Source organism: Orcinus orca, chromosome 7 (genome assembly GCF_937001465.1).
Source record: "Orcinus orca chromosome 7, mOrcOrc1.1, whole genome shotgun sequence".
NCBI lineage: Eukaryota > Metazoa > Chordata > Mammalia > Artiodactyla > Delphinidae > Orcinus > Orcinus orca.
Window position 1 is genome coordinate 474,662 of NC_064565.1, and position 72,089 is coordinate 546,750.

A 72,089-nucleotide genomic window follows, 5' to 3' on the forward strand; every position below is an offset into this window, starting at 1 on the left:
GCATAATGAGTGGATTCAGGTATGATGATTCTAACTGAAATAAGTCACACAGAAAAAGAAACATCATAAGATATCACTAATACACGGAATGTAAACTTGGCTACACAGGAACTTGAATACAAAACAGAACAGCATCTCAAATTTAGAAAACCAACTTATGCTTGCTTAAGGGGAAAGGTGAGTTGGGGTGCTGCATAAAACCAGAGATTGAAATGAGCACAGATAAAGTTCCTTAAGCCAAATATGTAATAGACAAGAGCTACTCCTTGCTCAACGAAATGGACACAACACCCCATATTAAACGCCTAAGAATGTACCTGACTAGTAAGTATCTTAAAACCTATGGATTGCTATGTCTCCGAAAGAGAATCAAGCGTGTGTACAGGGGCATAAACGCAGCAGTGATAGGATTGGAGAGGTTCGGTGAGCAAATGAAGACCCTTTGAAGTCATATTGCATGGTACCCATTCCTAGGGTCTCAACTCTCCAGGTTTAAGGGATTCTTCCTTCAGCTAAAACATGCATGTGGAACCCAGAGTATGATCAACCGTGTGATCGGGAGACGTGTTCCAATATGTCTCAGTTCTCGTCCCCTGGTACTCGGGTGCAACATTCCAGACGCTTTACTAACACTCTCCCGACTTGGAGAGTCAGTGCCTTTAACCTCCTGTTTGGCCCAGTTTGCAATTTCTGCGGAAGATGAACAGGAATAGGGAGAACCAATGAGAGACTAGCTGGAGGTGTCTGGACGGGCAAATTTAACTCTCATTTCCCACCAGGAAGAGGAATTAACCAAAGGCTCAGCGTGCCATGCTGGAACCTGATTAGGACCTGAAGCAATCCTGCGGTGTTGCGGCCAGCTCACAAGAAAGCGAGTTGAAGAAAGAGCTCAGGGGCACTGTAATTCACAAACCTGCAGAGTTATAAATGACAGCTATCGTCCAAAAATATACTGAAGTAAGGCTGCCAAGAGGACTTGAAAGCGGGGCAGAATTGCAGGAAACCGATTTCAGGAGGTAGACTGGAATTACATTTAAGCATAGGAAAAGAGGCAGAACGTCGACAAAGATGCACTTGGCCAAAAAGGGCGTATGCGTTTTTTCCTGAATATATTCAGGAAAAAACGCATACGCCCTTTTTGGACAACCAAGCAAGCTTGCAAAGGAAATCTGCACTACAATGAAGTCTCACATCCCCCTGGTCAAAAGGGCCATCTGAAAAAAGTGTAAAATCCAGAAAGGCAGGACAGGCCATGGAGAACTGGGAGCCTTGTTATGCTAATGGGCGGGATGTAAATTGCCAACAGCCACTCGGGAGAAGTGTATGGTGTTTCCTGAAACATCTAAAAAACAAAGCAACAGAGCCTAGGGCACTTCCACTTATGGTCCTATAGCTTAGGGAAATTAAAATCAAAACGACACAGCCACCCCAAAGTTTGGGACGGCTCTGTTTACAAGAACCTCGTTTAAGGGACAAGTTCAATATCGCAGAAAGTGAAAAATGGATAAAGAAGTTGTGGTACTTACGTACAATGCAATATCACTCAGCAATGAAATCTATGTCATCAGGCCCGTAGCAGCATAATGAGTGGATTCAGGTATGATGATTCTAACTGAAATAAGTCACACAGAAAAAGAAACATCATAAGATATCACTAATACACGGAATGTGAACTTGGCTACACATGAACTGGATTACAAAACAGAATAGTGTCTCAAGTTTAGAAAACCAACTTATGCTTGCTTAAGGGGGAAGGTGAGTTGGGGTGCTGCATAAAACCAGAGTTTGAAATTAGCACAGATACCGTTCCATAAGCCAAATATGTAATAGACAAGACGTACCCCTTGCTCAACAAAATGGACTCAACAATGAGGTATCACCTCACACCTGATAGAATGGGCATCATCAGAAAATCTACAAACAAAAATTGCTGGAAAGGGTGTGGAGAAAAGGAACCCTCTTCCACTATTGTTGGGAATATAAATTGATACACTCACTATGGAGAACAATATGGAGTTTCTTAAGAAACTAACAATAGAATTACCATATGATACAGCAATCCCAGTACTGGACATATACCCAGACAAAACCATAAATCAAAAAGAGACATTCACCGCAATGTTCATTGCATCACTATTTACAATATCGAGGTAATGGAAGCAACCTAAATGCCCACAGACAGACGAATGCATAAAGCTTTGGTACATATATAAAATGGAATATTACTAAGCCATGAAAAGGAATGAAATTGGGTCATTTGTAGAGACGTCGATGGATCTAGAGACTGTCATACAGAGTGAAGTAAGTCAGAAAGAGAAAAACAAATCTTGTATATTCATGCATATATGTGGAACCTAGAAAAACTGTACAGATTAACCATTTTGCAAGGCATAAATAGAGCAACAGATGTAGACAACAAACGTATGGACAACAAGGGGGAAAGCTGTTGGGGGGGTGGTGGTGGGAAGAGTTGAGAGACTGAGATTGGCATGTATACATTTATATGTATAAAATAGATAACCAATAAGAACCTTCTGTATAAAAATATAAAATAAAATTCAAAATTAAAAAGAAATAAAATTTAAAAAATAAAACAGAAAAACAATTATTCCCTTCACATACATGTATTTATATGAATAAATTATTTCCATGCTTATATCTGTAAATACAAAAAAGAGGAATAAAATCTACCTTGAACCAAAAACGAAAAAGAGAAAAAAAACACAGAACCCACCAGTTACACAGAGGAAAACCGTATCAGGGCACTTGCTCCAGTTGTAAACAATTCTGAAGTTGGTCAGTGGTGGGGAATCGTCTCCCATTCAGCCAGCAGCCCCCACGCAACAAGCGTCCTCATTGCAAAGCTGGGGCACCGTGCCGAGGCATCTGTGAGTAAACGTGAGCTGAGCCCCAGGCCAGTTGCTGCTGAACTATTCCCACCTGTCCCAGGTAAAACACCTGAATATGTACAAGGACTTGAAAGCCTAGAGGAAGGGCCATAGAGCCACACGAGTGACAGCATGCCGGCCGACTTGGTGCCTGCAGGCCAGCCAGGAAGGTCCTGGCCCTGGGTGCTCTTCTGGAAGATTTCCATTTCCCTGCCTGAGATACCCGTCCTGTCCCTGCCCCCACTGCTTTTTTCCCTCCTCACCTCTGCCCAGGGAGAAATTCCAGCAGCAGGTATGGGTGACACATCCTCTTCTTTAGCAGGTGGCAGCCTGGCAACTGCTGCAGAAAGTCCAGCAGAGCCCCACTCACACTGGGCCACCCACAAAGCCGTGGCCTCTCACTCCCTCCCACCAGCCCAGCCCCGAGACTGCTGACAGGGCAGAGAAAATGGCGTCAGGCACGGCTGCAGGGGCTCTTGCTGCCTGGAGTGGTATTTATATTGATCTCAACCCAGGCACACCTGGGGAGGGCTGGCCGGCACGGTAAGGCTGCCCAGGTCAGCCAATCATCACCCCTCAGGGGCTCACAGTTGCAGAAAATGGAACTTGCTGAACCGGCCAGGTCCAAGGAACAGGTGTGGGCTCCTGAGAGTCAGGATAGACAAGGGGCTGCAGCTTTGGCTTGTTTTCTAATCATTTTATCTGGCCCATGAGTGGGAGACAACTTCAAGAAAACCCTCTCCTAATGAGAGGAACCCAGGAGTCAGGGAGAGGAGGGGTGGGTGGTGGTTGGAGACAGAGGCCTGGTGCCCCGGGTTCAATGGAAGTCTCTGGAAGACCAGGTGGAGGGAGGCCACACAGAGTGATGTCCAGGGTCACAGACCTGTCGCAGCTGCTGTTTGTTAGTTCAAGTCCTGCTCTGAGGTGCTCTGTGTCAGCTCTGAGCGACAGGTGAGCAGGGGGTGCTCTGCAATGAGGGCTATGTGCACGGTTCCTGTGTGCCCAGCCCTGCCACGGTACCTGCAAGGGTAGCTCTGTATCCTGGGAGGGGCCTGACCACGAGAGCCCCGTGGGCTGGAGTGGCGGTGGGGTACCTGCCAAGGTGAGCTCCATATTCTGGGATTGGTCTGACCACGTGAGCCCCATGGGCTGCTGGGGACCTGGTAAAGGATGTCAGGACAGTCAGTGAAGCCACCGAGGATATACCTCCAGTTGCTCCTAATTCCTACACCCTGCTGGTCATTCTACCAACCACCAGGACATGGTATTCTGTATTAGTCTTCAATGATGCCTTCTTTTGTATTCCATTAGTCCCAGAGTCACAAGAAATTTTGGCTTGTGAGTGGCAGGACTCAACATACAACTACAACAATACTTCCGGGCCGTCTTGCCCCAAGGGTGCAAAAATTCCCACACCATCTTTGGGGAAAGCTTAGCTAAAGACCTAAAAGTTCTACCTCTGGAAAAGGAAACCCTCCTTCAGTACGCAGATGACATTCTGATCTCCAGCCCTACTAAGGAGGCCTCTGAACTACCAAGCCAATAAAGGATAGAAGTTGTCCAAGAAAAAGCTCAAATATCACAGACTGCGGTGACCTGCCTGGGCTTCATTCTCACAGAAGGTCGGAGAAGCCCATCCCAGGAAAGGGAAGAAACCATTTTCAGCCTTACCCCTTTCTAAAACTAGAAGACAGCTTAGGGGTTCCTGGGGAGGCCAGGGTTTGCTGCTTCTGGATCCCTAACTACAGTCTACTAGCTGGGCCTCTATATGAAACACTGAAAGGAAAAGATGATGATCCTTTTGAATAGAATCCAGAAGTGGCCTTTCAAGAATGGAAAGAGCAGTCAATTCAGACTCTTGCCCTGGAACTCCCTAATTTAGCTAAACCCTTTGACCTTTACATTCCCGGTGAAAGGTGAATCGCCATTGGAGAATTAGTGCAAAAACTGGGACCACTTGAAATGGAACAATGCAAGAATGCCATCCAGGTAGGATAAACTACGGTCACCAAGGGGCTTGGCCCACTGCCGCATCTGGCCAAGATACTGGTGGTATCTAAAAACCTGGAAATCAGCAGCCCAAAAGGCCACCTCCCTCCTAAGGGAAAAGGACCCCACGTGGTGATCCTAACCACCAACCATGCCCTGAAGTTGCAGGGTTCGCTCCGTGGGCACACCGACCTCGTGTGAGAAGGCCCTCCAACTCCAACATCCAGAGAGATAACCGGGGGCAACAGGGCACCATGACGACTCGTGTGAACATCACTTGACCTGGAGTTTCTCTCATAAAACAACAAGAGTGTGTCCCAAAAGAGTAGACTACTGCTTGCAGGACTTACTACACCCAGCGGGGAGCTAATAATCTTGGCAGGGGAACCGTATATCACACTGTCACCATAGAAAAGCCTACAGACACCGTGATGATGGTGGCCAATAAGACCGGCTGGACTCCTGTTTACTTCAAAAGGCTGTTGACTCAGTGGCCATCATGGTCCTTGATCACCACTGACCCTGGACTGTCTGGGAGTTGAGCGGGCAGGGCTCTGACACCTGGTGCTGTTTGTACGTTAATTCAGGGACCTAATTGAAGAAAGCGCAGACTACTGGTCAGAGCATCTAGGCTGGCAGAAACGGTCAGCCTAAGGTGGCCGAACAAATGTGGGGTGGGGTGAAACCAGCCCCCACAGCGTCTCTGCACATCTCTTTCCTGGACCCTTAAAGGTCATTAGAATCTATAACACTTCCAATGCTGGTGCTCAGGTGGACGAGCAGGGAGGCAGCGTCCTGGGGACAATCAACGTCACCTGGAGGCTGCTGGGGAGAAGCTCTGACCCTCGCCCCCGGGTATGAGGGCTCCCAACTCAGCACTCAGCAGTTACAGAAGAAGGGTCTGCACCCTCAGCACTCCAAGAATGAGGAACGGGACAAAAGGCAGAGGAGGGTTTTGTCCCCAACAAAGCCCATTAAAAATCCCTGGGAGATAAAAATAGAATCTGGGCAATAAAGTCAAGTCTAACCTATTTTATCCTTTGTGCTTTGTCTAATTTCACGTGCTCCTAGGGTCCCGCATGCAGAGGTTCCACACCCGGCACTTCAGACCAGATTTCCTAGTGCAGAATGGCTGGGTCGACACCTCAGCTCCTGGGCCCCAGTGCAGACTCCACGATATAGAGCCTGAGCTGCAGCCAACCCGGCCCTCGAGAGCTCCGTCCCCTCCCTCCCACTGACTCTGACAGGATCTCTACACAGCAGCCCAGCCCACAGCCCACGGGGTAGTGCATGCTCTCACCTCTCCATTCTCTGATGAAAATATAAAGTTTCCTTTGCTTATGAACCAAACTCAGTCTCGATCTGTTGGCCCCAATGACACTGGGCAGGGGGACACTTGTTGGGGTCCACTCTGGAGGATCAGTAACAGAAATTGAGACTATTGTAACCTCAATGAACAGATGTGTGAGCCAAACTGTAGTTAACATAGAACAGTGTATAAGGCTCGGGTAAAATAAGATGTTTCTAACACTTCCATTTGATATTTCCATCACTTTATTATAAGCAAGTTCAGTGAAAAGGTTTGTCTTATTTGTCAGGTCAATATTAGAGAAACGAAGTGATTTCTTTCCAAGGATGTACATCTAATAATCTTGGTTAAACCTTCAATCTTGTTTTAAATGCTTTTCCATTGAAAATGATACCTCTCTTTCAGCTCCCCCAGTTCTGAGAAGTATAAAATCTTATAATTTATTATTACCAAAGGGGAAAGGTGGGAGGAGGGATAAATTAACAGTTTGGGATTAACACATACACACTGCTATGTATAAAATAGATCATCAACAAGGAACTACTGTATAGCACAGGGAACTACACTCAACATTTTGCAATAACCTATAAGGGGAAATAATCTGAAAAAGAATAGATATTTTTATTGACATCATCTATCAATGACAGTTAAAGTGTAACCTAAGGGAAGCTGGTGGTGAGTGCTTCTGACACTGAAGACTTCAATCATCTAAAGTTTGGACTCTGCCTACTTCCCAAGGCCCTTAATGAACATATGTGTAGCCGTAGCTTAAAAAATTCCCCAGTTTGGGTTTTGGGGAGACACTGATTTTGAAAAAGCCCTGGTGTTCTCCTTACATGAATGGGACTCTTCCTACTGCTAAAACATGTCTGTCACACCCAGAGGAAGGTATACCGTCTGATCAGGAAGAGTTTGGAAAAGGCATCTCATCTCCTCATCTCCTGGTGCTCGGGTTCACCCCTCCAGCGACTTTACTAACAGTCTCCCCACTTGGAGATGTCAGCACTGTCAACATCCTGTTGCATACAGTTTGGAATTTGTCCAGAGGATGAAGCGGAAGGATGAGGAACAATGAGAGACAAGTCCTAGGTGTTCAGACAGGCACATGTCACTCTAATTTCCAATCAGGAAGACGAATTGACCAAAGGCTAGGGTTGCCCATGGAAACAGTATAGGGCTTGAGGAAATCCCGCTGCTTTGTGGCCAGTTCCCATAAACACAAGTTGAACAATGGAACTCAGGGGCAGTAAAATTCATGAAACTGCAGAGTTGAAAATATCCATCACTGAAAAATGTCTTGAGGAAAGTCAGAGAAAAGGACTTGTAAGCAAGGGAGAATGGCAGGAAAGGTATTTGAGGAGGTAGAAAGGACTCGCCATTAAGCACAAGAAAAGGAGCTGAACATTGCCAACATTGCAGTTGGCCAAAAAGGGTGTATGCGTTTTTTTCTGTATATATTCAAGAAAAGGGCATACACTTTTTTAGCCAACCAAACAGGTGGGCACTGGAAGTCAATACTACAAAAGATATCACTTCGCATCAGTCAGAAGAGCCATCCTCATAAAGCGTAAACAACAGAAATGCAGGACAGGGCAAGGAGAAGAGGGAGCCCTGTGAGACTTATAGTGGAAATGTATATTGCCAACGGCCATTCTGGAGAAGTGTATTGTGTTTACTAAAGCATCTAAAAAATGAGCTACAGAGCATAGGGCACATGCACTCATGGGTGTATATCTCGGGAAAAACAAAAATTGAGAGGACACAGGCACCCCAATGTTTACCCCCTCTCTGTTTAAAAGATCCTCGACTAGGATATAACTTAAATGTCTCTGGAGGGAAAAAATGGGTAGTGATGTGGTACTTAGGTAGAGTGGAATATTATTCAGCCTGGAAATCAATGAAATATGGCCAGTTGTAACAACTCCGGAGGAGTTACGTATGATCTTTCTAAGTGACATAATTCAAAAAGAAAAAGACACATATCATAAGATATCACTTAAAGGTGGAATCCAAAATGGCTACACATGAAATAAATTACAAAACAAAAACATAGTCAAATATGTAGAAAACACGCATAAGGCTGCTAAACGGGAAAGGTGGGGAGGGGTGAGGCATCATCCAGGAGGTTGAAATTAGCAAAGATACCATTCCAAATACCAAACTGATAATCAACAAGGCCTACACGGTAGCTAAAAGAACTGCACTCAGCACACTCAAGTCACCGGAAAAGAATATATACGACTGGTAAGAATCTGAAAAAGAATTTACTGATGTCTCTCTGTACGTGAATCAAGTGGATGTACAGCAGCAAGAAACAGAGCTTTGAAAATCAGCTGTAACCAATATAGTAATAAATTGAAAAAAATAAACGACAGAGAGACAGAGAAAACCTCTTACAACTTTTCCTCAGGGACGGTGATGCAACATGGATTGAACACATCTAGACCCACAGCAGGATGAGACATAAGGCTGGAAACTGTTTGCGCTAAGAGAAATGTGAGGTTGGGTGAGGAAATGCACACCCTTTAAAGTAATACTACCTGGTACCCATTCAATGGGTCCCAAATCTGCAGGTTCAAGGGATCTTCCTACAGCTAAAACATGCATGGAAAACCCAGAGGACTGTACACCATGTGATCGGGAGATGTGTCTAAAATGCAGCTCATTTATCCTCTCCTGGTGCTCCTGTTCACCATTCCAGCCACGTTACTTAGAATCTCCCCACTTGGAGAATCAGCACATTTCAACTTCTGTTTCACACATTTTGCAAATTGTGAGGAGGATGAACGGGAAGAGGGGGAACCAATGAGAGAAGAGTTGTAGGGGTTTGGACGGGCACATATCACTCTAATTTCCCATTAAGAATAAGAATTAAAGAAAGGCTCAGCCCGCCTCGCCGGAGCCAAAATAGGGCCTGAAGCAATCCTGCGGGTTTGAGGCCAGCTCACAAAAGAGCAACTTAAAAAATAGAGCTCAGGGTCACTGCAATTCACAAACCTGCAGAGTTATAAATGAAAACTAACGTCCAAAAATATGTTGAGGTAAGGCAAAGAAGAGGATCTGAATGCAAGACAGAATTGCAAGAAACAGATTTCAAGAGATAGATTGGACTCGTCTTTAAAGCACATGAAAAGCAGCAGAATTTCGACAATGATGCAGTTGGCCCAAAAGGGCGTATGCGTTTTTTCCTGATTATATCCAGGAAAAAACGCATACGCACTTTATGGGCAACGAAGCAAGCAAGCAATGCAAATGTGCACAACAAAGAAGTCTCATTTCCCACCGGTCAAAAGAGCCATCCTAAAAAATTGTAAAAACCAGAAATGCAGGACAGGCCATGGAGAACAGGGAGCCTTTATACGCTGATGGGCAGTGTGCGAACTGCCGAGAGCCACTCTGGAGAAGTGTATGGTGGTTCCTAAATCATCTAAAAAACAGAGCTACAGAGCATAGGACACTTCCAATCATGGGAGTATATCTAGGGAAGTCTAAAAATCAACAAGACACAAGCACACCACAGTTTAGGGCTACTCTGTTTACAAGAACCTCAACTTCAGTACACCTTAAATATTCCAGGAAAGAGAACAATGGATAAAGAAGATGTGGTACTTATGTACAATGGAATATCTCTTCACCATGAAATCAATGTAATAAGGCTAGTAGAAGGATAAAGAGTGGATTTAGGTCCGATAATACTACTTGAAATAAGTCAAACAGAAAAAGAAACATATCATAAGATATCACTTATAGAGGGAGGGTAAATATGGCTGCACAAGAAATGAATTACAGAACAGAACAGTGTCTCACATTTAGAAAACACACTTATGTCAGCTTAAGGGGAAAGGAGAGGTGGGGTGATGCATAAAACCAGAGTTTGAAATTAGCACAGATACCGTTCAATAAACCAAATAGATATTAGACAAGATCTACACCTTGTTCAATGAACTGGCCTCAACACACCCTATACACTGCAGAGAAATATATCTGAGTAATAAGAATCTTAAAACCCATGTATTGATATATCTCCATAAGGGAATCAAGTGTGTGCAGAGTGGCACAAACACAGCAGTGAAAATGAGCTAAACCCCATTATAGAAATAAATTTTAAAAACAAAACGCAGAAACAATGAAAGAGAGAAAAATTCTTACAAAATTCGCTCAGGGGCTGTGATGCAACCTGGATTGACCACATATAAACCCACAGCTGGATAAGACATAAGGCTGGACACTTGGGGCTGAGAGGATTGGTGAGCAACTGCCAAAAGTTTAATGCAATACTTCATGCTACTCATTCCAAGGGTCCCAACACTCCAGGTTGAAGGGAATCTTCCTACAGCTAAACCATGCTTGGGAAACCCAGCGACTGGTATACCATATGATCGGGAAAGGTTTCTAAAACGCACCTCATATTTCCTCTCCTGGGGCTCCGGATCGACATTCCAGCCACTTTACTAACAATATCCCCACTTGGAGACTCAATGCCTTTAAGTTCTGGTATCGCACAGTCTGCAGTTAGTGCGGAGGATGAATGGGAATAGGGGGAACCAGTGAGAAACTAGCTGTAGCGGTTTCAATGGGCACATGTCACTCTAATTTCACATCAGTAAGAAGAATAAACCAAAGGCACAGCAAGGTGCCCCAGAAGAAGAATAGGGCCTGAAGGAATCCTGTGGTTATGAGGCAAGATCACAAAAATAAGAGCTGAAAAATGGAGCTAAGGGCCACTGCAATTCAAAAACCTGCAGAGTTATAAAGGCCAACTATTTTCAAAAACTATATTGAGGTAAGGCTATGAAGAGGCATTGAAAGCAAAGCAGAATTGCAGGAAACCGATTTCAGGAGGTAGACTGGAATTGCATTTAAAGCATAGGAAAAGAGGCAGAACGTCGACAATGATGCACTTGGCCAAAAAGGGCGTATGCGTTTTTTCCTGAATATATTCAGGAAAAAACGCATACGCCCTTTTTGGCCAACCAAGCAAGCTTGCAAAGGAAATCTGCACTACAATGAAGTCTCACTTCCCCCCGGTCAAAAGGGCCATCTGAAAAAAGTGTAAAATCCAGAAAGGCAGGACAGGCCATGGAGAACTGGGAGCCTTGTTATGCTGATGGGCGGGATGTAAATTGCCAACAGCCACTCGGGAGAAGTGTATGGTGTTTCCTGAAACATCTAAAAAACAAAGCAACAGAGCCTAGGGCACTTCCACTTATGGTCCTATAGCTAAGGGAAATTAAAATCAAAAAGACACAGCCACCCCAATGTTTGGGACGGCTCTGTTTACAAGAACCTCGTTTACGGTACAAGTTCAATATCGCAGAAAGTGAAAAATGGATAAAGAAGTTCTGGTACTTACGTACAATGCAATATCACTCACCAATGAAATCTATGTCATCAGGCCCGTAGCAGCATAATGAGTGGATTCAGGTATGATGATTCTAACTGAAATAAGTCACACAGAAAAAGAAATATCATAAGATATCAGTAATACACGGAATGTAAACTTGGTTACACAGGAACTGGATTACAAAACAGAACAGGGTCTCAATTTAGAAAACCAACTTATGCTTGCTTAAGGGGAAAGGTGAGTTGGGGTGCTGCATAAAACCAGAGATTGAAATGAGCACAGATAAAGTTCCTTAAGCCAAATATGTAATAGACAAGAGCTACTCCTTGCTCAACGAAATGGACTCAACACCCCATATTAAACGCCTAAGAATGTACCTGACTAGTAAGTATCTTAAAACCTATGGATTGCTATGTCTCCGAAAGAGAATCAAGCATGTTTACAGGGGCATAAACGCAGCAGTGATAGGATTGGACAGGTTCGGTGAGCAAATGAAGACCCTTTGAAGTCATATTGCATGGGACACATTCCACGGCTCTCAACTCTCCAGGTTTAAGGGATTCTTCCTTCAGCTAAAACATGCATGTGCAACCAAGAGTATGATACACCCTAACCCTTCCCCAAAGCCTTACCCTAACCCATCCCCTAGTCCAAAGCCGTACGCTAACACTAACCCGTGCCCTCACACGTACGCTCCCCCTAAACCGTTGTCGTACCCTCACCTGGACCCTAAACCGTCCCCATCCCCTAACCCTAACCCTAGCCCAAATCCTAATCCTAACCCTTCCCCGAAGCCTTCCCCTCACCCGTCCCCTAATCCTAACCCGTACGCTAACACTAACCCGTGCCCTCACATGTACACTCCCCCTAAACCGTTGTCGTACACTCACCTGGACCCTAAACCGTCCTCGTCCCCTAACCCTAACCCTAGGCCGAACCCTAACCCTAACCCTTCCCCGAAGCCTTCCCCTCACCCGTCCCCTAATCCTAACACTTACGCTAACACTAACCCATGCCCTCACATGTACACTCCCCCTAAACCGTTGTCGTACACTCACCTGGACCCTAAACCATCCCCGTCCCCTAAACATAACCCTAGCCCGAACCCTAAGCCTAACCCTTCCCCGAAGCCTTCCCCTCACCCGTCCCGTAATCCTAACCTGTACGCTAACGCTAAACCGTGCCCTCACACGTACGCTCCCCCTAAACCGTTGTCGTACCCTCACCTGGACCCTAAACCGTCCCCGTCCCCTAACCCTAACGTTACCCCGACCCGAACCCTAACCCTTCCCCCAAGCCTTCCCCTCACCCGTCCCCTAATGCTAAACGGTACGCTAACACTAACCCATGCCCTCACACGTACGCTCCCCCTAAACCGTTGTCGTACCCTCACCTGGACCCTAAACTGTCCCCGTCCCCTAACCCAAACCCTAGCCCGAACCCTAACCCTTTCCCCAAACCTTCCCCTCACCCGTCCCCTAATTCTAAGCCGTACGCTAACACTAACCCGTGACCTCACACATACGCTACCCCTAAACCGTTGTCGTACCCTCACCTGGACCCTAAACCGTCCCCGTCCCCTAACCCTAACCCTAGCCCGAACCGTAACCCTAACACTTCCCCAACGCCTTCCCTCACCCGTCCCCTACTCCCAACCCGTACGCTAACACTAACCCGTGCCCTCACACATTCGCTCCCCCTAAACCGTTGTCGTACCCTCATCTGCACCCTAAATCGTCCCCATACCCTAACCCTAACCCTAACCAGAACCCTGACCCTAACCCTTCCCTGAAGCCTTCCCCTCACCCGTCCCCTAATCCTGACCCATACGCTAACACTATCCCGTGCCCTCACACATACGCTCCCGCTAAACCGTTGTCGTACCCTCACCTGGACCCTAAACCGTCCCCGTCCCCTAAACCTAACCCTAGCCAAACCGTAACACTAACACTTCCCCGAAGCCTTCCCCTCACCCGTCCACTAATCCTACCCCGTACGCTAACACTAACCCGTGCCCTCACACGTACGCTCCCCCTAAACCGTTGTCTAACACTCACCTGGACCCTAAACAGTCCCCGTCCCCTAACCCTAACCCTAGCTCGAACCCTAACCCTAACCCTTCCCCGAAGCCTTCCCCTCACACGTCCCCTACTCCTAACCCATTCCCTAACACTAACCCGTGCCCTCACACGTACGCTACCCCTAAACCATTGTCGTACCCTCACCTGGACCCCAAACCGTCCCCGTCCCCTAACCCTAACCCTAGCCCGAACCCTAAACCTAACACTTCCCCGAAGCCTTCCCCTCACCCGTATCCTAATCATCAGCCATACGCTAACACTAACCCATGCCCTCACACGTACGCTCCCTGTGAACCGTTGTCGTACCCTCACATGGACCCTAAACCATCCCCATCCCCTAACCCTAACTCTAGCCCGAACCCTAATCCTAACCCTTCCCCGAAACCTTCCCCTCACCCGTCCCCTAATCCTAACCCGTACGCTAACACTAACCCATGCCCTCACACGTACGCTCCACCTAAACCGTTCTCGTACCCTCACCTGGACCCTAAACCCTCCCCATCCCCTAACTCTAACCCTAGCCCGAACCCTAACCCTAAAACTTCCCCGAAGCCTTGCCCTCACCCGTCCCCTAATCCTAACCCGTATGCTAACAGTAACCAATGCCCTCACACGTACGCTCCCACTAAACCGTTGTCGTACCCTCACCTGGACCCTAAACCGTCCCCGTCCCATAACCCTAACCCTAACCCTAGCCCGAACCCTAACCCTAACCCTTCCCCAAAGCCTTCCCCTCACCCATCCCCTAATCCTAAGCCGTACGCTAACACTAATAAGTGCCCTCAAATGTACGCTCCACGTGAACCGTTGTTGTACCCTCAACTGGACCCTAAAACGTCCCCGTCCCCTAACCGTAACCCTAGCCCGAATCCTAACCCTAACCCTTCCCCTGACCCGTCCCCTAATCCTAACCCGTACGATAACACTAACGCATGCCCTCACATGTACACTCCCCCTAAACCCTGTCGCACCCTCACCTGGACCCTAAACCGTCCCCGTCCCCTAACACTAACCCTAGCCCGAACCCTAACCCTAACTCTTCCCCGAAGCCTTCCCCTCACCCGTCCCCTAATCCTAACCCGTACGCTAACACTAACCCGTGCCCTCCCACGTTCGCTCCCCATAAACCGTTGTCGTACCCTCACCTGGACCCTAAACCGTCCCTGTCCCCTAACCCTAACCTTAGCCCGAACCCTAACCCTAAACCTTCCCCAAAGCCTTCCCCTCACCCGTCCCCTAATCCTAACCCGTACGCTAACAGTAACCCATGCCCTCACACGTACGCTCCCCCTATACCGTTGTCGTACCCTCACCTGGACCCTAAACCGTCCCTGTTCCCTAAGCCTAACCCTAGCCCGAACCCTAACCCTAAACCTTCCCCAAAGCCTTGCCCTCACCCGTCCCCTAATCCTAATCCGTACGCTAACAGTAACCCGTGCCCTCACACGTACGGTCACTCTAAACCGTTGTCGTACCCTGACCTGGGCCCTAAACCTTCCCCGTCTCCTAACCCTAACCCTAGCCCGAACCCTAACCCTAACCCTTCCCCGAAGCCTTCCCCTCACCCGTCCCCTAATCCTAACCCGTACGCTAACACTAACGCATGCCCTCACATGTACGCTCCCCCTAAACCGTTGTCGTACCCTCATCTGGACCCTAAACCGTCCCCGTCCCCGTCCCCTAACCCTAGCCCGAACCCTAACCCTAAACCTTCCCCGAAGGCTTCCCCTCACCCGTCCCCTAATCCTAACCCGTACGCTAACAGTAACCCGTGCCCTCACACGTACGTTCCCCGTAAACAATTGTCGTACCCTCACCTGGACCCTAAACCGTCCCCGTCCCCTAACCCTAACCCTAGCCCGAATCCTAACACTAACCCTTCCCCGAAGCCTTCCCCTCACCCGTCCCCTAATCCTAAGCCGTACGCTAACACTAACCCGTGCCCTCACACGTACGCTAGCCTAAACAGTTGTCGTACCCTCACCTGGACCCTAAACTGTCCCCGTCCCCTAATCCCAACCCTAGCCCGAACCCTAACTGTAACCCTTCCCCGAAGCCTTCCCCTCACCCGTCCCCTAATCCTAACCCGTACGCTAACACTAACCCGTGCCCTCACACGTACGCTCCCCCTACACCATTGTCGTACCCTCACCTGGACCCTAAACCGTCCCCGTCCCGTAACTCTAACCCTAGCCTGAACCCTAACCCTAACTCTTCCCTGAAGCCTTCCCCTCACCCGTCCCCTAATTCTAACACGTACGCTAACACTAACCCATGCCCTCATGCGTACACTCCCCCTAAACAGTTGTCGTACCCTCACCTGGCCCTAAACAGTCCCCGTCCCCTAACACTAACCCTAGCCTGAACCCGAACCCTAACCCTTCCCCAAAGCCTTCCCCTCACCCGTCCTCTAATCCTAACATGTACACTAACACTAACCCGTGCCCTCACATGTACGCTCCCCCTAAAACGTTGTCATACCCTCACCCGGAACCTAAACCGTTCCCTAACGCTAACCCTAGCCCAAACCCTAAACCTAACCCTTCCCCGAAGCCTTCCCCGCACCCGTCCCCTAATCCTAACCCGTACGCTAACACTAACCCATGCCCTCACACATACGCTCCCCCTAAACCGTTGTCGTACCCTCACCTGGACCCTAAACCGTCCCCGTTCCCTAACCCTAACCCTCTCCCGAAGCCTTCCCCTCACCCGTCCCCTAATCCTAACCCGTACGCTAACACTAACCCGTGCACTCACATGTACACTCCCCATAAACCGTTGTCGTACCCTCACCTGGACCCTAAACCGTCCCTGTCCCCTAACCCTAAACCTAGCCCGAAACCTAACCCTTCCCCCAAACCTTCCCCTCACCCGTCCCCTATTTCTAAGCCGTACACTAACACTAACCCGTGCCCTCACACATACGCTACCCCTAAACCATTGTCGTACCCTCACCTGGACCCTAAACCGTCCCCGTCCCCTAACCCTAACCGTAGCCCGAACCCTAACCCTAACACTTCCCCGACGCCTTCCCCTCACCCGTCCCCTACTACGAACCCGTACGTTAACACTAACCCATGCCCTCACACATACGCTCCCGCTAAACCGTTGTCGTACCCTCACCTGGACCCTAAACCGTCCCCGTCCCCTAAACCTAACCCTAGCCAAACCGTAACACTAACACTTCCCCGAAGCCTTCCCTTCACCCGTCCCCTAATCCTAACCCGTACGCTAACACTAACGCATGCCCTCACATGTACGCTGCCCCTAAACCGTTGTCGTACACTCACATGGACCCTAAACCGTCCCCGTCCCCTAACACTAACCCTAGCCCGAACCCTAACCCTAAAACTTCCCCGAAGGCTTCCCCTCACCCGTCCCCTAATCCTAACCCGTACGCTAACACTAACCCGTGCCCTCACACGTACGCTCCCCGTAAACCGTTGTCGTACCCTCACCTGGACCCTAAACCGTCCCCGTCCCCTAACCCTAACCCTAGCCCGAACCCTAACACTAACTCTTCCCCGAAGCCTTCCCCTCACCCGTCCCCTAATTCTAAGCCGTACGCTAACACTTACACGTGCCCTCACACGTACGCTAGCCTAAACAGTTGTCGTACCCTCACCTGGACCCTAAACCGTCCCCGTCCCCTAACCCTAACCCTTGCCCGAACCCTAAACCTAACACTTCCCCGAAGCCTTCCCCTCAACCGTCACCTAATCCTTACCCGTACGCAAACACTAACCCGTGCCCTCATATGTACGCTCCCCCTAAACCGTTGTCGTACCCTCACCTGGACCCTAAACCATCCCCGTCGCCGATCCCTAACCCTAGTCCGAACCCTAACCCTAACCCTTCCCCGAAGCCTTCCCCTCAACCGTCCCTTAATTCTAACCCGTACGCTAACACTAACCCATGCCCTCACACGTAGGCTAGCCTAAACCGTTGTCGTACCCTCACCTGGACCCTAAACCGTCCCCGTCCCCTAACCCTAACCCTAGCCCGAACCCTAACCCTAACCCTTCCCCGAAGCCTTCCCCTCACCCGTCCCCTAATCCTAACCCGTACGCTAACACTAACCCATGCCCTCACACGTACGCTCCCCCTAAACCGTTCTCGTACCCTCACCTGGACCCTAAACCGTCCCCGTCCCGTAACCCTAACCCTTCCCCGAATCATTCCCCTCACCTGTCCCCTAATCCTAACCCGTATGCTAACACTAACCCATGCTCTCATGCGTAAGCTCCCCCTAAACCGTTGCCGTACCCTCACCTGGAACCTAAACCGTCCCCGTCCCATAACTCTAACCCTGTCCCGAACTCTAACCCTAACCTTTCCCCGAAGCCTTCCCCTCACCCGTCCCCTAATCCTAACTCCTACGCTAACACTAACCCGTGCCCTCACACGTACGCTCCCCCTAAACCGTTGTAGTACCCTCACCTTGACCCTAAACCGTCCCCGTCCCCTAATCCTAACCCTAGCCTGAACCATAACCCTAACCCTTCCCCAAAGCCTTCCCCTCACCCGTCCCTTAATCCTAAGCCGTACGCTAACACTAACCCGTGTCCTCACACGTACGCTAGCCTAAACCGTTGTCATACCCTCAGCTGGACCCTAAACCGTCCCCGTCCCCTAACCCTAACCCTAGCCCGAACTCTAACCCTAACCCTTCCCCGAAGCCTTCCCGTCAGCCGTCCCCTAATCCTAACCCATACGCTAACACTAACCCGTGCCCTCACACGTACGCTCCCCCTAAACCGTTGTCGTACCCTCACCTGGACCCTAAACCGTCCCTGTCCTTTAACCCTAACCCTAACCTGAACCCTAACCCTAACCCTTCCCCAAAGCCTTCCTCTCACCCGTCCCCTAATCCTAAGCGGTACGCTAACACTCACCCGTGCCCTCACACGTACGCTCCCCCTAAACCGTTGTCGTACCGTCACATGGACCCTAAGCTGTCCGCATCCCCTAACCCTAACCCTAGCCCGAACCCTAACCCTAACCCTTCCCCGAAGCCTTCCCCTCACCCCTCCCATACTCCTAACCCGTACGCTAACACTAACCCGTGCCCTCACACGTACGCTCCCCCTCAACCGTTGTTGTACCCTCACCTGGACCCTAAACCGTCCCCGTCCCCTAACCCTAACCCTAGCCCGAACACTAACTCTAACCCTTCCCCGAAGCCTTCTCCTCACCTGTTCCCTAAAACTAACCCGTACGCTAACACTAACCTGTGCTGTCACACGTAAGCTCACCCTAAACCGTTGTCGTACCCTCACCTGGACCCCAAACCGTCCGCGTCCCGTAACCCTAACCCTAGCCCGAACCCTAACCCTAACCCTTTTCCGAAGCCTTACACTCACCCGTCCCCTAATCCTAAGCCGTACGTTAACACTAACGCATGCCCTCACACGTACGCTCCCCCTAAACCGTTGTCGTACCCTCACCTGGACCCTAAACCGTCCCCGTCCCCTAACACTAACCCTAGCCCGAAACCTAAGCCTAACACTTCCTCGTAGCCTTCCCCTCACCCGTCCCCTAATCCTAAGCCGTTTGCTAACACTAACCTGTGCCCTCATACGTACGCTCCCCCTAAACCGTTGTCGTACTCTCACCTGGACCCTAAACCGTCCCCATCCCCTAACCCTAACCCTAGCCGGAACCCTAACCCTAAGCCTTCCCCGAAGCCTTCCCCTCACCCGTCCCCTAATCCTAACCCGTACGCTAACACTAACCCGTGCCCTCACACGTACACTCCCCTAAACTGTTGTCGTACTCTCACCTGGACCCTAAGCCGTCCCCGTCCCCTAACCCTAACCCTATCCCGAACCCTAACCCTAACCCTTCCCCGAAGCCTTCCCCTCACCCATCCCCTTACCTAACCCGTACGCTAACACTAACCCGAGCCCTCACACGTACGTTCCCCCTAAACCGTGGTCGTACCCTCACCTGGACCCTAAACCGTCTCCGTCCCCTAACCCTAACCCTAGTCCTAACCCTAACCCTAACCCTTCCCCGAAGCCTTCCCCTCACCCATCCCCTAATCGTACTCCGTACGCTAACACTAATCCGTGCCCTCACACGTACGCTCACCCTAAACCGTTGTCGTACCCTCACCTGGACCCTAAACCGTCCCTGTCCCCTAACCCTAGCCCGAACCCTAACCCTAACACTTCCCCGAAGCCTTCCCCTCACCCGTCCCCTAATCCTAACCCGTACACTAACACTAACCTGTGCCCTCACACGTATGCTCCCCCTAAAAGGTTGTTGTACCCTCACCTGGACCCTAAACCGTCCCCGTCCCCTAAACCTAACCCTAGCCCGAACCCTAACCCTAACCCTTCCCCGAAGCCTTCCCCTCACCCGTCCCCTAATCCTAACCCGTACACTAACACTAACCCATGCCCTCACACGTACGCTCCCCCTAAACCGTTGTCGTACCCTCACCTGGATCCTAAACCGTGCCCGTCCCCTAACCCTAAGCAACCGAACCCTAACCCTAATCCTTCCCCGAAGCCTTCCCCTCACCCGTCCCCTAATCCTAACCCGTACACTAACACTAACCCATGCCCTCACACGTATGCTCCCCCTAAACGTTGTCGTACTCTCACCTGGGCCCTAAACCGTCCCCGTCCCCTAACCCTAACTCTAGCCCGAACTCTAACCCTAAACCTTCCTCGAAGCCTTCCACTCATCCGTCCCCTAATCCTAAACCGAACGCTAACACTAAACCGTGCCCTCACACGTACGCTCCCCGTGAACCGTTGTCGTTCCCTCACCCGGACCCTAAACCGTCCCCGTCCCCTAACCCTAACCATAGCCCGAACCCTAACCCTAACCCTTCCCCGAAGGCTTCCCCTCACCTGTCCCCTAATTCTAACCCTTAGGCTAAAACTAACCCGTGCCCTCACACGTACGCTCGCCCTAAACCGTTGTCGTACACTCACCTCTACCCTAAACCGTCCCCGTCCCCTAACCCTAACCCTAGCCCTAACGCTAACCCTAACACTTCCCTGAAGCCTTCCCCTCTCCCGTCCCCTAATCCTAACCCATACGCTAACACTAACCCGTGCCCTCACACGTACCCTCCCGCTAAACCGTTGTCATACCCTCACCTGGACCCTAAACCGACCCCGTCCCCTAACCCTAACCCTAGACTGAACCCTAACCCTAACCCTTCCCCGAAGCCTTCCCCTCACCCGTCCCCTAATCCTAACCCGTACGCTAACACTAACCTGTGCCCTCACACGTACGCTCCCCCTAAACCGTTGTCGTACCCTCACCTGGACCCTAATCCGTCCCCGTCCCCTAACCCTAAACCTAGCCCGAACTCTAACCCTAAACCTTCGTCGAAGCCTTCCACTCACCCGTCCCCTAATCCTAACCCGTACGCTAACACTATCACGTACCCTCACACGTACGCTCCCCTAAACCGTTGTCGTACCCTCACCTGGACCCTAAACCGTCCCCGTCACGTAACCCTAACCCTAGCCCGAACCCTAACACTAACCCTTCCCCAAAGTCTTCCCCTCACCCGTCCCATAATCCTAACCCGTATGCTAATACTAACCCGTGCCCTCACGTGTACGCTCCCCCTAAACCGTTGTCGTACCCTCACCTGGACCCTAAACCGTCCCCGTCCCCTAACCCTTACCCTAGCCCGAACCCTAACACTAACCCTTCCCCGAAGCCTTCCCCTCACCCATGTCTAATCCTAACCCATACGCTAACAGAAACCCATGCCATCACACTTACGCTCCCCCTTAACCGTTCTCGTACCCTCACCTGGACCTTAAACCATCCCCGTCCCCTAAACCTTACCCTAGCCCGAACCCTAACACTAACCCTTCCCCGAAGCCTTCGCCTCACCCGTCCCCTAATCCTAATCCATACGCTAACACTAACCCGTGCCCTCACACATACGCTCCCCCTAAACCGTTGTTGTACCCTCACCTAGACCCTAAACCGTCCCAGTCGCCTAACCCTAACCCTAGCCGGAACCCTAACACTAACCCTTCCCCGAAGCCTTCCCCTCACCCGTCCCCTAATCCTAACCCGTACGCTAACACTAACCCATGCCCTCACACGTACGCTCCCCCTAAACCATTGTCGTACCCTCACCTGGACCCTAAACTGTACCCATTCCTTAATCCAAACCCTAGCCTGAACCCTAACCCTAACCCTTCCCCGAAGCCTTTCCCTCACCCCTCCCCTAATCCTAACCCGTTCGCTAACACTAACCCGTGCCCTCACACGTACGTTCCCCGTAAACCGTTGTCATACCCTCACCTGGACCTTAAACCGTCCCCGTCCCCTAACCCTAACCCTAGCCCGAACCCTAACCCTAACCCTTCCCCGAAGCCTTCCCCTCACCCGTCCCCTAATCCTAACCCGTACGCTAACACTAACCCGTGCCCTCACACGTACGCTCCCCCTAAACCGTTGTCGTACCCTCATCTGGACCCTAAACCATCCCCGTCACCTAACCCTTACCCTAGCCCGAACCCTAACACTAACACTTCCACGAAGCCTTCCCCTCACCCGTCCCCTAATCCTAACCCGTACGCTAACACTAACCCGTGCCCTCACACGTACGCTCCCCCTAACCCGTTGTCGTAACCTCACCTGGACCCTAAACCATCCCCATCCCCTAACCCTTACCCTAGCCCATACCCTAACACTAACCCTTCCCCGAAGCCGTCCCCTCACCCGGCTCCTAATCCTAACCCGTATGCTAACACTGACCCGTGCCCTCACACGTACGCTCCCCCTAATCCGTTGTCGTACCCTCACTTGGAACCTAAACCGTCACCGTCCCCTAACCCTAACCCTAGCCCAAACCCTAAACCTAAACCTTCCCCGAAGCCTTCCCCTCACCCGTCCCCAATCCTAACCCGTACGCTAACACTAACCCGTGCCCTCACACGTACGCTCCCCCTAAACCGTTGTCGTACCCTCATCTGGACCCTAAACCATCCCCGTCCCCTAACCCTTACCCTAGTCCGAACCCTAACACTAACACTTCCACGAAGCCTATCCGTCACCCGTCCCCTAATCCTAACCCGTACGCTAACACTCACCCGTTCCCCCAGACGTACGCTCCCCCTAAATCGCTGTCGTACCCTCACCTGGACCCTAAACCGTCCCCGTCCCCTAACCCTAACCCTAGCCCGAACCCTAACCCTAACTGTTCCCCGAAGCCTTCCCCTCACCCGTCCCCTAATCCTAACCCGTATGCTAACACTAATAAGTGCCCTCACACGTACGCTCCCCCTAAACCGTTGTCGTTCCTTCACCTGCACCCTAAACGGTCCCCGTCCCCTAACCCTAACCCTAGCACGAACCCTAAAACTAACCCTTCCCCGGAGCCTTCCCCTCAACCGTACCCTAATCCTAACCCGTACACTAACACTGACCCGTGCGCTCACACGTACGCTCCCCCTAAACCGTTGTCGTACCCTCATCTGGACCCTAAACCGTCCCCATCCCCTAACGATAGCCCGAACCCTAACCCTAACACTTCCCCGAAGCCTTCCCCTCACCCGTCCCCTAATCCTAACCCGTACGCTAACACTCACCCGTTCCCCCAGACGTACGCTCCCCATAAATCGTTGTCGTACCCTCACTTGGACCCTAAACCGTCCCCGTCCCAAAACGCTAACCCTAGCCCGAATCCTAACCCTAACCCTTCCCCGAAGCCTTCCCCTCACCCGTTCCCTAATCCTAACCCGTACGTAAACACTAACCTGTGCCCTCACACGTATGCTCCCCCTATACCATTGTCGTACCCTCACCAGGACCCTAAACCGTCCCCGTCCCCTAACACTAACCCTAGCCCGAAACCTAAACCTAAACCTTCCCTGAAGCCTTCCCCTCACCCGTCCCCTAATCCTAACCCGTACGCTAACACTAACCCGTGCCCTCACACGTATGCTCCCCCTAAACCGTTGTCGTACCCTCACCTGGACCCTAAACCGTCCCCGTCCCCAAACCTAACCGTAGCCCGAACCCTACCCCTAACCCTTCCCCGAAGCCTTCCCCTCACCCGTCCCCTAATCCTAACCTATACGCTAACACTAACCCATGCCCTCACACTTACACTCCCCCTAAACCGTTGTCGTACCCTCACCTGGATCCTAAACCGTCCCCGTCCCCTAACCCTAACCCTAGCCCGAACCCTAACACTAACCCTTCCCTGAATCCTTCCCCTCACACGTCCCCTAATCCTAACCCGTACGCTAACACTAACCCGTGCCCTCACACGTACGCTCCCCCTAAACCGTTGTCGTATACTCACCTGCACCCTAAACCATCCCCGTTCCCTAACCCTAACCCTAGCCCGAACCCTAAAACTAACACTTCCCCGAAGCCTTCCCCTCACACGTCCCCTAATCCTTACCCGTACGCTAACACTAACCCATGCCCTCACACCTACGCTCCCCCGAAACCGTTGTGGTACGCTCACCTCGACCCTAAACTGTCCCCGTCCCCTAACCCTAAACCTAGCCCGAACCTAAACTCTAACCTTTCCCAGAAGCCTTCCCCTCACCCGTCCCCTAATCCTAACCCGTACGCTAACACTAACCCGAGCCCTCACACGTACGCTCCTCCTAAATGGTTGTCATACCCTCACCTGGACCCTAAACCGTCCGCGTCCCCTAACCCTAACCCTAGCCCGTACCCTAAACCTAACACTTCCCCGAAGCCTTCGCCTCACCCCTCCCCTAATCGTAAACCGTACGCTAACACTAACCCATGCCCTCACACGTACGCTCCCCCTAAACCGTTGTCATACCCTCACCTGGACCCTAAACCGTCCCCGTCCCCTAACCCTAACCCTGGCCCGAACCCTAACCCTAACCCTTCCCCTAAGCCTTCCCCTCACCTGTCCTCTGATCCTAACCCGTACGCTAACACTAACCCGTGCCCTCACACCTACGCTGCCCCAAAACCGTTGTGGTACGCTCACCTGGACCCTAAACCGTCCCCATCCCCTAACCCTAAACCTAGCCCGAACCCTAACTCTAACCTTTCCCAGAAGCCTTCCCCTCACCCGTCCCCTAATCCTAACCCGTACGCTAACACTAACCCGTGCGCTCACACGTACGCTCTCCCTATACCGTTGTCGTACCCTCACCTGGACCCTAAACCGTCCCTGTCCCCTAACCCTAACCCTAACCCTAGCCCGAACCCTAAGCCTAAACATTCCCCGAAGCCTTCCCCTCACCCGTCCCCTAATCCTAACCCGAACGCAACACTAACCCGTGCCCTCACACGTACGCTCCCTCTAAACCGTTGTCCTACCCTCACCTGGACCCTACACCGTCCCCGTCCCCTTACCCTAACCCTAGCCCAAACGCTAACCCTAACCCTTGCCCGAAGCCTTCCCCTCACCCGTCCCCTAATCCTAACCCGTACGCTAACACTAACCCGAGCCCTCACACGTACGCTCCCCCTAAATGGTTGCCGTACCCTCACCTGGACCCTAAAACGTCCCCGTCCCCTAACCCTAACCCTAGCCCATACCCTAAACCTAACACTTCCCCGAAGCCTTCCCCTCACCCCTCCCCTAATCCTAAACCGTACGCTAACACTAACCCATGCCCTCACACGTACGCTCCCCCTAAACCGTTGTCATACCCTCACCTGGACCCTAAACCGTCCCCATCCCCTAACCCTAAACCTAGCCCGAACCCTAACCCTTCCCCTTCCCCGAAGCCTTCCCCTCACACGTCCCCTAATCCTAACCCGTACGCTAACACTAACCTGTTCCCTCACACGTACGCTCCCCCGAAACCGTTTTCGTACCCTCACCGGGACCCTAAACCGTCCGCGTCGCCGAACCCTAACCCTAGCCCGAACCCTAACCCTAACACTTCCCCGAAGCCTTCCCCTCACCCGTCCCCTAAACCTAACCCGTACGCTAACACTAACCCGTGCCCTCACACGTACGCTCCTCCTAAACTCTTGTCGTACCCACACCTGGACCCTAAACCGTCCCCGTCCCCTAACGCTAACCCTAGCCCGAACCCTAACACTAATCCTTCCCCGAAGCCTTTCCCTCACCCGTCCCCTAATCCGAACCCGTACGCTAACACTAACCAGTGCCCTCACACGTATGCTCCCCCTACACCGTTGTCGTACCCTCACCTGGACCCTAAACCGTCCCCGTCCCCTAACCCTAACCCTAGCCCGAACCCTAAACCTAAACCTTCCCTGAAGCCTTCCCCTCACCCGTCCCCTAATCCTAACCCGTACGCTAACACTAACCCATGCCCTCACATGTATGCTCCCCCTAAACCGTTGTCGTACCGTCACCTGGACCCTAAACCGTCCCCGTCCCCAAACCTAACCGTAGCACGAACCCTAACCCTAACTCTTCCCCGAAGCCTTCCTCTCACCCGTCCCATAATCCTAACCCGTACGCTAACACTAACCCGTTCCCTGACACGTACGCTCCACCGATACCGTTGTCGTACCCTCACCTGGACCATAAACCGTCCCCGTCCCCTAACCCTAACCCTAGCCCGAACCCTAACCCTAACCCTAACCCTTCCCCGAAGCCTTACCCTCACCCGTCCCCTAATCGTAACCCGTACGCTAACACTAACCCATGCCCTCACACGTACCCTCCCACTAAACCGTTGTCGTACCCTCCCCTGGACCCTAAACCGTCCCCGTCCCCTCACCCTAACCCTAGCCCGAACCCTAACTCTAAACCTTCCCCGAAACCTTCCCCTCACCCGTCCCCTAATCCTAACTCGTACGCTAACACCAAGCCGTGCCCTCACATGTACGCTCCCCCTAAACCGTTGTCGTACCCTCACCTGGACCCTAAAACGTCCCCGTCCCCTAACCCTAACCCTAGCCCGAACCCTAACCCTAACACTTCCCCGAAGCCTTCCCCTCACCCGTCCCCTAATCCTAACCCGTACGTTAACACTAACACGTGCCCTCACACGTACGCTCCCCCTAAACCATTGTCATAAACTCACCTGGACCCTAAACCGTCCCCCTCCCCTAACCCTAACCCTACCCCGAACCCTAACCCTAACACTTCCCCGAAGCGTTCCCCTCACTCGTACCCTAATCCTAAGCCGTACGCTAACACGAACCCGTGGCCTCACACGTACGCTCCCCCAAACCGTTTTCGTACCCTCTCCTGAACCCTAAACTGTCCCGGTCCCCTAACCCTAACCCTAGCACGAACCCTAACCCTAAACCTTCCCCTCAGCCGTCCCCTAATCCTAACCCGTACGCTAACACTAACAAATGCCCTCACACGTACACTCCCCCGAAACCGTTTTCGTACCCTCACCTGGATCCTAAACCGTCCCCGTCCCCTAACCCTAACCCTAGTCCAAACCCTAACCCTAACCCTTCCCCGAAGCCTTCCCCTCAACCGTCCCCTAATCCTAACCCATACGCTAACACTAACCCGTGCCCTCACACGTACGCTCCTCCTAAACCGTTGTCGTACCCTCACCTGGACCCTAAACCGTCCCCGTCCCCTAACTCTAACCCTAGCATGAACCCTGAACCTAACCCTTACACGATGCCTTCCACTCACACGTCCTCTAATCCTAACCCGTACACTAACACTAACCCGTTCCCTCACACGTATGCTCCCCCTAATCCGTTGTCGTACCCTCAACTGGACCCTAAACCGTCGCCGTCCCATAACCGTAACCCTATCACGAACCCTAACCTTAACCCTTCCCCGAAGCCTTCCCCTCACCCGTCCCCTAATCCTAACACGTACACTAACACTAACCCGTGCCCTCACACGTACGCTCCCCCTAAACCGTTGTCGTACTCTCACTTGGACCCTAAACCGTCCCCGTCCCCAAACCCTAACCCTAGCCCGAACCCTAACCCTAACACTTCCCCGAAGCCTTCCCCTCACCCGTCCCCTAATCCTAACCCGTACGCTAACACTAACCCGTGCCCTCACACGTACGCTCCCCCGATACCGTTGTCGTACCCTCACCTGGACCTTAAACCGTGCCCGTCCCCTAAACCTAACCCTAGCCCGAAACCTAACCCTAACACTTCCCCGAAGCCTTCCCCTCACTCGTCTCTTAATCCTAACCCGTACGCTAACACTAACCCGTGCCCTCACAGGTACGCTCCCCCGAAACCGTTGTCGTACCCTCACCTGGATCCTAAACCTTCCCCGTCACGTAACCCTAACCCTGGCCCGAACCCTAACCCTAACCCTTCCCCTAAGCCTTCCCCTCACCCGTGCCCTAATCCTAACCCGTACGCTAACACTAACCCGTACCCTCACACGTACACTCCCCCGAAACCGTTGTCGTACCCTCACCTGGACCCTAAACTGTCCCTGTCCCCTAACCCTACACCTAGCCCAAACCGTAACCCTAACCCTTCCCCGAAGCCTTCCCCTCACCCGTCCCCTAATCCTTACCCGTACGCTAACACTAACCCGTGCCCTCACACGTACGCTCCCCCTAAACCATTGTCGTACCCTCACCTGGACCCTAAAACGTCCCCGTGCCCTAACCCTAACCCTAGCCCGTACCCTAACCCTAACCCTTCCCCTAAGCCTTCCCCTCACCTGTCCCCTAATCCTAACCCGTACGCTAACACTAACCCGTGCCCTCACACATACGCTCCCCCGAAACCGTTGTCGTACCCTCACCTGGACCCTAAACGGTCCCCGTCCCCTAACCCTAACCCTAGTCCGAACACTAAGCCTAACCTTCCCCGAAGCCTTCCCCTCACCCGTCCCCTAATCCTAACCCGTACGCTAACACTAACCCATGCCCTCACAAGAACACTCCCACGAAACCATTGTCGTACCCTCACCTGGACCCTAAACCATCCCCGTCCCCTAACCCTAACACTAACCCGAACCCTAACCCTAACCCTTCCCTGAAGCCTTCCCCTCACCCGTCCCCTAATCCTAACCCGTACGCTAACACTAACCCGTGCCCTCACACGTATGCTCCCCCTAAACCGTTGTCGTACCCTCACCTGGACACTAAACCGTCCCCGTCCCCTAACTCTAACCCTAGCTCAAACCCTAATCCTAACCCTTCCCCGAAGCCTTCCCCTCACCCATCCCCTAATCCTAACCCGTACGCTAACACTAACCCGTGCCCTCACACGTACGCTCCCCCGAAAACGTTGTCGTACCCTCACCTGGACCCCAAACCGTCCCCGTCCCCTAACCCTAACCCTATCCCGAACACTAACCCTAACCCTTCCCCGAAGCCTTCCCCTAACCCGTCCCCTAATCCTAACCCGTACGCTAACACTAACCCGTGCCCTCACACGTAAAGTCCCCTGATACCGTTGTCGTACCCTCACCTGGACCCTTAACCGTCGCCGTCCCCTAACCCTAACCCTAGCCCGAACCCTAACCCTAACCCTTCCCCGAAGCTTTCCCCTCTCCCGTCCCCTAATCCTAACCCGTACGCTAACACTAACCCATGCGCTCACACGTACGCTCCCCCTAAACCGTTGTCGTACCCTCACCTGGACCCTAAACCGTCCCCGTCCACAAACCTAACCCTAGCCCGAACCCTAACCCTAACCCTTCCCCGAAGCCTTCCCCTAACTCGTACCCTAATCCTAACCCGTACGCTAACACTAACCCATGCCCTCACACGTACGCTTCCCCTGAACCGTTGTCGTACCCTCACCTGGACCCTAAACCGTCCCCGTCCCCTAACCCTAACCCTAGCCCGAACCCTAAACCTAAACCTTCCCCGAAGCCTTCCCCACACCCGTCCCCTAATCCTAACCCGTACGCTAACACTAACCCGTGCCCTCACACGTACGCTCCCCCTACACCGTTGTCGTACCCTCACCTGACCCTAAACCATCCCCGTCCCCTAAACCTAACCCTAGCCCGAACCATAACCCTAAATCTTCCCTGAAGACTTCCCCTCACCCGTCCCCTAATCCTAACCCGTACGCTAACACTATCCCGTGCCCTCACACGTACGCTCCCCCTAAACTGTTTTCGTACCCTCACCTGGACCCTAAACCGTCCCCGTCCCCAAACCTAACCCTAACCCGAACCCTAACCCTAACCCTTCCCCGAAGCCTTCCCCTCACCCGTCCCCTAATCCTAAAACGTACTCTAACACTAACCCGTTCCCTCACACGTACACTCCCCCTAAAATGTTGTCGTACCCTCACCTTGACCCTAAACCGTCCCCGTCCCCTAACCCTAACCCTAGACCGAACCTAACACTAACCCTTCCCCGAAGCCTTCCCCTCACCCGTCCCCTAAACCTAACCAGTACGCTAACACTAACCCGTGCCCTCACACGTACGCTCCCACTAAACCATTGTCATACACTCACTTGGACTCTAAACCGTCCCCGTCCCCTAACCCTAACCCTAGCCTGAACCCTAACCCTAACACTTCCCCGAAGCCTTCCCCTCACCCGTCTCCTAATCCTTACCCGTACGCTAACACTAACACGTGCCCTCACACGTACGCTCCACCTAAACCGTTGTCGTACACTCACCTGGACCCTAAACCGTCCCCGTCCCCTAACCCTAACCCTAGCCCGAACCCTAACCCTAACCCTTCCCCAAAGCCTTCCCCTCACCCGTCCCCTAATCCTAACCCGTACGCTAACACTAACCCGTACCCTCAACGTACGCTCCCCCTAAACTGTTGTCGTACCCTCACCTGGACCCTAAACCTTCCCCGTCCCCTAACGCTAACCCTAGCCCGAACCCTAACACTAACCCTTCCCTGAAGCCTTCCCCTCACCCGTCCCCTAATCCTAACCCGTACGCTAACACTAACCCATGCCCTCACACGTACGCTCCCCCTAATCCGTTGTCGTACCCTCACCTGGACCCTAAACCGTCCCCGTCGCCTAACCGTAACCCAGGACCGAACCCTAAACCTAACCCTTCCCCGAAGCCTTCCCCTCACCCGTCCCCTAATCCTAACCCGTACGCTAACACTAACCCGTGCCCTCACTCGTACGCTCCCCCTACACCGTTTTCGTACCCTCACCTGGACCCTAAACCGTCCCCATCCCCTAAACCTAACCCTACCCCGAACCCTAACCCTAAACCTTACCTGAAGCCTTCCCCTCACCCGTCCCCTAATCATAACCCGTATGCTAACACTAACCCATGCTCTCACACGTATGCTCCCCCTAAACCTTTGTCGTACACTCAGCTGGACGCTAAACCGTCCCCGTCCCCTAACCCTAACCCTAGCCCAAACCCTAACCCTAACCCTTCCCCGAAGCCTTCCCCTCACCCGTCCGCTAATCTTAACCCGTACGCTAACACTACCCCGTGCCCTCACACGTACGCTCCTCCTAAACTGTTGTCGTACCCTCATCTGGACCCTAAACCCTCTCCATCCCCTAATCTAACCCTAGCCCGAACCCTAACCCTAACACTAACCCTTCCCCGAAGCCTTCCCCTCACCCGTCCCCTAATCCTAACCCGTACGCTAACACTAACCTGTGCTCCCACACGTACGTTCCCCCTACACCGTTGTTGTACCCTCACCTGGACCCTAAACCGTCCCCGTCCCCTAACCCTAACCCTAGCCCAAACCCTAACCGTTAACCTTCCCCGAAGCCTTCGCTCACCAGTCCCCTAATCCTAACCCGTACGCTAACACTAACCCATGCCCTCACACGTACGGTCCCCCTAAACCGTTGTCGTACCCTCACATGGACCCTAAACCGTCCCCGTCCCCTAACCCTGACTCTAGCCCGAACCATAACACTAACCCTTCCCCAAAGCCTTCCACTCACCCGTCCCCTAATCCTAACCCGTACGCTAACACTAACCCGTGCCCTCACACGAACGCTCTCCCGAAACAGTTGTCGTACCCTCACCTGGACCCTAAACCGTCCCCGTCCCCTAACCCTAACTCTAGCCCGAAACCTAACCCTAACCGTTCCCCGAAGCCTTCTCCTCACCCGTCCCCTAATCCTAACCCGTACGCTAACACTACCCCGTGCCCTCACACGTACCCTCCCTGGAAACCGTTGTCGTACCCTCATCTGGACCCTAAACCGTCCCCGTCCCCTAAACCTAACCCTAGCCCGAACCCTAACCCTAACCCTTCCCCGAAGCCTTCCCCTCACCCGTCCCGTAATCCTAACCCGTACGCTAAAACTAACCCGTGCCCTCACACGTACGCTCACCCTAAACCGTTGTCGTACCCTCACCTGGACCCTAAACCGTCCCCGTCCCATAACCCTTACCCTAGCCCGAACCCTAACCCTAACCCTTCCCCGAAGCCTTCCCCTCACCCGTCCCCTAATCCTAACCCGTACGCTAACACTAACCCATGCCCTCACACGTACGCTCCCCCTAAACCATTGTCGTACACTCACCTGGACCCTAAACCGTCCCCGTCCCCTAACCCTAACCCTAGCCCGAACGCTAACACTTCCCCGAAGCCTTCCCCTCATCCGTCCCCTAATCCTAACCCGTACGCTAACACTAACCCGAGCCCTCACACATACGCTCCTCCTAAACTGTTGCCGTACCCTCACCTGAACCCTAAACCGTCCCCGTCCCCTAACGCTAACCCTAGCCCAAACACTAACCCTAACCCTTCCCTGAAGCCTTCCCCTCAGCCGTCCCCTAATCCTAACCCGTACGCTAACACTAACCCATGCCCTCACACGTACGCTCCCCCTAATCCGTTGTCGTACCCTCACCTGGACCCTAAACCGTCCCCGTACCCTAACACTAACCCTAGCCCGAACACTATGCCCAACCCTTCCCCGAAGCCTTCCCCTCACCCGTCCCTTAATCCTAACCCATACGATAACACTAACCCGTGCCCTCACACGTACGCTCCCCCTAAACCGTTTTCGTACACTCACCTGGACCCTAACCCGTCCCCATCCCCTAACCCTAACCCTAGCCCGAACCCTAACCCTAACCGTTCTCCGAAGCCTTCCCTTCACCCGTCCCCTAATCCTAACCCGTACACTAACACTAACCCATGCCCTCACACGTACGCTCCCCCTAAACCGTTGTCGTACCCTCACCTGGACCCTAAACCGTCCCCGTACCCTAATCCTAACCCTAGCCCGAACACTAACCCTAACCCTTCCCTGAAGCCTTCCCCTCAGCCGTCCCCTAATCCTAACCCGTACGCTAACACTAACCTGTGCCCTCACACGTACGCTCACCCTAAACCGTTTTCGTACCCTCACCCAGACCCTAAACCGTCCCAGTCCCCTAACCCTAACCCTAGCCCTAACCCTAACCCTAACCCTTCCCAGAAGCCTTCCCCTCACCCGTCCCCTATTCCTAACACGTACGCTAACACTAACCCGTGCCCTCACACGTACGCTCCCCCTAAACCGTTGTCGTACCCTCACCTGGACCCTAAACCGTCCCCGACCCCTAACCCTAACCCTAGACCGAACCCTAACCCTAAACCTTCCCCGAAGCCTTCCCCTCACACGTCCCCTAATCCTAAGCCGTACGCTATAACTAACCCATGCCCTCACACGTACGCTCCCCCTAAACCGTTCTCGTACCCTCACCTGGACCCTAAACCGTCCCCGTTCTCTAACCCTAACCCTAGCCCGAACCCTAACCCTAACCCTTCCCTGAAGCCTTCCCCTCACCCGTCCCCTAATCCTAAGCCGTACGCTAACACTAACCCATGCCCTCACACGTACGCTCCCCCTAAACCGTTGTCGTACCCTCACCTGGACCCTAAATCGTCCCCGTCACCTAACCCTAATCCTAGCCTGAACCCTAAATCTAACCCTTCCCCGAAGCCTTCCCCTCACACGTCCCCTAACCCTAACACGTACGCTAACACTAAACCGTGCCCTCACACGTACGCTTCCCCTAAACCGTTGTCGTACACTCACCTGGACCCTAAACCGTCCCCATCCCCTAAACCTAACCCTAGCCCGAACCCTAACCCTAACTCTTCCCCGAAGCCTTCCCCTCACCTGTTCCCTAATCCCAACCCGTACGCTAACACTAACCCATGCCCTCACACGTACGCTCCTCCTAAACCGTTGTCGTACCTTCACCTGGACCCTAAACCGTCTCCGTCCCCTAACCCTAACCCTAGCATGAACCCTAACCCTAACCCTTCCCCGAAGCCTTCCCCTTACCTGTCCCCTAATCCTAACCCGTACGCTAACACTAACCCGTGCCCTCACACGTACGCTCCCCCTAAATTCTTGTCGTACCCTCACTTAGACCCTAAACCGTCCACGTCCCCAAACCCTAACCCTAGCCCGAACCCTAACACATCCCCGAAGCCTTCCCCTCACCCGTCTCCTAATCCTAACCCGTACGCTAACACTAACCCGTGACCTCAAACGTACACTCCCCCGAAACCGTTGTCGTACCCTCACCTGGACCCTAAACCGTCCCTTTCCCCTAACCCTAACCCTAACCCGAAACCTAACCCTAACTCTTCCCCGAAGCCTTCCCCTCACCCGTCCCCTAATCCTAACCCGTATGGTAACACTAACCCGTGCCCTCACATGTACGTTCCCCCTAAACCGTTGTCGTACCCTCCCCTGACCCTAAGCCGTTCCCGTCCCCTAACCCTAACCCTAGCCCGAACCATAACACTAACGCTTCCCCGTAGCCTTCCCCTCACACGTCCCCTAATCCTAACCCGTACGCTAACACTAACCCGTGCCCTCACACGTACGCTCACCCTAAACCATTGTCGTCCCCTAACCTGGACCCTAAACTGTCCCTATCCCCTAACCGTAACCCTAGCCCGAACCCTAACCCTAACCCTACTCCGAAGCCTTCCATTCACCCGTCCCCTAATCCTAACCCGTACGCTAACACTAACCTTTGCATTCACACTTACGCTCCCCCTAAACCCTTGTCGTTCTCTCACCTGGACCCTAAACCGTCCCCGTCCCCTAATCCTAACCCTAGCCCGAACCCTAACCCTAACCCTTCCCCGAAGCCTCCCCTCACCCGTCCCCTAATCCTAGGCCGTACGTTAACATTGACCGGTGCTCTCACCCGTACGCTCCCTGTAAACCGTTGTCGTACCCTCACCTGGACCCTAAACCGTCCCCGTCCCCTAACCGTAACCCTAGACCGAACCCTAAACCTAACCCTTCCCCGAAGCCTTCCCCTCACCCGTCCCCTAATCCTAACCCGTACGCTAACACTAACCTGTGCCCTCACTCGTACGCTCCCCCTACACCGCTGTCGTACCCTCACCTGGACCCTAAACTGTCCCCGTCCCCTAAACCTAACCCTACCCTGAACCCTAACCCTAAACCTTACCTGAAGCCTTCCCCTCACCCGTCCCCTAATCATAACCCGTATGCTAACACTAACCCATGCCCTCACACGTATGCTCCCCCTAAACCTTTGTCGTACACTCAGCTGGACGCTAAACCATCCCCGTCCCCTAACCCTAACCCTAGCCCAAACCTTAACCCTAACCCTTCCCCGAAGCCTTCCCCGAAGCCTTCCCCTCACCCGTCCGCTAATCTTAACCCGTACGCTAACACTAACCAGTGCCCTCACACGTACGCTCCTCCTAAACTGTTGTCGTACCCTCATCTGGACCCTAAACCCTCCCCATCCCCTAATCTAACCCTAGCCCGAACCCTAACCCTAACACTAACCCTTCCCCGAAGCCTTCCCCTCACACGTCCCGTAATCCTAAGCCGTACGCTAACACTAACCCGTGCCCTCTCACGTACGCTCCCCCTAAACCGTTGTCGTACACTCACCTGGATCCTAAACCGTCCCCGTCCCCTAACCCCAACCCTAGCCCGAACCCTAACCCTAACCCTTCCCCGAAGCCTTCCCCTCACCCGTCCCCTAATCCTATCCAGTACGCTAACACTAACCTGTGCCCCCACACGTTCGTTCACCCTACACCGTTGTTGTACCCTCACCTGGACCCAAAACCGTCCCCGTCCCCTAACCCTAACCCTAGCCCAAACCCTAACCGTTAACCTTCCCCGAAGCCTTCGCTCACCCGTCCCCTAATCCTAACCCGTACGCTAACACTAACCCGTGCCCTCACACGTACGCTCCCCCTAAACCGTTTTCGTACCCTCACCTGGACCCTAAACCGTCCCCGTCCCCTAAACCTAACCTTAGCCCGAACCCTAACCCTAACACTTCCCCGAAGCCTTCCCCTCACTCGTCCCCTAATCCTAAACCGCACGCTAACACTAACCCGTGCCCTCACACATACGCTCCCCCTAAACCGTTGTCGTACCCTCATCTGGACCCTAAACCGTCCCCGTCCCCTAACCCTAACCCTAGCCCGAACCCTAACCCTAACCCTTCCCCAAAGCCTTCCCCTCACCCGTCCCTTAATCCTAACCCGTACGCTAACACCACCCCGTGCCCTCACACCTACGCTCCCCCTAAACCGTTGTCGTACCCTCACCTGGACCCTGAACCGTCCCCGTCCCCTAACCCTGACTCTAGCCCGAACCCTAACCCTAATCCTTCCTCGAAGCCTTCCCCTCACCCGTCCCCTAATCCTAACCCGTACGCTAAAACTAACCCATGCCCTCACACATTCGCTCCCCCTAAACCGTTGTCGTACCCTCACATGGACCCTAAACCGTCCCCGTCCCCTAACCCTGACTCTAGCCCGAACCATAACACTAACCCTTCCCCAAAGCCTTCCACTCACCCGTCCCCTAATCCTAACCCGTACGCTAACACTAACCCGTGCCCTCACACGAACGCTCCCCCGAAACCGTTGTCGTACCCTCACCTGGACCCTAAACCGTCCCCGTCCCCTAACCCTAACCCTAGCCCGAAACCTAACCCTAACCGTTCCCCGAAGCCTTCCCTTCACCCGTCCCCTAATCCTAACCCGTACGCTAACACTAACCCATGCCCTCACACGTACTCTCCCCCTAAACCCTTGTCGTACACTCACCTGGACCCTAAACCGTCCCCGTCCCCTAACCCTAACCCTAGCCTGAAACCTAACCCTAACCCTTCCCCGAAGCCTTCCCCTCACCCGTCCCCTAATCCTAAGCCGTACGTTAACATTGACCCGTGCCCTCACCCGTACGCTCCCTGTAAACCGTTGTCGTACCCTCACTTGGACCCTAAACCGTCCCCGTCCCCTAACCCTAACCCTAGCCCGAACCCTAAACCTAAGACTTCCCCGAAGCCTTCCCCTCACCCGTGCCCTAATCCTAACCCGTACGCTAACACTAACCCGTGCCCTCACACGTACGCTCCCCATAAACATTTGTCGTACCCTCACCTGGACCCTAAACTGTCCCCTAACCCTAACACTAACCCTAGCCCGAACCCTAACCCTAACCCTTCCCCGAAGCCTTCCCCTCACCCGTCCACTAATCCTAAGCCGTACGCTAACAGTAACCCGTGCCCTCACACATACGCTCCCCCTAAACCGTTGTTGTACACTCACCTGGACCCTAAACCGTCCCCGTCCCCTAACCCTAACCCTAGCCCGAACCCTAACCCTAAACCTTCCCCGAAGCCTTCCCCTCACCCGTCACTTAATCCTAACCCGTACTCTAACACTAACCCGTGCGCTCACACGTACGCTCGGCCTACAACGTTGTCGTACCCTCACCTGGACCCTAAACCGTACCCGTCCCGTAACCCTAACCCTAGCCCGAACCCTAACCCTACCCCTTCCCCGAAGCCTTCCCCTCACCCGTCCCCTAATCCTAACCCGTACGCTAACACTAACCCGTGCCCTCACAAGTACGCTCACCCTAAACCGTTGTCGTTCCCTCACCTGCACCCTAAACCGTCCCCGTCCCCTAACCCTAACCCTAGCCCGAACCCTAAAACTAACCCTTCCCCAAAGCCTTCCCCTCACCCGTACCCTAATCCTAACCCCTACGCTAACACTGACCCGTGCCCTCACACGTACGCTCGCCCTAAACCGTTGTCGTACCCTCAGCTGGACCCTAAACCGTCCCCATCCCCTAACCATAGCCCGAACCCTAACCCTAACCCTTCCCCGAAGCCTTCCCCTCACCCGTCCCCTAATCCTAACCCATACGCTAACACTAACCCGTGCCCTCACATGTACGCTCCCCCTAAACCGTTGTCGTACCCTCACCTGGACCCTAAACCATCCCCGTCCACTAACCCTAACCCTAGCCTGAACGCTAACCCTAACCCTTCCCCGAAGCCTTCCCCTCACCCGTCCCCTAATCCTAACCCGTACGCTAACACTAACCAATGCCCTCAAAAGTACGCTCCCCCTAAACCGTTGTCGTACCCTCACCTGGACCCTAAACCGTCCCCGTCCCCTAACCCTAACCCTAGACAGAACCCTAACCCTAACCCTTCCCCGAAGCCTTCCCCTCACCCGTCCCCTAATCCTAACCCGTACGCTAACACTAACCCATGCCCTCACACGTACGCTCCCCCTACACCGTTGTCGTACCCTCACCTGGACCCTAAACCGTCCCCGTCGCCTAACACTAACCCTAACCCGAAACCTAACCCTAACCCTTCCCCGAAGCCTTCCCCTCACCTGTCCCCTAATCCTAACACGTACGCTAACACTAACCCGTGCCCTCACACGTATGCTCCACCTAAACCGCTGTTGTACCCTCACTTGGACCCTAAACCGTCCCAGGTCCCTAACCCTAGCCCGAACCCTAACCTTAACCCTTCCCCGAAGCCTTCCCCTCACCCGTCCTGTAAACCTAACCCACACGCTAACACTAAACCCCATGCCCTCACACGTACGCTCCCCCGAAACCGTTGTCGTACCCTCACCTGGACCCTAAACCGTCTCCGTCCCCGAACCCTAACCCTAGCCCGAACCCTAACCCTAAACCTTCCCCGAAACCTTCCCCTCACCCGTCCCCTAATCCTAACCCGTACGCTAACACTAACCCGTAGCCTCACATGTACACTCCCCCGAAACCGTTGTCGTACCCTCACCTGGACCTTAAACCGTCCCTGTCCCCTAACCCTAACCCTAGCCCGAAGCCTAACCCTAACACTTCCCCGAAGCCTTCCCCTCACCCGTCCCCTAATCCTAACCCGTACGCTAACACTAACCCGTGCCCTCACACGTACGCTCCCCCTTAACCATTGTCGTACACTCACCGGGACCCTCAACCATCCCCATCCCCAAACGCTAACCGTAGCCCGAACCCTAACCCTAAGCCTTCCCCGAAGCCTTCCCCTCACACATCCCCTAATCCTAACCCGTACGCTAACACTAACCCGTGCCCTCACAGGTACTCTCCCCCTATACTGTTGTCGTACCCTCACTTAGACCCTAAACCGTCCACGTCCCCAAACCCTAACCCTAGCCTGAACCCTAACCCTTCCCTGAAGCCTTCCCCTCACACGTCCCCTAACTCTAACACGTACGCTAACACTAACCCATGCCCTCACACGTACGCTCACCCTAAACCGTTTTTGTACCCTCACCTGGACCCTAAACCGTCCCCGACCTCTAACCCTAACCCTAGCCCGAACGCTAACACTAACCCTTCCCCGAAGCCTTCCCCTCACACGTCCCCTTATCCTAAGCCGTACGCTAACACTAACCCGTTCACTCACACATACGCTCCCCCTAAACCGTTGTCGTACCCTCACCTGGACCCTAAACCGTCCCCGTCCCCTAACCCTAACCCTAGCCAGAACCCTAACCATAACCCTTCCCCGAAGCCTTCCCCTCACCCGTCCCCTAATCCTAACCCGTACGCTAACACTAACCCATGCCCTCACACGTACGCTCCCCCTACACCGTTGTCGTACCCTCACCTGGACCCTAAACCGTCCCCGTCGCCTAACACTAACCCTAACCCGAAACCTAACCCTAACCCTTCCCCGAAGCCTTCCCCTCACCTGTCCCCTAATCCTAACACGTACGCTAACACTAACCCGTGCCCTCACACGTATGCTCCACCTAAACCGCTGTTGTACCCTCACTTGGACCCTAAACCGTCCCAGGCCCCTAACCCTAGCCCGAACCCTAACCTTAACCCTTCCCCGAAGCCTTCCCCTCACCCGTCCTGTAAACCTAACCCGCACGCTAACACTAACCCATGCCCTCACACGTACGCTCCCCCGAAACCGTTGTCGTACCCTCACCTGGACCCTAAACCGTCTCCGTCCCCGAACCCTAACCCTAGCCCGAACCCTAACCCTAAACCTTCCCCGAAACCTTCCCCTCACCCGTCCCCTAATCCTAACCCGTACGCTAACACTAACCCGTAGCCTCACACGTACACTCCCCCGAAACCGTTGTCGTACCCTCACCTGGACCTTAAACCGTCCCTGTCCCCTAACCCTAACCCTAGCCCGAAGCCTAACCCTAACACTTCCCCGAAGCCTTCCCCTCACCCGTCCCCTAATCCTAACCCGTACGCTAACACTAACCCGTGCCCTCACACGTACGCTCCCCCTTAACCATTGTTATACACTCACCGGGACCCTCAACCATCCCCATCCCCAAACGCTAACCGTAGCCCGAACCCTAACCCTAAGCCTTCCCCGAAGCCTTCCCCTCACACATCCCCTAATCCTAACCCGTACGCTAACACTAACCCGTGCCCTCACAGGTACGCTCCCCCTATACTGTTGTCGTACCCTCACTTAGACCCTAAACCGTCCACGTCCCCAAACCCTAACCCTAGCCTGAACCCTAACCCTTCCCCGAAGCCTTCCCCTCACATGTCCCCTAACCCTAACACGTACGCTAACACTAACCCATGCCCTCACACGTACGCTCACCCTAAACCGTTTTTGTACCCTCAGCTGGACCGTAAACCGTCCCCGATCTCTAACCCTAACCCTAGCCCGAACCCTAACACTAACCCTTCCCCGAAGCCTTCCCCTCACACGTCCCCTTATCCTAAGCCGTACGCTAACACTAACCCGTTCACTCACACATACGCTCCCCCTAAACCGTTGTCGTACCCTCAGCTGGACCCTAAACAGTCCCCGTGCCCTAACCCTAAACTTAGTCTGAACCCTAAACCTAACGCTTCCCCGAAGCCTTACCCTCACCTGTCCCCTAATCCTAACCTGTACGCTAACACTAACTCATGCCCTCACACGTACGCTCTCCCGAAACCGTTGTCGTACACTCACCTGGACCCTAAACCATCCCGTCCCCTAACCCTAACCCTAGCCTGAACCCTAACCCTAACACTTTCCAGAAGCCTTCTCCTCACACGTCCCCTAATCCTAACCCGTACGCTAAACCTAACCCGTGCCCTCACACGTACGCTCCCCCGAAACCGTTGTCGTACCCTCACCTGAACCCTAAACCGTCCCCGTCCCCTAAGCCTAACCCGAGCCCGAACCCTAACCCTAACACTTCCCCTACGCCTTCCCCTCACCCGTCCCCTAATCCTAACCCGTACGCTAACACTAACCCGTGCCTTCACACGTACGCTCCCCCTAAACTGTTGTCGTACCCTCACCTGGACCATAAACGGTCCCCATACCCTAACCCTAACCCTAGCCCGAACCCTAACCCTAACCCTTCCCCGAAGCCTTCCCCTCACCCGTCCCCTAACCCTAAACCTTACGCTAACACTAACCCATGCCCTCACACGTACGCTCCCCCTACACCGTTGTCGTACCCTCACCTGGACACTAAACCGTCCCCGTTCCCTAACCCTAACCCTAGCCCGAACCCTAACCCTAACCCTTCCCCGAAGCCTTCCCCTCACCCGTCCCCTAATCCTAACCCGTACGCTAACACTAATCCATGCCATCACACATACGCTCCCCCGAAACCGTTGTCGTACCCTCACCTGGACCCTAAACGGTCCCCGTCCCCTAACCCTAACCCTAGCCCGAACCCTAACCCTAACACTTCCCCGAAGCCTTCCCCTCACCCGTCCCCTAATCCTAACCCGTACGCTAACACTAACCCGTACCCTCACACGTACGCTCTTTCTAAACTGTTGTTGTACCCTCACCTAGACCCTAAACCTTCCCCGTCACCTAACGTTAACCCTAGCCCGAACCCTAACCTAACCCTTCCCTGAAGCCTTCCCCTCACCCGTCCCCTAATCCTAACCCGTACGCTAACACTAACCTGTGCCCTCACAAGTACGCTCCCCTAATCCGTTGTCGTACCCTCACCTGGACCCTAAACCGTCCCCGTCGCCTAACACTAACCCTACCTCGAACCCTAACCCTAACCCTTCCCCGAAGCCTTCCGCTAACCCGTCCCCTAATCCTCACCCGTACGCTAACACTAACCCGTGCCCTCACACGTACGCTCCCCCTAAACCGTTGTCGTACCCTCACCTGCACCCTAAACCGTCCCCGTCCCCTAACCGTCACCCTAGCCCGAACCCTAAAACTAACACTTCCGCGAAGCCTTCCCCTCACCCGTCCCCTAATCCTAACCCATACACTAACACTAACCCGTGCCCTCACACGTACGCTCCCCCTAAACCGTTGTCGTACCCTCACCTGGACCCTAAACCGTCCCAAGCCCCTAACCCTAACCCTAGCCTGAACCCTAACCCTAACCCTTCCCCGAAGCCTTCCCCTCACCCGTCCCCTAATCCTAACCCGTACGCTAACACTAACCAATGCCCTCAAAAGTATGCTCCCCCTAAACCGTTGTCGTACCCTCACCTGGACCCAAAACCGTCCCCGTCCCCTAACCCTAACCCTAGCCCGAACCCTAACACTAACCATTCACCGAAGCCTTCCCCTCAACCGTCTCCTAATCTTATCCCTTACGCTAACTGTAACCCGTGCCCTCACACGTACGGTCCCCCTAATCCGTTGTCGTACCCTCACCTGGACCCTAAACAGTCCCCGTCCCCTAACCCTAACCCTAGCCCAAACCCTAACCTTAACCCTTCCCCGAAGCCTTCCCTTCACCCATCCTGTAAACCTAACCCATACGCTAACACTAACCCATGCCCTCACACGTACGCTCCCCCGAAACCGTTGTCGTACCCTCACCTGGACCCTAAACCGTCCCCGTCCCCTAACCCTAACCCTAGCCAGAACCCTAACCCTAACCCTTCCCCGAAGCCTTCCCCTCACCCGTCCCCTAATCCTAACCCGTACGCTAACACTAACCCATGCCCTCACACGTACGCTCCCCCTACACCGTTGTCGTACCCTCACCTGGACCCTAAACCGTCCCCGTCGCCTAACACTAACCCTAACCCGAAACCTAACCCTAACCCTTCCCCGAAGCCTTCCCCTCACCTGTCCCCTAATCCTAACACGTACGCTAACACTAACCCGTGCCCTCACACGTATGCTCCACCTAAACCGCTGTTGTACCCTCACTTGGACCCTAAACCGTCCCAGGCCCCTAACCCTAGCCCGAACCCTAACCTTAACCCTTCCCCGAAGCCTTCCCCTCACCCGTCCTGTAAACCTAACCCGCACGCTAACACTAACCCATGCCCTCACACGTACGCTCCCCCGAAACCGTTGTCGTACCCTCACCTGGACCCTAAACCGTCTCCGTCCCCGAACCCTAACCCTAGCCCGAACCCTAACCCTAAACCTTCCCCGAAACCTTCCCCTCACCCGTCCCCTAATCCTAACCCGTACGCTAACACTAACCCGTAGCCTCACACGTACACTCCCCCGAAACCGTTGTCGTACCCTCACCTGGACCTTAAACCGTCCCTGTCCCCTAACCCTAACCCTAGCCCGAAGCCTAACCCTAACACTTCCCCGAAGCCTTCCCCTCACCCGTCCCCTAATCCTAACCCGTACGCTAACACTAACCCGTGCCCTCACACGTACGCTCCCCCTTAACCATTGTCGTACACTCACCGGGACCCTCAACCATCCCCATCCCCAAACGCTAACCGTAGCCCGAACCCTAACCCTAAGCCTTCCCCGAAGCCTTCCCCTCACACATCCCCTAATCCTAACCCGTACGCTAACACTAACCCGTGCCCTCACAGGTACGCTCCCCCTATACTGTTGTCGTACCCTCACTTAGACCCTAAACCGTCCACGTCCCCAAACCCTAACCCTAGCCTGAACCGTAACCCTTCCCCGAAGCCTTCCCCTCACACGTCCCCTAACCCTAACACGTACGCTAACACTAACCCATGCCCTCACACGTACGCTCACCCTAAACCGTTTTTGTACCCTCACCTGGACCCTAAACCGTCCCCGACCTCTAACCCTAACCCTAGCCCGAACCCTAACACTAACCCTTCCCCGAAGCCTTCCCCTCACACGTCCCCTTATCCTAAGCCGTACGCTAACACTAACCCGTTCACTCACACATACGCTCCCCCTAAACCGTTTTCGTACCCTCAGCTGGACCCTAAACAGTCCCCGTGCCCTAACCCTAAACTTAGTCCGAACCCTAACCCTAACGCTTCCCCGAAGCCTTACCCTCACCTGTCCCCTAATCCTAACCTGTACACTAACACTAACCCGTGCACTCACACGTACGCTCTCCCGAAACCATTGTCGTACACTCACCTGGACCCTAAACCGTCCCGTCCCCTAACCCTAACCCTAGCCTGAACCCTAACCCTAACACTTTCCAGAAGCCTTCTCCTCACACGTCCCCTAATCCTAACCCGTACGCTAACACTAACCCGTGCCCTCACACGTACGCTCCCCCGAAACCGTTGTCGTACCCTCACCTGGACCCTAAACCGTCCCCGTCCCCTAACCCTAACCCGAGCCCGGACCCTAACCCTAACACTTCCCCTACGCCTTCCCCTCACCCGTCCCCTAATCCTAACCCGTACGCTAACACTAACCCGTGCCCTCACACGTACGCTCCCCCTAAACTGTTGTCGTACCCTCACCTGGACCATAAACGGTCCCCATACCCTAACCCTAACCCTAGCCCGAACCCTAACCCTAACCCTTCCCCGAAGCCTTCCCCTCACCCGTCCCCTAACCCTAAACCTTACGCTAACACTAACCCATGCCCTCACACGTACGCTCCCCCTAAACCGTTGTCGTACCCTCACCTGGACCCTAAACCGTCCCCATCCCCTAACCCTAACCCTAGCCCGAACCCTAACCCTAACACTTCCCCGAAGCCTTCCCCTCACCCATCCCCTAATTCTAACCCGAACGCTAACTCTAACCCGTGCCCTCACACGTACGCTCCTCCTAAACTGTTGTCGTACCCTCACCTGGACCCTAAACCTTCCCCGTCCCATAACGCTAACCCTAGCCCGAACCCTAACACTAACCCTTCCCTGAAGCCTTCCCCTCACCCGTCCACTAATCCTAACCCGTACGCCAACACTAACCGATGCCCTCACACTTACGCTGCCCCTAATCCGTTGTCGTACCCTCACCTGGACCCTAAACCGTCCCCGTCCCCTAACCGTAACCCTAGACCGAACCCTAAACCTAACCCTTCCCCGAAGCCTTCCCCTCACCCGTCCCCTAATCCTAACCCGTACGCTAACACTAACCTGTGCCCTCACTCGTACGCTCCCCCTACACCGTTGTCGTACCCTTACCTGGACCCTAAACTGTCCCCGTCCCCTAAACCTAACCCTACCCTGAACCCTAACCCTAAACCTTACCTGAAGCCTTCCCCTCACCCGTCCCCTAATCATAACCCGTATGCTAACACTAACCCATGCCCTCACACGTATGCTCCCCCTAAACCTTTGTCGTACACTCAGCTGGACGCTAAACCATCCCCGTCCCCTAACCCTAACCCTAGCCCAAACCTTAACCCTAACCCTTCCCCGAAGCCTTCCCCGAAGCCTTCCACTCACCCGTCCGCTAATCTTAACCCGTACGCTAACACTAACCAGTGCCCTCACACGTACGCTCCTCCTAAACTGTTGTCGTACCCTCATCTGGACCCTAAACCCTCCCCATCCCCTAATCTAACCCTAGCCCGAACCCTAACCCTAACACTAACCCTTCCCCGAAGCCTTCCCCTCACACGTCCCGTAATCCTAAGCCGTACGCTAACACTAACCCGTGCCCTCTCACGTACGCTCCCCCTAAACCGTTGTCGTACACTCACCTGGATCCTAAACCGTCCCCGTCCCCTAACCCCAACCCTAGCCCGAACCCTAACCCTAACCCTTCCCCGAAGCCTTCCCCTCACCCGTCCCCTAATCCTATCCAGTACGCTAACACTAACCTGTGCCCCCACACGTTCGTTCACCCTACACCGTTGTTGTACCCTCACCTGGACCCAAAACCGTCCCCGTCCCCTAACCCTAACCCTAGCCCAAACCCTAACCGTTAACCTTCCCCGAAGCCTTCGCTCACCCGTCCCCTAATCCTAACCCGTACGCTAACACTAACCCGTGCCCTCACACGTACGCTCCCCCTAAACCGTTTTCGTACCCTCACCTGGACCCTAAACCGTCCCCGTCCCCTAAACCTAACCTTAGCCCGAACCCTAACCCTAACACTTCCACGAAGCCTTCCCCTCACTCGTCCCCTAATCCTAAACCGCACGCTAACACTAACCCGTGCCCTCACACATACGCTCCCCCTAAACCGTTGTCGTACCCTCATCTGGACCCTAAACCGTCCCCGTCCCCTAACCCTAACCCTAGCCCGAACCCTAACCCTAACCCTTCCCCAAAGCCTTCCCCTCACCCGTCCCTTAATCCTAACCCGTACGCTAACACCACCCCGTGCCCTCACACCTACGCTCCCCCTAAACCGTTGTCGTACCCTCACCTGGACCCTGAACCGTCCCCGTCCCCTAACCCTGACTCTAGCCCGAACCCTAACCCTAATCCTTCCTCGAAGCCTTCCCCTCACCCGTCCCCTAATCCTAACCCGTACGCTAAAACTAACCCATGCCCTCACACATTCGCTCCCCCTAAACCGTTGTCGTACCCTCACATGGACCCTAAACCGTCCCCGTCCCCTAACCCTGACTCTAGCCCGAACCATCACACTAACCCTTCCCCAAAGCCTTCCACTCACCCGTCCCCTAATCCTAACCCGTACGCTAACACTAACCCGTGCCCTCACACGAACGCTCCCCCGAAACCGTTGTCGTACCCTCACCTGGACCCTAAACCGTCCCCGTCCCCTAACCCTAACCCTTGCCCGAAACCTAACCCTAACCGTTCCCCGAAGCCTTCCCTTCACCCGTCCCCTAATCCTAACCCGTACGCTAACACTAACCCATGCCCTCACACGTACTCTCCCCCTAAACCCTTGTCGTACACTCACCTGGACCCTAAACCGTCCCCGTCCCCTAACCCTAACCCTAGCCTGAAACCTAACCCTAACCCTTCCCCGAAGCCTTCCCCTCACCCGTCCCCTAATCCTAAGCCGTACGTTAACATTGACCCGTGCCCTCACCCGTACGCTCCCTGTAAACCGTTGTCGTACCCTCACTTGGACCCTAAACCGTCCCCGTCCCCTAACCCTAACCCTAGCCCGAACCCTAAACCTAACACTTCCCCGAAGCCTTCCCCTCACCCGTGCCCTAATCCTAACCCGTACGCTAACACTAACCCGTGCCCTCACACGTACGCTCCCCATAAACATTTGTCGTACCCTCACCTGGACCCTAAACTGTCCCCTAACCCTAACACTAACCCTAGCCCGAACCCTAACCCTAACCCTTCCCCGAAGCCTTCCCCTCACCCGTCCACTAATCCTAAGCCGTACGCTAACACTAACCCATGCCCTCACACGTACGCTCCCCCTACACCGTTGTCGTACCCTCACCTGGACCCTAAACCGTCCCCGTCCCCTAACCCTAACCCTAGCCCGAACCCTAACCCTAAACCTTCCCCGAAGCCTTCCCCTCACCCGTCACTTAATCCTAACCCGTACTCTAACACTAACCCGTGCGCTCACACGTACGCTCGGCCTACAACGTTGTCGTACCCTCACCTGGACCCTAAACCGTACCCGTCCCCTAACCCTAACCCTAGCCCGAACCCTAACCCTACCCCTTCCCCGAAGCCTTCCCCTCACCCGTCCCCTAATCCTAACCCGTACGCTAACACTAACCCGTGCCCTCACAAGTAAGCTCACCCTAAACCGTTGTCGTTCCCTCACCTGCACCCTAAACCGTCCCCGTCCCCTAACCCTAACCCTAGCCCGAACCCTAAAACTAACCCTTCCCCAAAGCCTTCCCCTCACCCGTACCCTAATCCTAACCCCTACGCTAACACTGACCCGTGCCCTCACACGTACGCTCGCCCTAAACCGTTGTCGTACCCTCAGCTGGACCCTAAACCGTCCCCATCTCCTAACCATAGCCCGAACCCTAACCCTAACCCTTCCCCGAAGCCTTCCCCTCACCCGTCCCCTAATCCTAACCCATACGCTAACACTAACCCGTGCCCTCACATGTACGCTCCCCCTAAACCGTTGTCGTACCCTCACCTGGACCCTAAACCATCCCCGTCCGCTAACCCTAACCCTAGCCTGAACGCTAACCCTAACCCTTCCCCGAAGCCTTCCCCTCACACGTCCCCTAATCCTAACCCGTACGCTAACACTAACCAATGCCCTCAAAAGTACGCTCCCCCTAAACCGTTGTCGTACCCTCACCTGGACCCTAAACCGTCCCCGTCCCCTAACCCTAACCCTAGACAGAACCCTAACCCTAACCCTTCCCCGAAGCCTTCCCCTCACCCGTCCCCTAATCCTAACCCGTACGCTAACACTAACCCATGCCCTCACACGTACGCTCCCCCTACACCGTTGTCGTACCCTCACCTGGACCCTAAACCGTCCCCGTCGCCTAACACTAACCCTAACCCGAAACCTAACCCTAACCCTTTCCCGAAGCCTTCCCCTCACCTGTCCCCTAATCCTAACACGTACGCTAACACTAACCCGTGCCCTCACACGTATGCTCCACCTAAACCGCTGTTGTACCCTCACTTGGACCCTAAACCGTCCCAGGCCCCTAACCCTAGCCCGAACCCTAACCTTAACCCTTCCCCGAAGCCTTCCCCTCACCCGTCCTGTAAACCTAACCCGCACGCTAACACTAACCCATGCCCTCACACGTACGCTCCCCCGAAACCGTTGTCGTACCCTCACCTGGACCCTAAACCGTCTCCGTCCCCGAACCCTAACCCTAGCCCGAACCCTAACCCTAAACCTTCCCCGAAACCTTCCCCTCACCCGTCCCCTAATCCTAACCCGTACGCTAACACTAACCCGTAGCCTCACACGTACACTCCCCCGAAACCGTTGTCGTACCCTCACCTGGACCTTAAACCGTCCCTGTCCCCTAACCCTAACCCTAGCCCGAAGCCTAACCCTAACACTTCCCCGAAGCCTTCCCCTCACCCGTCCCCTAATCCTAACCCGTACGCTAACACTAACCCGTGCCCTCACACGTATGCTCCCCCTTAACCATTGTCGTACACTCACCGGGACCCTCAACCATCCCCATCCCCAAACGCTAACCGTAGCCCGAACCCTAATCCTAAGCCTTCCCCGAAGCCTTCCCCTCACACATCCCCTAATCCTAACCCGTACGCTAACACTAACCCGTGCCCTCACAGGTACTCTCCCCCTATACTGTTGTCGTACCCTCACTTAGACCCTAAACCGTCCACGTCCCCAAACCCTAACCCTAGCCTGAACCCTAACCCTTCCCCGAAGCCTTCCCCTCACACGTCCCCTAACCCTAACACGTACGCTAACACTAACCCATGCCCTCACACGTACGCTCACCCTAAACCGTTTTTGTACCCTCACCTGGACCCTAAACCGTCCCCGACCTCTAACCCTAACCCTAGCCCGAACCCTAACACTAACCCTTCCCCGAAGCCTTCCCCTCACACGTCCCCTTATCCTAAGCCGTACGCTAACACTAACCCGTTCACTCACACATACGCTCCCCCTAAACCGTTGTCATACCCTCAGCTGGACCCTAAACAGTCCCCGTGCCCTAACCCTAAACTTAGTCCGAACCCTAACCCTAACGCTTCCCCGAAGCCTTACCCTCACCTGTCCCCTAATCCTAACCTGTACGCTAACACTAACCCGTGCACTCACACGTACGCTCTCCCGAAACCGTTGTCGTACACTCACCTGGACCCTAAACCGTCCCGTCCCCTAACCCTAACCCTAGCCTGAACCCTAACCCTAACACTTTCCAGAAGCCTTCTCCTCACACGTCCCCTAATCCTAACCCGTACGCTAACACTAACCCGTGCCCTCACACGTACGCTCCCCCTAAACTGTTGTCGTACCCTCACCTGGACCATAAACGGTCCCCATACCCTAACCCTAACCCTAGCCCGAACCCTAACCCTAACCCTTCCCCGAAGCCTTCCCCTCACCCGTCCCCTAACCCTAAACCTTACGCTAACACTAACCCATGCCCTCACACGTACGCTCCCCCTAAACCGTTGTCGTACCCTCACCTGGACCCTAAACCGTCCCCGTCCCCTAAACCTAACCCTAGCCCTAACCCTAACCCTAACCCTTCCCCGAAGCCTTCCCCTCACCCGTCCCCTAATCCTAAGCCGTACGCAACACTAACCCATGCCCTCACATGTACGCTCCCTCAAAACCGTTGTCGTACCCTCACCTGGACCTTAAATCGTTCCCGTCCCCTAACCCTAACCCTAGCCCAAACCCTAACCCTAAGCCTTCCCTGAAGCCTTCCCCTCACCCATCCCCTAATCCTAACCCGTACGCTAACACTAACCCGTGCCCTCACACATACGCTCCCCCTAAACCGTTGTCGTACCCTCCCCTGGACCCTAAACCATCCCCATCCTCTAACCCTAACCCTAGCCTGAACCCTAACCCTAACCCTTCCCTGAAGCCTTCCCCTCACCCGTCCCCTAATCCTAACCCATACACTAACACTAACCCGTGCCCTCACACGTATGGTCCCCCTAAACCGTTGTCGTACCCTCACCTGGACCCTAAACCGTCCCCGTCCCCAAACACTAACCCTAGACCTAACCCTAACCCTAACCCTTCCCCGAAGCCTTCACCTCACCCGTCCCCTAATCCTAAACTGTACGCTAACACTAACCCGTGCCCTCACACGTACACTCCCCCTACACCGTTGTCGTACCCTAACCTGGACCCTAAACCGTCCCCGTTCCCTAACCCTAACCCTAGCCCGAACCCTAACCCTAATCCTTCCCCGAAACCTTCCCCTCACCCGTCCCCTAATCCTAACCCGTACGCTAACAGTAATCCATGCCATCACACATACGCTCCCCCGAAACCGTTGTCGTACCCTCACCTGGACCCTAAACGGTCCCTGTCCCCTAACCCTAACCCTAGCCCGAACCCTAACCCTAACACTTCCCCGAAGCCTTCCCCTCACCCGTCCCCTAATCCTAACCCGTACGCTAACACTAACCCGTGCCCTCACACGTACGCTCTTTCTAAACTGTTGTTGTACCCTCACCTAGACCCTAAACCTTCCCCGACACCTAACGCTAACCCTAGCCCGAACCCTAACCTAACCCTTCCCTGAAGCCTTCCCCTCACCCGTCCCCTAATCCTAACCCGTACGCTAACACTAACCTGTGCCCTCACAAGTACGCTCCCCTAATCCGTTGTCGTACCCTCACCTGGACCCTAAACCATCCCCGTCGCCTAACACTAACCCTACCTCGAACCCTAACCCTAACCCTTCCCCGAAGCCTTCCGCTCACCCGTCCCCTAATCCTAACCCGTACGCTAACACTAACCCATGCCCTCACACGTACGCTCCCCCTAAACCGTTGTCGTACCCTCACCTGCACCCTAAACCGTCCCCGTCCCCTAACCATCACCCTAGCCCGAACCCTAAAACTAACACTTCCGCGAAGCCTTCCCCTCACCCGTCCCCTAATCCTAACCCATACACTAACACTAACCCGTGCCCTCACACGTACGCTCCCCCTAAACCGTTGTCGTACCCTCACCTGGACCCTAAACCGTCCCAAGCCCCTAACCCTAACCCTAGCCTGAACCCTAACCCTAACCCTTCCCCGAAGCCTTCCCCTCACCCGTCCCCAAATCCTAACCCGTACGCTAACACTAACCAATGCCCTCAAAAGTATGCTCCCCCTAAACCGTTGTCGTACCCTCACCTGGACCCAAAACCGTCCCCGTCCCCTAACCCTAACCCTAGCCCGAACCCTAACACTAACCATTCACCGAAGCCTTCCCCTCAACCGTCTCCTAATCTTATCCCTTACGCTAACTCTAACCCGTGCCCTCACACGTACGGTCCCCCAAATCCGTTGTTGTACCCTCACCTGGACCCTAAACAGTCCCCGTCCCCTAACCCTAACCCTAGCCCAAACCCTAACCTTAACCCTTCCCCGAAGCCTTCCCTTCACCCATCCTGTAAACCTAACCCATACGCTAACACTAACCCACGCCCTCACACGTACGCTCCCCCGAAACCGTTGTCGTACCCTCACCTGGACCCTAAACCGTCCCCGTCCCCGAACCCTAACCCTAGCCCGAACCCTAACCCTAACCCTTCCCTGAAGCCTTCCCCTCACCCGTCCCCTAATCCTAACCCGTACGCTAACACTAACCCGTGCCCTCACACCTACGCTCCCCCGAAACCGTTGTCATACCCTCACCTGGACCCTAAACCGTCCCCGTCCCCTAACCCTAACACTAGCCCGAACCCTAACCCTAACCTTTCCCCGAAGCCTTCCCCTCACCCGTCACTTAATCGTAACCCGTACGCTAACACTAACCCGTGCGCTCACACGTACGCTCGCCCTACAACGTTGTAGTACCCTCACCTGGATCCTAAACCGTCCACGTCCCGAAACCCTAACCCTAGCACGAACCATAACCCTAACCCTTCCCCGAAGCCTTCCCATCACCCGTCCCCAAATCCTAACCCGTACACTAACACTAACCCGTGCCCTCACACGTACACTCCCCCTAAACCGTTATCGTACCCTCACCTGGACCCTAAACCGTCCCCGTCCTCAAACCCTAACCCTAGCCCGAACCCTAACCCTAACCCTTCCCCGAAGCCTTCCCATCACCCGTCACCTAATCCTAACCCGTACGCTAACACTAACCCATGCCCTCACACGTACGCTACTCTTAAACTGTTGTCGTACTCTCACCTGGACCCTAAACCGTCCCCGTCGCCTAACAGTAACCCTACCTCGAACCCTAACCCTAACCCTTCCCCGAAGCCTTCCCCTCACCCGTCCCCTAATCCTAACACATACGCTAACACTAACCCTTGCCCTCACACGTACGCTCCCCCTAAACCGTTGTCGTACACTCACCTGCACCCTAAACCGTCCCCGTCCCCTAACCGTCACCCTAGCCCGAACCCTAAAACTAACACTTCCGCGAAGCCTTACACTCACCCGTCCCCTAATCCTAACCCATACACTAACACTAACCCATGCCCTCACACGTACGCTCCCCCTAAACCGTTGTCGTACCCACACCTGGACCCTAAACCGTCCCCAGCCCCTAACCCTAACCCTAGCCCGAACCGTAACCCTAACCCTTCCCAGAAGCCTTCCCCTCACCCGTCCCCTAATCCTAACCCGTACGCAACACTAACCCATGCCCTCACACGTACGCTCCCTCTAAACCGTTGTCGTACCCTCACCTGGACCCTAAACCGTTCCAGTCCCCTAACCCTAACCCTAGCCCAAACCCTAACCCTAAGCCTTCCCCGAAGCCTTCCCCTCACCCGTCCCCTAATCGTAACACATACGCTAACACTAACCCGTGCCCTCACACGTACGTTCTCCCTAAACCGTTGTCGTACCCTCACCTGCACCATAAACCGTCCCCATACCCTAACTCTAACCCTAGCCCGAACCCTAACCCTATCCCTTCCCCGAAGCCTTCCCCTCACCCGTCCCTTAATCCTAAACCATACGCTAACACTAACCCATGCCCTCACACGTACGCTCCCCCTAAACCGTTGTCGTACCATCCCCTGGACCCTAAAATATCTCCGTCCTCTAACCCTAACCCTAGACCGAACCCTAACACTAAACCTTCCCCAAAGCCTTCCCCTCACACGTCTCCTAATCCCAACCCGTACGATAACACTAACCCGTGCCCTCACACGTACGCTTCCCCGAAACCGTTGTCGCACCCTCACCTGGACCCTAAACCGTCCCTTCCCCTATCCCTAACCCTAGCCCGAACCCTAACCCTAACCCTTCCCCGAAGCCTTCCCCTCACACGTCCCCTAATCCTAACCTGTACGCTAACACTAACCCGTGCCCTCACACGTACACTATCCCTACACTGTTGTCGTACCCTCACCTGGACCCTAAACCGTCCCCGTCGCCTAACACTAACCCTACCTCGAACCCTAATCCTAACCCTTCCCCAAAGCCTTCCCCTCACCCGTCCCCTAATCCTAACCCGTACGCTAACACTAACCCGTGCCCTCACACGTACGCTCCCCCTAAACCGTTGTCGTACCCTCACCTGCACCCTAAACCGTCCCCGGCCCCTAACCGTCACCCTAGCCCGAACCCTAAAACTAACACTTCTCCGAAGCTTTCCCCTCACCCGTCCCCTAATCCTTACCCGTACACTAACACTAACCCGTGCCCTCACATGTACACTCCCCCTAAACCGTTGTCGTACCCTCACCTGGACCCTAAACCGTCCCTGGCCCCTAACCCTAACCCTAGCCCCAACCCTAACCCTAACACTTCCCCAAAGCCTTCCCCTCAACCGTCCCCTAATCCTAACCCGTACGCTAACACTAAACCGTGCCCTCACACGTACACTCCTCCTAAACCCTTGTCGTACCCTCACCTGGACCCTAAACCGTCCCCGTCCTCAAACCCTAACCCTAGCCCGAACCCTAACCCTAACCCTTCCCCGAAGCCTTCCCATCACCCGTCCCCTAATCCTTACCCGTACGCTAACACTAACCCATGCCCTCACACGTACGTTCCCCCTAAACAATTGTCGTACACTCACCTGGACGCTAAACCGTCCCCGTCCCCTAACCCTAACCCTAGCCCGAACCCTAACCCTAACCCTTCCCCGAAGCCTTCCCCTCACCCGTCCCCTAATCCTAACCCGTACGCTAACACTAACCCGTGCCCTCACACGTACGCTCCTCCTAAACTGTTGTCGTACTCTCACCTAGACCCTAAACCGTCCCCGTCCCCTAACGCTAACCCTAGCCCGAACCCTAACCTAACCCTTCCCTGAAGCCTTCCTCTCACCCGTCCCCTATCCTAACCCGTACGCTAACACTAACCTGTGCCCTCACAAGTACGCTCCCCCTAATCCGTTGTCGTACCCTCACCTGGACCCTAAACCGCCCCGTCGCCTAACACTAACCCTACCTCGAACCCTAACCCTAAACCTTCGCCGAAGCCTTCCCCTAACCCGTCCCCTAATCCTAAACCGTACGCTAACACTAACCCATGCCCTCACACGTACGCTCCCCCTAAACCGTTGTCGTACACTCACCTGCACCCTAAACCGTCCCCAGCCCCTAACCCTAACCCTAGCCCGAACCGTAACCCTAACCCTTCCCCGAAGCCTTCCCCTCACTCGTCCCCTAATCCTAACCCGTACGCAACACTAACCCATGCCCTCACACGTACGCTCCCTCTAAACCGTTGTCGTACCCTCACCTGGACCCTAAACCGTTCCCGTCCCCTAACCCTAACCCTAGCCCAAACCCTAACCCTAAGCCTTCCCCGAAGCCTTCCCCTCACCCGTCCCCTAATCCTAACACATACGCTAACACTAACCCGTGTCCTCTCATGTACGCTCTCCCTAAACCGTTGTCGTACCCTCACCTGGACCATAAACGGTCCCCATACCCTAACCCTAACCCTAGCCCAAACCCTAACCCTAACCCTTCCCCGAAGCCTTCCCCTCACCCGTCCCCTAATCCTAAACCATACGCTAACACTAACCCATGCCCTCACACGTACGCTCCCCCTAAACCGTTGTCGTACCCTCCCCTGGAGCCGAAACCATCCCCGTCCTCTAACCCTAACCCTAGCCCGAACCCTAACCCTAACCCTTCCCCAAAGCCTTCCCCTCACACGTCCCCGAATCCTAACCCGTACGATAACACTAACCCGTGCCCTCACACGTACGCTTCCCCGAAACCGTTGTCGTACCCTCAACTGGACCCTAAACCGTCCCGTCCCCTAACCCTAACCCTAGCCCGAACCCTAAACCTAACCCTTCCCCGAAGCCTTCCCCTCACACGTCCCCTAATCCTAACCCGTACGCTAACACTAACCCGTGCCCTCACACGTACACTCCCCCTACACCGTTGTCGTTTCCTCACCTGTACCCTAAACCGTCCCCGTCGCCTAACACTAACCCTACCTCGAACCCTAACCCTAAACCTTCCCCGAAGCCTTCCCCTCACCCGTCCCCTAATCCTAACCCGTACGCTAACACTAACCCGTGCCCTCACACGTACGCTCCCCCTAAACTGTTGTCGTAACCTCACCTGCACCCTAAACCGTCCCCGTCCCCTAACCGTCACCCTAGCCCGAACCCTAAAACTAACACTTCCCCGAAGCCTTCCCCTCACCCGTCCCCTAATCCTAACCCGTACACTAACACTAACCCGTGCCCTCACACGTACGCTCCCCCTAAACCGTTGTCGTACACTCACCTGGACCCTAAACCGTCCCCGGCCCCTAACCCTAACCCTAGCCCGAACACTAACCCTAACCCTTCCCCGAAGCCTTCACCTCACCCGTCCACTAATCCTAACCCGTACGCAACACTAACCCATGCCCTCACACGTACGCTCCCTCTAAACCGTTGTCGTACCCTCACCTGGACCCTAAATCGTTCCCGTCCCCTAACCCTAACCCTAGGCCAAACCCTAAACCTAAGCCTTCCCCGAAGCCTTCCCCTCACCCGTCCCCTAATCCTAACACATACGCTAACACTAACCCGTGCCCTCACACGTACGCTCCCCCTAAACCGTTGTCGTACCCTCACCTGGACCATAAACCGTCCCCATACCCTAACCCTAACCCTAGCCCGAACCCTAACCCTAACCCTTCCCCGTAGCCTTCCCCTCACCCGTCCCCTAATCCTAACCCGTACGCTAACACTAACCCATGCCCTCACATGTACGCTCCCCCGAAACCGTTGTCGTACCCTCACCTGGAACCTAAACCGTCCCGTCCCTTAACCCTAACCCTAGCCCGAACCCTAACACTAACACTTCCCCGAAGCCTTCCCCTCAACCGTCCCCTAATCCTAACCCGCATGCTAAGACTAAACCGTGCCCTCACACGTACACTCTCCTGAAACCGTTGCCCTACCCTCACCTGGACCCTAAACCGTCCCCGTCCCCTAACCCTAACCCTAGAACGAACCCTAACCCTAACCCTTCCCCGAAGCCTTCCCCTCACCCGTCCCCTAATCCTAACCCTTACGATAACACTAACCCGTGCCCTCACACGTACGCTCCCCCTAAACTGTTGTCGTACCCTCACCTGGACCCTAAACCGTCCCATCGCCTAACCCTAAGCCTAGCCCGAACCCTAACCCTAACGCTTCCCCGAAGCCTTCCCCTCACCAGTCCCATAATCCTAACCCGTACACTAACACTAACCCGTGCCCTCACACGTACACTCCCCCGAAACCGTTGTCGTACCCTCACATGGACCCTAAACCGTCCCCGTCCTCAAACCCTAACCCTAGCCCGAACCCTAACCCTAACCCTTCCCCGAAGCCTTCCCATCACCCGTCCCCTAATCCTTACCCGTACGCTAACACTAACCCATGCCCTCACACGTACGTTCCCACTAAACAATTGTCGTACACTCACCTGGACGCTAAACCGTCCCCGTCCCCTAACCCTAAACCTAGCCCGAACCCTAACCCTAACCCTTCCCCAAAGCCTTCCCCTCACCCGTCCCCTAATTCTAACCCGTACGCTAACACTAACCCGTGCCCTCACACGTACGCTCCTCCTAAACTGTTGTCGTACTCTCACCTAGACCCTAAACTGTCCCCGTCCCCTAACGCTAACCCTAGCCCGAACCCTAACCTAACCCTTCCCTGAAGCCTTCCCCTCACCCGTCCCCTAATGCTAACCCGTACGCTAACACTAACCTGTGCCCTCACAAGTACGCTCCCCCAATCCGTTGTCGTACCCTCACCTGGACCCTAAACCGCCCCGTCGCCTAACACTAACCCTACCTCGAACCCTAACCCTAAACCTTCCCCGAAGCCTTCCCCTCACCCGTCCCCTAATCCTAAACCGTACGCTAACACTAACCCATGCCCTCACACGTACGCTCCCCCTAAACCGTTGTCGTACCCTCACCTGCACCCTAAACCGTCCCCGTCCCCTATCCGTCTCCCTAGCACGAACCCTAAAACTAACACTTCCCCGAAGCCTTCCTCTCACCCGTCCCCTAATCCTAACCCATACACTAACACTAACCCGTGCCCTCACACGTACGCTCCCCCTAAACCGTTGTCGTACCCTCACCTGGACCCTAAACCGTCCCCAGCCCCTAACCCTAACCCTAGCCCGAACCGTAACCCTAACCCTTCCCCGAAGCCTTCCCCTCACTCGTCCCCTAATCCTAACCCGTACGCAACACTAACCCATGCCCTCACACGTATGCTCCCTCTAAACCGTTGTCGTACCCTCACCTGGACCCTAAACCGTTCCCGTCCCCTAACCCTAACCCTAGCCCAAACCCTAACCCTAAGCCTTCCCCGAAGCCTTCCCCTCACCCGGCCCCTAATCCTAACACATACGCTAACACTAACCCGTGTCCTCTCACGTACGCTCTCCCTAAACCGTTGTCGTACCCTCACCTGGACCATAAAACCTCTCCATACCCTAACCCTAACCCTAGCCCAAACCCTAACCCTAACCCTTCCCCGAAGACTTCCCCTCACCCGTCCCCTAATCCTCAACCATACGCTAACACTAACAAATGCCCTCACACCTACGCTCCCCCTAAACCGTTGTCATACCCTCCCCTGGAGCCGAAACCATCCCCGTCCTCTAACCCTAACCCTAGCCCGAACCCTAACCCTAACCCTTCCCAAAAGCCTTCCCCTCACACGTCCCCGAATCCTAACCCGTACGCGAACACTAACCCATGCCCACACACGTACGCTCCCCCTACACCGTTGTCGTACCCTCACCTGGACCCTAAACCGTCCCCGTCGCCTAACCCTAACCCTAACCCGAACCCTAACCCTAACCCTTCCCCGAAGCCTTCCCCTCACCCGTCCCCTAATCCTAACCTTTACGATAACACTAACCCGTGCCCTCACACGTACGCTCCCCCTAAACTGTTGTCGTACCCTCACCTGGACCCTAAACCGTCCCGTCGCCTAACCCTAACCCTAGCCCGAACCCTAACCCTAACGCTTCCCCGAAGCCTTCCCCTCACCCGTCCCATAATCCTAACCCGTACACTAACACTAATCCGTGCCCTCACACGTACACTCCCCCGAAACCGTTGTCGTACACTCACATGGACCCTAAACCGTCCCCGTCCCCTAACCCTAACCCTAGCCCGAACCCTAACCCTAACCCTTCCCCGAAGCCTTCCCCTCACCCGTCCCCTAATCCTAACAAGTACGCTAACACTAACCCGTGCCCTCACAGGTACGCTCCCCCTACACCGTTGTCGTACCCTCACCTGGACCCTAAACCGTACCCGTCCCATAAACCTAACCCTAGCCCGAACCCTAAAGCTAAACCTTCCCTGAAGCCTTCCCCTCACCCGTCCCCTAATCCTTACCGGTACGCTAACACTATCCCATGCCCTCACACATACGCTCCCCCTAAACCGTTGTCGTCCCCTCACCTGGACCCTAAACCGTCCAGGTCCCCAAACCTAACCCTAGCCCGAACCCTAAACCTAACACTTCCCCGAAGCCTTCCCCTCACCCGTCCCCTAATCCTAACCCGTACGCTAACACTAACCCGTGCCCTCAAACGTATGCTCCCCCTAAACCGTTGTCGTACTCTCAACAGGACCCTAAACCGTCCCCGTCCCCTAACCCTAACCCTAGTACGAACCCTAAGCCTAATCCTTCCCCGAAGCCTTCCCCTCAACCGTCTCCTAATCCTAACCCGTACGCTAACACTAACCCGTGCCCTCACACGTACACTCCCCCTAAACCGTTGTCGTACCCTCACCTGGACCCTAAACCGTCCCCGTCATCAAACCCTAACCCTAGCCCGAACCCTAACCCTAACCCTTCCCCGAAGCCTTCCCATCACCCGTCTCCTAATCCTAAACCATACGCTAACACTAACCCATGCCCTCACACGTACGCTCCCCCTAAACCGTTGTCGTACCCTCCCCTGGACCCTAAACCATCCCCGTCCTCTAACCCTAACCCTAGACCGAACCCTAACACTAACCGTTCCCCGAAGCCTTCCCCTCACCCATCCCCTAATCCTAACCCGAACGCTAACTCTAACCCGTGCCCTCACACGTACGCTCCTCCTAAACTGTTGTCGTACCCTCACCTGGACCCTAAACCTTCCCCGTCCCATAACGCTAACCCTAGCCCGAACCCTAACACTAACCCTTCCCTGAAGCCTTCCCCTCACCCGTCCCCTAATCCTAACCCGTACGCTAACACTAACCCATGCCCTCACACGTACGCTGCCCCTAATCCGTTGTCGTACCCTCACCTGGACCCTAAACCGTCCCCGTCCCCTAACCGTAACCCTAGACCGAACCCTAAACCTAACCCTTCCCCGAAGCCTTCCCCTCACCCGTCCCATAATCCTAACCCGTACGCTAACACTAACCTGTGCCCTCACTCGTACGCTCCCCCTACACCGTTGTCGTACCCTCACCTGGACCCTAAACCGTCCCCGTCCCCTAAACCTAACCTTACCCTGAACCCTAACCCTAAACCTTACCTGAAGCCTTCCCCTCACCCGTCCCCTAATCATAACCCGTATGCTAACACTAACCCATGCCCTCACACGTATGCTCCCCCTAAACCTTTGTCGTACACTCAGCTAGACGCTAAACCGTCCCCGTCCCCTAACCCTAACCCTAGCCCAAACCCTAACCCTAACCCTTCCCCGAAGCCTTCCTCTCACCCGTCCGCTAATCTTAACCCGTACGCTAACACTAACCCGTGCCCTCACACGTACGCTCCTCCTAAACTGTTGTCGTACCCTCATCTGGACCCTAAACCCTCCCCATCCCCTAATCTAACCCTAGCCCGAACCCTAACCCTAACACTAACCCTTCCCCGAAGCCTTCCCCTCACACGTCCCGTAATCCTAAGCCGTACGCTAACACTAACCCGTGCCCTCTCACGTACGCTCCCCCTAAACCGTTGTCGTACACTCACCTGGATCCTAAACCTTCCCCTTCCCCTAACCCCAAACCTAGCCCGAACCTTAACCCTAACCCTTCCCCGAAGCCTTCCCCTCACCCGTCCCCTAATCCTATCCCGTACGCTAACACTAACCTGTGCCCCCACACGTACGTTCACCCTACACCGTTGTTGTACCCTCACCTGGACCCTAAACCGTCCCCGTCCCCTAACCCTAACCCTAGCCCAAACCCTAACCGTTAACCTTCCCCGAAGCCTTCGCTCACCCGTCCCCAAATCCTAACCCGTACGCTAACACTAACCCGTGCCCTCACACGTACGCTCCCCCTAAACCGTTGTCGTACCCTCACCTGGACCCTAAACCGTCCCCGTCCCCTAACCCTAACCCTAGCCCGAACCCTAACCCTAACCCTTCCCCAAAGCCTTCCCCTCACCCGTCCCTTAATCCTAACCCGTACGCTAACACTAACCCGTGCCCTCACACATACGCTCCCCCTAAACCGTTGTCGTACACTCACCTGCACCCTAAACCGTCCCCGTCCCCTAACCGTCACCCTAGCCCAAACCCTAAAACTAACACTTCCGCGAAGCCTTACACTCACCCGTCCCCTAATCCTAACCCATACACTAACACTAACCCATGCCCTCACACGTACGCTCCCCCTAAACCGTTGTCGTACCCTCACCTGGACCCTAAACCGTCCCCAGCCCCTAACCCTAACCCTAGCCCGAACCGTAACCCTAACCCTTCCCATAAGCCTTCCCCTCACCCGTCCCCTAATCCTAACCCGTACGCAACACTAACCCATGCCCTCACACGTACGCTCCCTCTAAACCGTTGTCGTACCCTCACCTGGACCCTAAACCGTTCCCGTCCCCTAACCCTAACCCTAGCACAAACCCTAACCCTAAGCCTTCCCCGAAGCCTTCCCCTCACCCGTCCCCTAATCCTAACACATACGCTAACACTAACCCGTGCCCTCACACGTACGTTCTCCCTAAACCGTTGTCGTACCCTCACCTGGACCATAAACCGTCCCCATACCCTAACTCTAACCCTAGCCCGAACCCTAACCTTATCCCTTCCCCGAAGCCTTCCCCTCACCCGTCCCTTAATCCTAAACCATACGTTAACACTAACCCATGCCCTCACACGTACGCTCCCCCTAAACCGTTGTCGTACCTTCCCCTGGACCCTAAACTATCCCCGTCCTCTAACCCTAACCCTAGACCGAACCCTAACCCTAAACGTTCCCCAAAGCCTTCCCCTCACACGTCTCCTACTCCCAACCCGTACGATAACACTAACCCGTGCCCTCACACGTACGCTTCCCCGAAACCGTTGTCGTACCCTCACCTGGACCCTAAACCGTCCCTTCCCCTATCCCTAACCCTAGCCCGAACCCTAACCCTAACCCTTCCCCGAAGACTTCCCCTCACACGTCCCCTAATCCTAACCTGTACGCTAACACTAACCCGTGCCCTCACACGTACACCCCCCCTACACCGTTGTCGTACCCTCACCTGGACCCTAAACCGTCCCCGTCGCCTAACACTAACCCTACCTCGAACCCTAACCCTAACACTTCCCCAAAGCCTTCCACTCACCCGTCCCCTAATACTAACCCGTACGCTAACACTAACCCGTGCCCTCACACGTACGCTCCCCCTAAACCGTTGTCGTACCCTCACCTGCACCCTAAACCGTCCCCGGCCCCTAACCGTCACCCTAGCCCGAACCCTAAAACTAACACTTCCCCGAAGCTTTCCCCTCACCCGTCCCCTAATCCTTACCCGTACACTAACACTAACCCGTGCCCTCACATGTACGCTCCCCCTAAACCGTTGTCGTACCCTCACCTGGACCCTAAACCGTCCCCGGCCCCTAACCCTAACCCTAGCCCGAACCCTAACCCTAACACTTCCCCAAAGCCTTCCCCTGAACCGTCCCCTAATCCTAACCCGTACGCTAACACAAACCCATGCCCTCACACGTACACTCCCCCTAAACCGTTGTCGTACCCTCACCTGGACCCTAAACCGTCCCCGTCCTCAAACCCTAACCCTAGCCCGAACCCTAACCCTAACCCTTCCCCGAAGCCTTCCCATCACCCGTCCCCTAATCCTTACCCGTACGCTAACACTAACCCATGCCCTCACACGTACGTTCCCCCTAAACAATTGTCGTACACTCACCTGGACGCTAAACCGTCCCCGTCCCCGAACCCTAACCCTAGCCCGAACCCTAACCCTAACCCTTCCCCGAAGCCTTCCCCTCACCCGTCCCCTAATCCTAACCCGTACGCTAACACTAACCCGTGCCCTCACACGTACGCTCCTCCTAAACTGTTGTCGTACTCTCACCTAGACACTAAACCGTCCCCGTCCCCTAACGCTAACCCTAGCCCGAACCCTAACCTAACCCTTCCCTGAAGCCTTCCCCTCACCCGGCCCCTAATCCTAACCCGTACGCTAACACTAACCTGTGCCCTCACAAGTACGCTCCCCCTAATCCGTTGTCGTACCCTCACCTGGACCCTAAACCGCCCCGTCGCCTAACACTAACCCTACCTCGAACCCTAACCCTAAATCTTCCCCGAAGCCTTCCCCTCACCCGTCCCCTAATCCTAAACTGTACGCTAACACTAACCCATGCCCTCACACGTACGCTCCCCCTAAACCGTTGTCGTACCCTCACCTGCACCCTAAACAGTCCCTGTCCCCTAACCCTAACCCTAGCCCGAACCCTAACCCTAACACTTCCCCTATGGCTTCCCCTCACCCGTCCCCTAATCCTAACCCGTACACTAACACTAACCCGTGCCCTCACACGTACATTCCCCCTAAACCGTTGTCGTACCCTCACCTGAACTCTAAACCGTCCCCGGCCCCAAAACCTAACCCTAGCCCGAACACTAACCCTAACCCTTCCCCGAAGCCTTCCCCTCACCCGTCCACTAATCCTAACCCATACGCAACACTAATCCATGCCCTCACACGTACGCTCCCTCTAAACCGTTGTCGTACCCTCACCTGGACCCTAAACCGTTCCCGTCCCCTAACCCTAAACCTAGGCCAAACCCTAACCCTAAGCCTTCTCCGAAGCCTTCCCCTCACCCGTAGCCTAATCCTAACCCGTACGCTAACACTAACCCGTGCCCTCACACGTACGCTCCCCTGAAACCGTTGTCGTACCCTCACCTGGAACCTAAACCGTCCCGTCCCCTAACCCTAACCCTAGCCCGAACCCTAACCCTAACCCTTCCCCGAAGCCTTCCCCTCAACCGTCCCCTAATCCTAACCCGTACGCTAACACTAACCCGTGCCCTCACACGTACGCTCCTCCTAAACTGTTGTCGTACCCTCACCTGGACCCTGAACCGTCCCCGTCCCCTAACGCTAACCCTAGCCCGAACCCTAACCTAACCCTTCCCTGAAGCCTTCCCCTCACCCGTCCCCTAATCCTAACACATACGCTAACACTAACCCGTGCCCCCACACATACGCTCCCCCTAAACCATTGTCGTACACTCACCTGGACCCTAAACCGTCCCCTTCCCCTAACCCTAACCCTAGCCCGAACCGTAACCGTAATCATTCCCCGAAGCCTTCACCTCATCCGTCCTTTACGCCTAACCTGTACGCTAACACTAACCCGTGGCCTCACACATACCCTACCCCTAAACCATTGTCGTACCCTCACCTGGACCCTCAACCTTCCCCGTCCCCTAACACTAACCCTAGCCCGAAACCTAAACCTAACACTTCCCCGAAGCCTTCCCCTCACCCGTCCCCTAATCCTAACCCGTACGCTAACACTAAACCGTGCCCCCACACATACGCTCCCCCTAAACCGTTGTCGTACCCTCACCTGGACCCTGAACCGTCCCCATACCCTAACCCTAAGCCTAGCCTGAAACCTAACCCTAACTCTTCCCCGAAGCCTTCCCCTCACCCGTCCCCTAATCCTAACCCGTACGCTAACACTAAACCGTGCCCCCACACATACGCTCCCCCTAAACCGTTGTCGTACCCTCACCTGGACCCTGAACCGTCCCCATACCCTAACCCTAAGCCTAGCCTGAAACCTAACCCTAACACTTCCCCGAAGCCTTCCCCTCCACCGTCCCCTAATCCTAACCCGTACGCTAACACTAAACCGTGCCCTCACAAGTACGCTCCCCCTAAACCGTTGTCGTACCCTCACCTGAACTCTAAACCGTCCCCGGCCCCAAACCCTAACCCTAGCCCGAACACTAACCCTAACCCTTCCCCGAAGCCTTCCCCTCACCCGTCCACTAATCCTAACCCATACGCAACACTAACCCATGCCCTCACACGTACGCTCCCCCGAAACCGTTGTCGTTCCCTCACCTGGACCCTAAACCGTCCCCGTCCCCTAACCCTAACCCTAGCCCGAACCCTAACCCTAAGCCTTCCCCGAAACCTTCCCCTCACCCGTCCACTAATCCTAACCCGTACACTAACACTAACCCGTGACCTCACATGTACGCTCACCCTAAACCGTTGTCGTACCCTCACCTGGACCCTAAACCGTCCCCATCCCCTAACCCTAACCCTAGCACGATCCCTAAACCTAACCCTTCCCCGAAGCCTTGCCCTCACCCGTCCCCTAATCTTAACCCGTACGCTAACACTATCCCGTGCCCTCACACGTACGCTCCCCCTAAACCGTTGTCGTACACTCACCTGGACCCTAAACCGTCCCCGTCCCCTAACCCTAACCCTAGCCCGAACCCTAACCCTTCCCCGAAGCCTTCCCCTCACCCGTCCCCTAATCCTAACCCGTACTCTAACAGTAACCCATGCCCTCACACATACGCTCCCCCTAAACCGTTGTCGTACCCTCACCTGGACCCTGAACCGTCCCCATACCCTAACCCTAACCCTAGCCCGAACCCTAACCCTAAACCTTCCCCGAAACCTTCCCCTCACCCGTCCACCAATCCTAACCCGTACACTAACACTAACCCGTGACCTCACATGTACGCTCACCCTAAACCGTTGTCGTACCCTCACCTGGACCCTAAACCGTCCCCATCCCCTAACCCTAACCCTAGCACGATCCCTAAACCTAACCCTTCCCCGAAGCCTTGCCCTCACCCGTCCCCTAATCTTAACCCGTACGCTAACACTATCCCGTGCCCTCACACGTACGCTCAACGTAAACCGTTGTCGTACACTCACCTGGACCCTAAACCGTCCCCGTCCCCTAACCCTAACCCTAGCCCGAACCCTAACCCTTCCCCGAAGCCTTCCCCTCACCCGTCCCCTAATCCTAACCCGTACTCTAACAGTAACCCATGCCCTCACACATACGCTCCCCCTAAACCGTTGTCGTACCCTCACCTGGACCCTGAACCGTCCCCATACCCTAACCCTAACCCTAGCCCGAACCCTAACCCTAACCCTTCCCCAAAGCCTTCCCCTCACCCGTCCCCTAATCCTAAGCCGTACGCTAACACTAACCCGTGCCCTCACACGTACGCTCCTCCTAAACTGTTGTCGTACCCTCACCTGGACCCTAAACCTTCCCCGTCCCCTAACGCTAACCCTAGCCCGAACCCTAACCTAACCCTTCCCTGAAGCCTTCCCCTCACCCGTCCCCTAATCCTAACCCGTACGCTAACTCTAACCCGTGCCCTCACACGTACGCTCCCCCTAAACCGTTGTCGTACCCTCACCTGGATCCTAAACCGTCCCCGTCCCCTAACCCTAACCCTAGCCCGAACCTTAACACTAACCCTTCCCCGAAGCCTTCCCCTCACACTTTTCTAATCCTAACCCGTACGCTAACACTAACCCGTGCCCTCACACGTACGCTCCCCCTTAACCGTTGTCGTATCCTCTCCTGAACCCTAAACCATCCCCGTCCCTTAACCCTTACCCTAGCCCGAAACCTAACCCTAACCCTACCCCGAAGCCTTCACCTCACCCGTCCCTTAATCCTAACCCGTACGCTAACACTAACTCGTGCCCTCACACATACGCTCCCCCGAATCCGTTGCCGTACCCTCACCTGGATCCTAAACCGTCCCCGTCCCCTAACCCTAACCCTAGCCTGAACCCTAACCCTAACTGTTCCCCGAAGCCTTCCCCTCACCCGTCCCCTAATCCTAACCCGTATGCTAACACTAACCCGTGCCCTCACACGTACGGTCACCCTAAACCGTTGTCGTTCCCTCACCTGCACCCTAAACCGTCCCCGTCCCCTAACCCTAACCCTAGCCCGAACCCTAAATCTAACCCTTCCCCGAAGCCTTCCCCTCACCCGTACCCTAATCCTAACCCGTACGCTAACACTGACCCGTGCCCTCACACGTATGCTCCCCCTAAACCGTTGTTGTACCCTCAGCTGGACCCTAAACCGTCCCCATCCCCTAACCATAGCCCGAACCCTAACCCTAACCCTTCCCGAAGCCTTCCCCTCACCCGTCCCCTAATCCTAACCCATACGCTAACACTAACCCGTGCCCTCACATGTACGCTCCCCCTAAACCGTTGTCGTACACTCACCTGGACCCTAAACCGTCCCCGTCCGTTAACCCTAACCCTAGCCTGAACCCTAACCCTAACCCTTCCCCAAAGCCTTCCCCTCACCCGTCCCCTAATCCTAACCCGTACGCTAACACTAACCAATGCCCTCAAAAGTACGCTCCGCCTACAACGTTGTCGTACCCTCACCTGGACCCTAAACCGTCCCCGTCCCCTAACCCTAACCCTAGCCCAAACCCTAAACCTAACCCTTCCCCGAAGCCTTCCCCTCACCCATCCCCTAATCCTAAACCTTACGCTAACACTAACCCATGCCCTCACACGTACGCTCCCCCTAAAACGTTGTCGTACCCTCCCCTGGACCCTAAACCATCCCCGTACTCTAACCCTAACCCTAGCCCGAACCCTAACACTAACCCTTCCCCGAAGTCTTCCCCTCACCCGTCCCCTAATCCTAACCCGTACACTAACACTAACCCGTGCCCTCACATGTATGCTCCCCCTAAACCGTTGTCATACCCTCACCTGGACCCTAAACCGTCCCCGTCCCCAAACACTAACCCCAGCCCTAACCCTAACCCTAACCCTTCCCCGAAGCCTTCCACTCACCCGTCCCCTAATCCTAAACTGTACGCTAACACTAACCCATGGCCTCACACATACGCTCCCCCTAAACCGTTGTCGTACCCTCACCTGGACCCTAAACCGTCCCCATCCACTAACACTAACCCTAGCCCGAACCCTAACCCTAACCCTTCCCCGAAGCCTTCCCCTCACCCGTCCCCTAATCCTAAAGCATACGCTAACACTAACCCATGCCCTCACACATACGCTCCCCCTAAACCGTTGTCGTACCCTCTCCTGGACCCTAAACCATCCCCGTCCTCTAACCCTAAACCTAGCCCGAACCCTAACCCTTACCCTTCCCCGAAGCCTTCCCCTCACCCGTCCCCTAATCCTCACCCGTACACTAACACTAACCCGTGCCCTCACACGTATGCTCCCCCTAAACCGTTGTCGTACCCTCAACTGGACCCTAAACCGTCCCGTCCCCTAACCCTAACCCTAGCCCGAACACTAACCCTAACCCTTCCCCGAAGCCTTCCCCTCACCCGTCCACTAACCCTAACCCGTACGCAACACTAACCCATGCCCTCACACGTACGCTCCCGCTAAACTGTTGTCGTACCCTCACTTGGACCCTAAACCGTCCCCTTCCCCACACCCTAAACCTAGCCCGAACCCTAACCCTAACCTTTCCCCGAAGCCTTCCCCTCACCCGTCCCCTAATCCTAACCAGTACGCTAACACTAACCCGTGCCCTCACACGTACGCTCCCCCTAAAACGTTGTCGTACCCTCACCTGCACCATAAACCGTCCCCGTACCCTAACACTAACCCTAGCCCGAACCCTAACCCTAACCCTTCCCCGAAGCCTTCCCCTCACCCGTCCCCTAATCCTAAAGCATACGCTAACACTAACCCATGCCCTCACACATACGCTCCTCCTAAACTGTTGTCGTACCCTCACCTGGACCCTAAACTGTCCCCGTCCCCTAACGCTAACCCTAGCCCGAACCCTAACCTAACCCTTCCCTGAAGCCTTCCCCTCACCCGTCCCCTAATCCTAACCCGTACGCTAACAGTAACACGTGCCCTCACACGTATGCTCTCCCTAAAGCTTTGTCGTACACTCACCTGGACCCTAAACCGTCCCCGTCTCCTAACCCTAAACCTAGCCCGAACCCTAACCCTAACACTTCCCCGAAGCCTTCCCCTCACCCGTCCCCTAATCCTAACCCGTACGCTAACACTAACCCGTGCCCTCACACATACGCTCCCCCGAAACCGTTGTCGTACCCTCACCTGGACCCTAAACCGTCCCCGTCCCCAAACTCTAGCCCGAACCCTAACCCTAATGCTTCCCTGAAGCCTTCCCCTCACCCGTCCCCTAATCCTAACACGTACGCTAACACTAACCCGTGCCCTCACACGTCAGCTCGCCCTAAACCATTGTCGTACACTCACCTGGACCCTAAACCATCCCCGTCCCCTAACCCTAACCCTAGCCCGAACCATAACCTTAACACTTCTCCGAAGCCTTCCCCTCACCCGTCCCCTAATCCTAACCCGTACGCTAACACTAACCCATGCCCTCACACGTACGCTCCCCCGAAAACTTTGTGGTACCCTCACCTGGACTCTAAACCGTCCCCGTCCCCTAACTGTAACCCTAGCTCGAACGCTAACCCGAACCCTTCCACGATGCCTTCCCCTCACCCGTCCTCTAATCCTAACCCGTACACTAACACTAACCCGTGCCCTCACACGTATGCTCCCCCTAATCCGTTGTCGTACCCTCAACTGGACCCTAAACCGTCCCCGTCCCATAACCCTAACCCTATCCCGAACCCTAACCCTAACACTTCCCCGAAGCCTTCCCCTCACCCGTCCCCTAATCCTAACACGTACGCTAACACTAACCCGTGCCCTCACACGTACGCTCCCCCTAAACCGTTGTCGTACCCTCACCTGGACCCTAAATCGTCCCCGTCCCCTAACCCTAACCCTAGCACGAACCCTAACCCTAACCCTTCCCCTCAGCCGTCCACTAATCCTAACCCGTACGCTAACACTAACCCGTGCCCTCACACGTACACTCCCCCGAAACCGTGGTCGTACCCTCACCTGGACCCTAAACCTTCCCCATCCCCTAAACCTAGCCCTAGCCGAACCCTAACCCTAACCCTTCCCCGAAGCCTTCCCCTCACCCGTCCCCTAATCCTAACCCGTACGCTAACACTAACCCGTGCCCTCACACGTATGCTCCCCCTAAACCATTGTCGTACCCTCACCTAGACCCTAAACCGTCCCCGTCCCCTAACCATAACCCTAGCCCTAAATCTAACCCTAACCCTTCCCCTAAGCCTTCCCCTCACCCGTCCCCTAATCCTAACCCGTACGCTAACACTAACCCATGCCCTCACATGTACACTCCCCCGAAACCGTTCTCGTACCCTCACCTGGACCCTAAACGGTCCCCGTCCCCTTACCCTAACCCTAGCCCGAACCCTAAGCCTAACCTTCCCCGAAGCCGTCCCCTCACCCGTCCCCTAATCCTAACCCGTACGCTAACACTAACCCGTGCCCTCACAAGAACACTCCCCCGAAACCATTGTCGTACCCTCACCTGGACCCTAAACCGTCCCTGTCCCCTAACCCTAACCCTAGCCCGAACTGTAACGCTAAACCTTCCCCGAAGCCTTCCCCTCACCCGTCCCCTAATCCTAACCCGTACGCTAACACTAACCCGTGCCCTCACACATACGCTCCCCCTAAACCGTTGTCGTACCCTCACCTGGACACTAAACCGTCCCCTAACCCTAACCCTAGCCCGAACCCTAACCCTAACCCTTCCCCGAAGCCTTCCCCTCACCCGTCCCCTAATCCTAACCCGTACGCTAACACTAATCCGTGCCCTGACACGTACGCTCCCCCGATACCGTTGTCGTACCCTCACCTGGACCCTAAACCTTCCCCGTCCCTTAACCCTAACCCTAGCCCGAACCCTAACCGTAACACTTCCCCGAAGCCTTCCCCTCACCCGTCCAATAATCCTAACCCGTACGCTAACACTAACCCGTGCCCTCACACATACGCTCCCCCGAAACTGTTGTCGAACCCTCACCTGGACCCTAAACCGTCCCCATTCCCTAACACTAACCCTAGCCCGAACCCTAAACTTAACCCTTCCTCGAAGCCTTCTCCTCACCCGTCCACTAATCCTAACCCGTACGTTAACACTAACCAGTGCCCTCACACATACGCTACCACGAAAACATTGTGGTACCCTCACCTGGACCCTATACCTTCCCCGTCTCCTAACACTAACCCTAGCCCGAACCCTAACCCTAACACTTCCCCGAAGCCTTCCCCTCACCCGTCCCCTAATCCTAACCCGTACGCTAACACTAACCCGTGCCCTCACACCTATGCTCCTCCTAAACTGTTATCGTACCCTCACCTGCACCCTAAACCGTCCCGTCCCCTCACCCTAACCCTAGCCCGTACCCTAACCCAGCCCTTCCCCGAAGCCTTCCCCTCTCCCGTCCCCTAATTCTAACCCGTACGCTAACACTAACACGTGCCCTCACACGTACACTCCCCCGAAACCGTTGTCATACCCTCACCTGGACCGTAAACAGTCCCCGTCCCCTAACGCTAACCCTAGCCCGTACCCTAACCCTAACCCTTCCCTGAAGCCTTCCCCTCACCCGTCCCCTAATCCTAACCCGTACGCTAACACTAACCCGTGCCCTCACACGTACGTCCCCCTACACCGTTGTCGTACCCTCACCTGGACCCTAAACCGTCCCTGTCCCCTAAACCTAACCCTAGCCCGAACCCTAACTCTAAACCTTCCCTGAAGCCTTCCCCTCGCCCGTCCCATAATCCTAAGCCGTACGCTAACAATAACCCCTGCCCTCACACGTACGCTCCCCCTAAACCGTTGTCGTACCCTCACCTGGACCCTAAACCGTCCCCGTCGCCAAACCTAACCCTAGCCCGAACCCTAACACTAACCCTTCCCCGAGGACTTCCCCTCATCCGTCCCCTAATCCTAACCCGTACGCTGACACTAACCCGTGCCCTCACACGTACGCTCCCCCGAAACCGTTCTCGTACCCTCACCTGGACCCTAAACCGTTCCCGTCCCCTAACCCTAACCCTAGCCCGAACCCTAAACCTAACACTTCCCGGAAGCCTTCCCCTCACCCGTCCCC